The sequence below is a fragment of the Muntiacus reevesi genome, chromosome X (genome assembly GCF_963930625.1).
Source record: "Muntiacus reevesi chromosome X, mMunRee1.1, whole genome shotgun sequence".
In the NCBI taxonomy this organism is placed as follows: domain Eukaryota; kingdom Metazoa; phylum Chordata; class Mammalia; order Artiodactyla; family Cervidae; genus Muntiacus; species Muntiacus reevesi.
In genome coordinates this window covers 145,678,343-145,750,431 of record NC_089271.1, presented here as the reverse complement: position 1 = coordinate 145,750,431, position 72,089 = coordinate 145,678,343, and the positions used below count along the sequence as shown (strand labels likewise).

General features: G+C 41.7%; 1 protein-coding gene, 1 non-coding gene and 1 pseudogene across 2 annotated transcripts; 2 read left to right on the top strand and 1 right to left on the bottom strand.

Moving 5' to 3' along the window:
* Nucleotides 1-2,300: 2,300 nt before the first annotated feature.
* Nucleotides 2,301-4,144, top strand: LOC136153268 (mRNA decay activator protein ZFP36L2 pseudogene; annotated as a pseudogene).
* A 28,595-nt stretch (nt 4,145-32,739) lies between these two features.
* Nucleotides 32,740-60,294, bottom strand: LOC136153885 (synaptonemal complex protein 3-like). The gene is made up of 9 exons (XM_065916017.1): nt 59,975-60,294; nt 59,325-59,494; nt 58,731-58,800; nt 57,102-57,136; nt 51,944-52,061; nt 50,966-51,065; nt 49,394-49,492; nt 46,063-46,167; nt 32,740-32,745 (listed from the first exon to the last, which is right to left on the bottom strand). The coding sequence occupies exons 1-9, from the start codon at nt 60,292-60,294 to the stop codon at nt 32,740-32,742; spliced, it is 1,023 nt and encodes a 340-aa protein (XP_065772089.1).
* LOC136154839 (U6 spliceosomal RNA) lies at nt 57,299-57,405 on the top strand. Its single transcript, XR_010660548.1, has one exon. It is a non-coding gene; the product is annotated as a U6 spliceosomal RNA (small nuclear RNA).
* Nucleotides 60,295-72,089: the final 11,795 nt, after the last annotated feature.

Here is a 72,089-nt window from a genome sequence, read left to right as displayed (position 1 = left end):
ACACAGCAAGGCCAAACAATACTCAAAACATTGGAGTTTGGAACAGAGAAAGGTTTATTACAAGGCCATGCACGGAGATGGGTGGCTCATGCCCTATAAACCCCAATGTTACTGAAAGCTTTCATCAAAGCCCTTTTAAAAGCACTAGTTGAGGGAGGGACATGGTTAGTTGTTATGAACTTCTTGTTGTCAGAGCCTCTGTTCTTGAGGTCAGGTCATGGTCAGATGAGGTATTCCTATAAATCTCTACCAAATAAATGTTATTCTCTGTCCTGATAAGAAAAGGCAATGTCCCAAGGAGCAACGTTCACCCTTCAAGGTCCCGGGCCTGGCTAAGAGGAGGCAGCGCTCAGCTGGTAGCTCCCTCAGGGCCAATTCCCCAGACCCTCCTCACCTGTCGTCACTGAAGGAGCCAGGTGCCCAGCCCAAGTGGCCCCTCAGGCTCCTCAGGATTCCCCAAGGGGGAGAGAGCAGGCCCCACAGACAGCAACCCAGGCTGACTGCCACTGCTATAGGGTCAAAGAGATAGGGACAGGGGAGAGGTTCACTGCTTGCCTCAAAGACTAGTGGGGGGCCTTGGTGAGGGCTCTGGAGCTGTACAGGACACAGCCCCCAGCCTGTTCTCTGGGGTGCCAGCTAAAGCCAGGTGAGCTGGAGGGCCTCAGGGAGAAGGCCCAGATCTGCCTCTTACCTCACTCTCCACTTCACCGACCACCACTCCCCTGTTGTCTGACCCGTCGCTAAGCGTCCTTTCTTAACAGTTGGTAGCTTGTGGGCGGTGCCCACTGCTGCATTGTCCAATGGCTGAGCAGGACCACTAACTGTCGTTCATTGATAATTGGTTGCCAGTGGGCTCCACCCACGATGACCCTGACCAATGGCTGAGCAGGAACACTAACTGTCCTTCATTGACAGTTGGTTGCCAGTGGGCAGGGCCCACTGTGAACCAACCAATGGCTCAGCAGGACCCATTGCCTGGTAACAGGGTGTGGAGTAATAATGCAGAGCAACGGCTGCTGTGCTAGGGGCTGAGCTCAATGTGTTCTGTTACAATTCTCCCCTTTTCTTTGATTCTCCTCAGTCTTGAGGATAACACACGAGTATGTTTAGACTTGGCAGAGGAACTTGTGTTTATGGTGTCTGGGTTTCAACCTCCAATTCTAGTTCATCCTTCCCCAAGTCTTTCAGCGAATGTGGCAACAACCTGTCTAGCTGTTTCCTGTTGAAGTGGGGCATAGTCATACCTTGACTGGGGACTTGATACCAAGTTATAAATACTCCCAAGTTCCAAGTCCTCAATTCGAGTTTTATATAAGAAAGATTTTGTATAAAGAATTCAGGACAATGAGCCTGAAAACCAGCCTGGATCTGAATGCAGGAGAATAAGCCTGAAAACCAGTCTGGGGAGGCGTGTTGTCTGGTAGCCAGACTTGCAGAAGTATAATATACCAAATTATTTTAGGTCATGAGTAACTTGAGGGGCATGGCTTCTGAATATCTGCAGAACATAGATCAAAATCAGTAATATTCCAGACAGAGACCCTAACCATTATAATCATATACACCAGTTGACTCAGGAACCAATCCTTCCGTTATTCTCATCAAAGTGATAAGGTGCCAGAACTGGGGTAAGAACAACACATGTCTCAAAGACCCTGGTAAAATGGTATTTGGTAATGGAGGGCCGTCCTCTTTTTGCTCTAAAGGCGTCACCGTTTGCCCTGAGTTGCTTACTTTTTCTTATTTGACCTTCATGCCCCCAAGGGATTGTTCTCAACGGAACTGTGTTATTTCAAGGGGCAACGTAAGCAACCCTTGGCTTTAGGCTTTCATTGTATTTTATGAAAACCAGGTTTTTCCAAAGCCAGTACTTCATAACTCACTTAATTAAGCAGCTAACAGTTCCTCTTTCACTGTTCATTCCTAAATACCAGCATATAGCACAGTCAAAATCCCCTCTCCCTTCAAGGGTGAGTATCACTGTAAGACTGTCTTGTCACTCTGCTGATTCTGCTGCAGACAGCCTTAGGATCCATTGTGGCTGCCAGCAAGAGGGAAGATTTGCTTCTCCTACCAGTTTGATGAAAATTTCTTAACCTAATTCAGTGATATATCTGACCTATGCTTGTTTAAAAGGCCTGCCTACGAATTTGCTTGAAGAATAAGCAGTTTTGCAAAGCACAGATTAACTGTCTATTAAAGACTTAAAAGGAGAAGTTGGAGTTCCACCAGTCCAGGAGCTTCTGTCGGCTCCGCGGGGCGGGGGCGGGGGGCGGGCATCCCGGGGCGCGGAGGAGCTCTCTAGCTTCACTCTTCTTTCCCCCCAACTTCGCACTCCCGGGCACCCTCAAACCAGTTCACGCTGCTGCCCACGCTCCCTCTTTTCTCGCCCCCCAGCAAACTTTCGGTCCCTCCCTCGCCCCTCGCCCCTTACTCGTCGTGGCTCGGCCGGCCGCGCCGCCCCGAGGGCTCCTCCAGATCTGCCAGTCTGCAGCTCGGACCATTAGAGGATCCAGAAACATGTCGACCACACTTCTGTCCGCCTTCTACGATATCGACTTCTTGTGCAAGACGGAGAAATCCCTGGCCAACCTCAGTCTGAACAACATGCTGGACAAGAAGGCAGTGTGGACACCCGTGGCCACCACCCCCAGCTCAGGCTTCACGCCGGGCTTCCTCCGACGGCACTCGGCCAGCAACTGCAGGCTGTCACCCACCCCGCGCCTAGCCCCGGCAGTTGCTCGCCCAAGTTCCCGGGCGCGGCTAACGGTAGCGCGACGCCCGGCGGCTCGGCCTCCTACGGCACCCTCAAGGAGCCGTCGGGGGGCGGCGGCACCGCCCTGCTGAACAAGGAGAACAAATTCCGGGACCGCTCGTTCAGCGAGAATGGGGAGCGCAGCCAGCACCTCCTGCACCTGCAGCAACAGCAGAAGGGGGGCGGCGGCTCCCAGATCAATTCGACGCGCTACAAAACTGAGCTGTGCCGACCCTTCGAGGAGAGTGGCAACTGCAAGTACGCGAGAAGTGCCAGTTCGCGCAAGGCTTCCACGAGCTGCGCAGCCTGACGCGACACCCCAAGTACAAGACCGAGCTGTGCCGCACCTTCCACACCGTCGGCTTCTGCCCCTATGGGCCGCGCTGCCACTTCATCCACAACGCTGATGAGCGGCGACCCGCGCGTCCGGGGGCGCCTCCGGGGACTTGCGCGCCTTCGGCGCCCGCGACACGCTGCACCTAGGCTTCCCACGGGAACCGCGGCCCAAGCTGCACCATAGCCTCAGCTTCTCGGGCTTCCCGTCGGGCCACCACCAGCCTCCTGGGGGCCTAGAGTCGCCCCTGCTCCTAGACAGCCCCACGTCGCGCACGCCGCCGCCGCCCTCCTGCTCCTCAGCCTCGTCTTGCTCGTCGTCCGCTTAGTCCTGCTCCTCGGCCTCGGCAGCCTCCACGCCCTCCGGCGCCCCGACGTGCTGCGCCTGCGCTGCTGTTCGGCACCGGGGGCGCCGAGGACCTGCTCGCCCCCGGCGCTCCCTGCGCAACCTGCTCGTCGGCCTCGTGCGCCAACAACGCCTTCGCCTTCGGCCCGGAGCTCAGCAGCCTCATCACACCGCTCGCCATCCAGACCCACAACTTCGCCGCCGTGGCTGCCGCCGCCTCCTATCGCAGCCAGCAGCGTCAGCAGCAGGGCCTGGTGCCCCCCGCGCAGCCCCCGGCGCCGCCCAGGGCGCCCCTCCCTGCCAGCGCCGCCGCGCCGCCCTCGCCGCCCTTCAGCTTCCAGCTGCTACGCCGCCTGTCGAGTCGCTGGTGTTCGACGCGCCCCCCAGCCCCCCAGACTCGCTGTCGGACCGCGACAGCTACTTGAGCGGCTCCCTGAGCTCGGGCAACCTCAACGGCTCTGAGTCCCCCGTCCTTGACCCGGGTCGCCGCCTGCCCATCTTCAGCCGCCTCTCCATCTCTGACGACTGAGGCAAGAGGGCGCCAGTGAGGAGGAGGAAGGGAAGGCCGTTCTGGGGGTGTTGGAGGGCGCCCCTGCTTAGGGGCAGGGGGGCACAGGAGTGTGGGGGGTAACATCGGCCACAAGCAGACTGCAGGCTGTGTCGAGCACTTGGACTCGAACTTGAGTGCCGGGAGGGGCCCCCACCCCTCCCCTTTCGGTTCTCTCTTCGTTTTTTGTTTTATTATTATTATTATTATTATTACGAAGTTTCATTCTTGTTGAGCAGGAAAAAAGCCAAGGAACTTTTTTTATTGATGAACAAGACTCACAACAGAGCAGCTGTGATGCAAACAGAACAAAAAACCAAACAACAAACTTTTTTTAGGTCTCCGATGAGTTTGGGATTTTAGGAAAAATCAACCCAGCACCAGCAGCTATCAACCACCATTCCATATCTTCACTTGAAAAGCGTTAGTTACAGGGCAGTGCACGACGCCCGCCGCCGGGAGTCCGGACCCGGCTGCCCGCGGCTCCTTCCCTCCGCGCCCTCAGACCGGGAACAAAGTTGCCGAGAGTCAGGCGACCGAGGGCGCAGCCGGGGCCGCTCTGGCCGCTCCGCGCGCGCCGATGGGGGGAGGCGGCGGCGGCGGAGCGCACGGTGGCGGCCGGGGCGGCGGCGGGGCGGCCCGAGGGGATGCAGCAGCAGGCGGGGGGCTCGGTGGAGCGCAGTAGACTGAGCTCCGGCGCGGCGGAGACGGAGACCGAGGCGATTCAGCTCCGGAGCGCCCAGACCTGAGCCAGTCCTCAGACGGCGGCCGCGGTGCCGGAGTGCTTTCCGGAGACCCCGAGAGGAGGGGGCGGCCCTGCGCCCGGAGGAGCAGGAGGCCCGCGCGCCCCAGCCTCCCCCCTCACCGCGGCTCGAACTCCCTAAAAATAACTCAGGCCCAAGAGGGCCGGGAGGAGCCGCCGCCGTCCCCGAGAGGAGTCGGGGAGGCGTGTCGAACCAGGGCCCGGAGGGAGCCTTCCCGACCGCGCGGCGCGGAGGAAGCGAGAGCTCCCGGCTGCCGGGCGCCTCGGGGACCCTCGGGCCTCACGCCCCCCGCCCCGCCGCGCGCCCCGGGCCCCGCCGCCCGGCCGCCGTCGCGGTTTGGCTGGTTGGCCCGAGGCGGAGCGCTCAGGGCGGAGGCGGCGGCGGCGGCGGCGCTGGGCCGGGAGGAGGCGGCCGAGGGCGCGGAGCGGCCCCGCCCGGGCCGCGGGGGGAGATGGCGTCCTACGTGGATAACAGCTTCCGCCAGGCGGTGATGAAGAACCCCGCCGAAAGGACCCCCCAGAATCTGGAAATAGTGTATTCCTACTTACACGGGATGGAAGCCTTGTCCAACCTGAGAGAGCATCAGCTTAGGTTGATGTGTGAAACTCTGAGATACGAAAGACATGAAGCCAATGAAGTTTTGTACTATCCTGATGATATTGGGACCTGCTGGTACATCCTTCTCTCTGGTTCCGTGTTCATCAAGGAATCCATGTTTCTTCCATGAAGCAGTGTGATACCCAATGCACAGAGCAGTGTGGTTCTCTAGAGAGGGAGCTCGTGGCTGGGTCAAGTTGGGAATTCGGTTGCTATAACAGGTGAGCTGTGCATAAAATTCAGGCTTCTGTGGTCCTTGGAATACCAGCGATGGTGGTGTCCTAACAGAGTAAGTAGTCTTCAAGGGAAGCGTTCTGACGTATATGTATGTAGAGTTGATGTTCTGTCGCCTCTGATGTGTAAAGTCTTCAGTCAGGGGGCTTGTCAGCTAGGACCTTTGCATAAATAAGTATATGATGTCACCCTGAAAGTCTGTGTTGGCAGTGATGTTTGGATTTCTCTTTCAAAAGTAGATACTATACTTCATAAAAGTTTCAGAGTCTGATATGTGTCAATGAAATACAACAATGAAATGCAACATTGTTTTCTCCCTAAAATGTTGGAATTGTTTACTGCTATAAGGACCCCTTGTGTGTGCACAGTTGTTGGGGAAGGGTTGATTTGGAGGGGTGTGTGAATTACTGCTCCATCTGTATGAATTCATGGTGTCTTAAAACACAGAGCAACTCAATTTGGTTTTGTGTAAAGAAATACAGTTTCAGTGTTGGGAACTCTGAGAGAAAATGGTAAGAGCAAGGCTATTGCTAAGAGAGAAGTTGATAGATAAGCAAATTATACTTCATAAAACAGGAATGTCGTTATTAAAATTCAATTTCTAATTAATCACAGTCCAGGGACCCTCTGTTTTATTTTACTATGACTATAAAATTACTATGACTGTAAACTTGCATGTATGAAATATAGGTATCTATTATATTTATATATAATAGACAGCAAAGCTGTATATTTCAGTGTTAAAGAAAATGACTTTATGCTATACTATGGACCACATTTTATTTTTCAGATGTGCTAAAAATTGTTTAAAAGTACTTCAAGAATTAAGAAATAGTTAAAATAAATTTAAATATAACTTAGACATGTATATCACTGCCTTTTTATGTTAAAATTTAATTAAGTATAATGTGGGTTTAAAAACTATATGCTTAATATTTATTACTGATTAGAATATTGAAATGTAAGTTTAAAATAAAAAAGATTTGTTTTCTTAAAAAAAAAAAAGAAAGAAAGAAAAGCATTAGTTACAGTCCAGATGTCGGGACTCTTATCTTGAGAGAAGTTCCTAATTGTTTGTCCCAGACCAGTGTAAACAAACCAGCCAACCACCACCTTGCTAAATATATAAGCTTTTAGAATCCAATATGCTGCCAAGAATATGCCTTGATAGTAGACCTCAACTCCATAGGTGTTTTGTTTTTTAACAAAGTTATATATGTCTGGGAAAAAAAAAACCTTGCATTCCAAAGTTTCATACTGGTTACTGGTTTCATTGCTACCACTTAGGGGATGTTTGATTTAGAACCATTTTGTCTGCTCTTTCTGGAAGCCTTGGGCAGAGCTTAGTTCATAATTGTTGGGGAATAACTGCTGAATTTTTAGCTGTTTTGAGTTGATTCGCACCACTGCACCACAACTCAATATGAAAAAAACTATTTAACTTATTTATTATCTTGTGAAAAGTATACATTGAAAATTTTGTTCATACTGTATTTATCAAGTATGATGAAAAGCAATAGATATATATTCTTTTATTATGTTAAGTTATGATTGCCATTATTAATTGGGAAAATGTGGAGTGTATGTTCTTTTCACAGTGATATATGCCTTTTGTAACTTCACATGGTTATTTTATTGTAAATGAGTAAAAAAATCTTAATTTAAGAGATTGTATGCACTATTTATTTCATTAATTTCTTTCCTTGTTTATGTAAATTTTGAAAGATTGCATGATTTCTTTACAGAAATCTATCTTGATGCTGTGGAAGTAGTTTGAGAAATATCTTATGAGTTTTTCTTAGAATGTATAATGGTTGTAGCCCATCCAACTTTAAAAGGAAAAAATGACCACATTGCAATCAGGCTTACATGTGGCATGCTTTTCTCATTCCAACTTTATATATTAGCAAAAGATGTTTTTTCTTTGCTTATTCCACCAGTTCTACTGTGACATACTCTGCATATAAAGACATGTAGCAATAATGAGGGCGAGAGGGTAATCTCACAGTGCCTTTGGAAGGGCCGGAATTTGCCTTAAATTTTCCTCAACCAAATAAGTATTTTGTCTATTAGTGCTTGAGATAATCTGAATGTAGGATGGGTTCAACTGCACAAAAGGAGAAGATTTTTACCACTTTTTTAATATAGATATAAAGTGAAGAGGCCACCTCTTAGTGCTAAAATGGTATGTAGTACATGAATATGCCTTGTTTAGTTACAGAAAATTCCAAAACTTGTACTATTTTTCCCCCGTGTGGAAAGGCAGGAATGCTTTTCTGGACAGCAGCTGAATGAGCAGTAGCTTTAGTTTGTACGTAGGTACAGTTGGAGCACTATGTATGTATGTATTGTGGACTACTTTGACAGAAGTAGGTATTTTGAATGTAACAAGGTTAAGTCAACTTGAGTTGTAATACATTTCGGGAATCAGTTCACTACAAATTGTGACTGTAAACATTGTACTGTAAATGTTTTGTAGTTTTCCCCCAATAAAACTTCTGAGAAAAAAAAAAAAAAAGGCGAGGTTGAAGATCTGGTCACAATGTGTTGACAAAGAAGCTGAATCAAGTTGCTGTGGTAGAACCAGAATTATGACTGATAGATTGTACCAGGACATATAGTAAACTTTACCTATACAGTATAATCTTGGAAGGCTTATCACCCTTTGAAAATACTTCCCATGTAATTCAACATATCAAATGAAACTAATTCAATATTCTTCCTTCAGATGCCTTAAGGGCTCCCTAAAGAACCTTAAAGTCAGCTGGAAGTCAAAAGGAATTTAATTAAATTGGGATTTGGGAAGTTAGTCAGAAAGTCTCAAAATACTTGGGCAAATAGGATCATTGGTCACTGTAAGACAATACAAATATAATCTAAAGGTTACATGAAATTATGGCACAAGATCTGGCACTCAATAAATACTTAATAAATGGATGACTGAAGGATAAATGCAGTGAGATTAGTTAATACTGCCATCACGTACATCTTCACTAGCAATCTTGTAAACTAACTGAGCCCAGATTCCTCCAAATTGCTCCTCTTGATGTGGATCTTTGCTCAGTGGTTGAAAGTTTTCGAGGAAACCTGAAATGCTCATGACTATAGGTTCAAAGGAATCTCCTCTGAAAGTCCATATTGGTATTACCTCATCTTGGGAAATAAAATCTCCTTTAAGCAACAGCAATTTTCTCTAGTGCTGGCTGCATGGAAGCTGTCCAGCAGTGTAAGTGTCTGAAGCAGTGCTTATTCTGGCAACAAAGGTGAAATCCTTAATGGGCAGATCATAGGCAACTGTTTTCTTACAAGGAAGCACATGTCAAAACTGTATGTCAGGAGGATACTACTGAGCTATAATGCTGAAGTTGATCTCTTTGGGAAATTTGTTTAAGCCATAGCAATGACTGCCCTTTTAAAACAAAACAAAAACAGAAACAAAAACAAAAAACAGCATCTGGCATCAAGTCTGCAATTCCAAACATCTCATGCACTGCAAGATTTATTCCTCGCCCAATGCTTGCTTTTTTCTATTATAAATTTTTTATGTTCATGAGTTCTTTTTATTTCATTTATTTTTGTTAGTTGGAGGCTAATTACTTTACAGTATTGTAGTGGTTTTTGCCATACATTGACATGAATCAGCCATGGATTTACATGTATTCCCCATCCCGATCCCCCCTCCCACTTCCCTCTCTACCCGATCCCTCTGGGTCTTCCCAGTGCACCAGGCCCGAGCACTTGTCTCATGCATCCAACCTAGGCTCTTTTACACATGCAGAAAATTTGAAAGAAGAAAGCAAAATCATCCACTATTGAAAGAGAGTCAGCATTAAAATCTAGAGAATTTCCCTCGTCATTTTTCTATGAATATTTTACCATAATTATGTTTGTGTATTACATGTAAAGAGTTTACACTCTGAGTTTTTCAAATTTAATGTGATAACATAGCAGTTCTCCATGGTTTTTTGCAAATTATCCAGATATTAGTGAGATCCATTTACCAAAGTTTAATCTATTCTCAGCCTGACCATTCATAAAACTCCTTGTTTTTTAACTCAAAACATACGTCCTACTTTCCTACTATATACTGATAATTTTTTTCTTTATTCTTAGTAGCTTTAATTACATATTTAGATTCAAATCCTCAACTCTTAAACACCTTAATTTTTAGTGAAAATTAAGACACAAGTAATTGTGAACTGTTTGTCATACCAGTATTTTCTGATTGGAAACTTATGCTTTAGTTTTCCTCTCCTAAGAAGGCAGAGGTTGATAAACTTAGAGTGTCCAGCAACCAATGTTCCAATATTTTATCCTATTTGAAATGTGACTCAGATAGTTAATGGATTCTTGCCATTTAACTTGGATCAATTTCAAGTTACCAAAATCTGGAGAAAGCTATTTTAGGTAGACTTAATATTTCATCATATCACGTTATTGATATTTTCTTGCTGACACATTTGCAACAGATATAAGGTCTTATTTGATCTCTAACAAACCTAGGTACAACAGTTGTGTTACATTTAGAAAACCAACAAACTTAAGCTAGCTTCAATACCTGATATCAATTCAGTACTGAATATTTCCCACATCAAGAAGTTTGACATTCATTTTGGTCAATTTTCTAAATATTAGGAAGTATTTAATTTGTAAGTGCTGTTAGTTTTGAGTCAGTTAAGTGGTGCTCATTTTCGTGTTAACTCAGAAGGATTATTACCCAAAATGGTCCCATTCTGGAGAATGCACCTCAAGGGACTGCATTCAGGAAACAAATTTGAGTTTCCCATAGCCAGCACACTTACACACAAGACAAATACAAACACACAAAAACCTAATTACTAATTAGGTTTAATTACTAATTACTGCAGGGCAAAAACCTAATTACTGCAGGGCAAAAACAAAAGGGTGAAGTTCAACAATTTCCTCTACTTTTTCAAACAAAGATTCCTCTTATTAAAAACAAATAATGTGAAAATGGAAAGGCAGAGAATCATAACCACACGTGTCATGGCAATTTACCCAGCAAACACAAAGCCAAAAAGAACAGTGGGGGAAAGATAAATGTACTTAGTTAACTTCATGCTTTCTCCTGGAAATATGTTTATTTTCTCAGTGCCAGAATTCTGAAAAAAATATTTTCATCAAGCCAACTTTTTCCCAACTGCATATGCAGGAAGAGCCAGTTTTGGAATTTCAAACGTTTCATCTTAACCAATTTTTCCCCTCACTATAGTCTAAAGAAGATAGTGGTCATGCAGTGTTAAAAGAAAAATCATCTTTCTGATACCCTAGGGTGACTATAGGATGGAACAGAGCTCTGATTATCACAGCAGGTATTATCAAATACAGAACAAACAAATGTAATGCAAAACAAGCTTGAGTGACTTACCGTAGGTGACACCAAATCTGGACCATAGTTCTGGACATCTCTATGCTCCAAACAGCCTCTTGTGTTGGGGGGTGGGGAGCAGCTGGGGCCTGTCAGGGAGAGTCCCTCCTAGTTACACAGAGCAAAATAAACTTAGGCAGGTCTGCTAGAAACTTGGGAAGCAGCTGCCTCTGGTCAAAGTCAGTTTGCCATGGGCACAGATTTACTGCTGAGCTTGCCATAAATGGAGAAAGAAGGGGAGAGTTTCAGGAATCAGGCTCCATGATTTCAGATGACACTACAAAGTGTGTCATCAAACAGGTATCGTATTGGCATGAAAACAGACACAGACCAGTGGAACAGAAGAGGGAGCCTAGAAACAGAGCCCGGTACATATGGTCAATTCATCTACGTCATAGGAGGCAAGGGCACATGACAGGGAAAAGATGGCCTGTTCAACAGGTGCTGTTGGAGAAACTGGACAGCTACATGCAAAAGGATCAAACTGGACCATTTTCTTAACCAAAAATACATTAATTGTATGGCCTGAAACGATAAAACTCCTAGAAGGAAACACAAGCCATAAGCTCTTTGACATTGGGAATGACAGTGATGTTTCTGGATAGAGGCCAAAAGCAAAAGCAATGAATCAAAAGTCCCAAGGATGTAATGTACAGGATGGGAGATACAGTCAACCACATTGTAATAACTCTGTATGGAGGCAGGAGGTAGCTAGATTTGTCATGGGGATCGTGGAGTAATGTATAAAACACAGAATTACTAAGTCCAGCACCTGAAATGAATATAATACTGTGTGTCACATATAATTCAATAAAGGATATTTAATAGCAGCAGTGTGCATGTGCTTATGGGTGTGTGTGCGTGTGTGTGTGTGTGTGTACCAAACATGGGAACCATAGCGTTTGCTTGTGTGTCTTCTTGGGCTTCTAAACTAATACTGAGTGGACTTTCACAGACTCTGAAACATGCAGAGACCAGACACTCTATGCGGGGTACATCTGGCGAAATACTGGGCTGGATGAAGCACAAGCTAGAATCAAAATTGCTGGGAGAAATATCAATCACCTCAGATATGCAGATGACACCTCCCTTATGGCAGAAAACGAAGAGGAACTGAGGAGCCTCTTTGTGAAAGTGAAAGAGGATAGTGAAAAAGCCAGCTTAAAACTCAACATTCAAAAAACAAAGATCATGGCATCTGGTCCCATCACATCATGGCAAATAGATGGGGAAACAATGGAAATAGTGACAGACTTTATTTTCCTGGGCACCAAAGTCACTGCAGATGGTGACTGTAGCCATAATATTAAAGACACTTTCTCCTTGGAAGAAAAGCTATGACCAACCTAGACACCATATTATAAAGCAGAGGCATTACTTTGTCAACAACGGTCCGTCTAGTCAAAGATATGGTTTTTCCTGTAGTCATATATGGATGTGAGAGTTGGACCGCAGAGAAGGCTGAGTGCTAAGGAACTGATGTATTTGAACTATGCCAATGGATGCCAAAGAACTATGATGTTGGAGAAGACTCCTGAGAGTCCCTTGGACCGCAAGGAGACCAAACTAGTCAATCCTAAAGGAAATCCTTTATTGGAAGAACTGGTGCTGAAGCTGAGGCTGCAATAGTTTGGCCACCTGATGCGAAGAGCCAATTCTTTAGAGAAGACCCTGATGCTGGGAAAGATTGAAGGCAGGAGGAGAAGGGGAAAACAGAGGACAAGATGGTTGGATGGCATCACCGACTCAAGGGATATGAGTTTGAGCAAACTCCAGGAGATGGTGAAGGACAGGGAAACCTGGCATGCTGCAGTCCATGGGATGGCAAAGAGTCCGACACAACTGAGTGATTGAACAACAACAACGACAACAAGACAGTGTAGATACTCATTCTCAGAAGGGTGGTGTATGGGATTCCCACAGAGTTCCCTTGCATCCATATACACACACCTGCTCATGTTGGCTGGGGCCACCTTTCTTCCCTCAAGAGCACACTTGATCACCGTTTCCTGTGAATGCCTACATTTCATGCCATTTTCCCAACTCTCTTAAAGCATGGATGCCCTGATGTTCAAAATATTTGCTTACATAGATTTCAACTATTTAGATGCATGCAATGCAGAACGACACAGTTGTTGTCTCAGTCTCTCTCTTCACACGCAGAAATACACTGTTAATAGGTCTTCCTTTTCTGTGCACATTGTACAAACATTGATTAATGTTCATCTACAGATTTTAGCTCATCCATTATCAGTAGCTAGTGCTGTGTTCATGACAGGAGCTCTCATTTCCCTAATAGAGCCATGTGTGTATGACTTTGTTCACACATACCACTCATAGATCTAATATGAAGTAGATCACACAGACATACTTTGGGCATCATCAGCACAAACTTATTCCTGGTCGAGGTTTCGAGTCTTGTGTTCCAGGGAACTCTGTGTTCTGGTTCTCAGAGCACAGGTGTCATGTGGCGACACAGAGGAAAAGGGAGAAATAGAAACAGGAGACTGAGCCACTGCAGTCTCCCTGCATTGGGACCTCCCAGCCCATCACACAAACTCAGGGATGGCTGAGTCACCTCAGCCCCAACCAGTGAGCTCCCCATACCACAAGACACGCATACATGCACTTACACACACTTTCTCTCTCTCAGCATGACATTAGAGATCTAAGATACCCGATATGGTTGCATATCATCCATGCTCTCTGCTTTGATACATGCATGCACATGATTCTGCTTCCAGGATAGATGTTATCCTCAGCTCCTTCCAGTTTGTGACTTTAAAAGGACACTTGGGAAAATCTAAAGTGATGCTCACAGTCCTAAAATAGCAAAACTATTCAGCACCATTAAACCAATCACCTAAGAATACTTATTGTAGGCATATCAGTCCAAGGACTCTAGAATTTTTATTCTAGCTATACCTGTGCTGTATACTAAAAAGTTTCTAAAAATTGTACTACTTACTTCAGTAATTCTCTCGTATTTACTTTTGTGCACATTCTTTCAAGAATGAAACACTTTCTTTGAGTGCTTTCAGTGGACAACCAGGATGCCAAGTGTAGTTGTTTTTTTCTGATTACTACAGCAACGTTCCTTAAGAGGGGCCATCTGAAGGGAAGGGTGTTAGGTGAAAATATTGCACATTAAATGTCCCTCCCACCATACGCTTTGTCACATTGCCCAAACACCTTCCATTCAAGTTTGGTTTACAGACATGCAGAAAATTTTCCCTTCATATTTTGCACTAACTGGAGTGCAAGACTCTTACAGGTAAGATGGATGATAAATGACAACTAGATAGATAGATAATGACTTGTCAATATGGATCACCTTATGAACAGGAGGAACTATGTGTTAACAATAGAAATTTGAACTAACCTTTAAAGTAGCCTGAATTTTCAGAGGGCTTGGGAAAATGAAAATGCATCCAATGTTTCAGTTCACAGTCAAATCAAACGTGCCTGCAGACACAGAATGCACAGAGGACAACAGACCAGAAGCTGTATTAACAGCCACCCTGCTGCCAGAACTTCATTGTCAATTTTAGACCATGGAGAAGTAAAGCCCTCAAATGCACAAGCTTCAAGTTCCCAGGTCCCGGTACTCCTTATGTTCTATTCCAGTTGTGCCTTAGGCGAGGGACCCAAGAATATGATGGCACAGGGCTTTTATTTCTCCAGTCAACAAGCCTGATGCTATACAACTTACCAGAGGACATGAAAGACGCGTAAATGCAGTGAAAAAGTCTAGAAAGGCAAACAGATGTGTCAGGACATAGTTCCATCAGAAAGAGAAGAGGAGCAAGGACGGAAGTGTGTGGTGAGGGAAGACGTTATTTTTCAAATCACTTTGTAAGTCAGAATGGGGATCACACATTTAAATGTCCATAGGCACCAAAATCTTAATTTTATAAAGATGCTGAGGAGATAGGAAAGGAATAGGAAACATTAGACAATGTGAACAAACAGAAAGCAAGTGTAGAAAAAGATTCCATACCATTGCATAGAATGCAACGAGGATACATTTGAAATGTTTGGCAGGTCTTCTGAGGTACATTTTTATTCAGAAAAGGAAATATTCACTTTTAAAATATGTGTACACCTAGCCACACGAGAGATGTTCAATTGAAGAGAGAGAGGGGGTACAGAACATGCATACAGAAGGGGCAAAGAGCCGACAATTTCACAAATAGAAAATTTCCAACGTGGAGGAAAATGTCACCTCAATGTGCCAAACTCCAAGCATAATACGTTCAAACACACACACACACACTCACACACACACACACACTCATACACACATGCATGTGCACACACACATGAGACATGCAAATACACACACAAGCACTGACAGTAAAGCTTTACAAAACCAAAGCAAAAGGAAAGACCTTAAAAAACAAAGACAGCACAACTCATCTGATTATTAGGCAGGGTCCACTTATTATTTTCATTAGAGAGAACTTGATAGAATTATCTGGAGCCCCCACCCCCAGAAAAAGGAAGCAACAGGACCAGAAGGAGGGCACCCTGGTAGGAAGATTGGAGCACTGGTCTTTCTGGAAAAAACTCTGGAAGATACGTCAGCTCCTAGAACCCATGACCTTAGAAGAGGAGGCCTCAGAGCTTGGGCTCAGACTTCTGAGGAAAGGGGCTGTTCAGCTCTGTGATGTTCTTAAGGAGGTCAGGGGAAGGGTGCATGAAACTAAGACCCCTCCCAGTGACGATGGGAAAAACCAATAAGCCTGCACCACAGGGTCAGGTTCTGAGGGGGTCCCTTCTACCCTGTCCTCCCCATCAACCCCCCCTGGGGCCCATACCCCTTAGGAGAGAGTTCCCAAGTTTGCTCATGTTGGTCTTTCTGTGGGCAGCCATGGAGACAGCCCTTGGAGTTTGGAGGTGAGCCACATTATGGACCAGTTGCTCCTACTGAAGTCACACATCCCTGTCTCTGTTGTGCAAAAGGGCAGTCATGGGGGTGACCCTGAGAGGAGCAGGAACAGACAGGAAGGTAGAGCCAGTTGTCTTGCTTCCAGACCACCTGTCACCCTCCACCAACCCTGCTGGCCAACCCTCCCGGGAAGCCAGATGGCAGAGTGAAAATGGGGTTGGCAGAACCCCATGTCAGCACCACTCAGCAGCACACAGGGCTGAAGCTGAGAAGCATGGACATCCTTTACCTGGAGCCTGCTTCTCCTGAAAGCACTTCCCTACCTTGATGAAAACGGCAACAGTATATCCTGTAAATGCTGCTGCAAAGACCTGACTCATTGGAAAAGACCATGATGCTGGCAAAGATTGAAGGCAGGAGAAGGGAACGACAGAGGACGAGATGATTGGATGGCATCACCGACTCAATGGACATGAGTTTGAGCAAGCTCCGGGAGTTGGTGATGGACAGGGAAGCCTGACGTGCTGCAGTCCATTGGGTCGCAAAGAGTCGGATGTGACTGAGCGACTGAACTGAACTGATATCCTATAAATGCTCTGTTTTCTCTAGGAACAAAGAAGACACCCCCAAAACGTAACATCAGCAGCATCCATTTCCAAACATACCACGACCAAAAGCAAACAAAAAAAGCCTACCCCAGTCTTTTAAGAAGGAGCTTGTGTTCATGCTTCCATAATAAAGAAGGAGCCACTTCACTGCTTTTAATCCAATTTACCTAACCATAATTAGTGGTGTGCTACAACTAAATTTGCCTTTTAGAGAACATGTTTCTTGTTTTGCCTGTGTCAGCTACTCAGGGTATGGAGCTGATGATGTCCTCCCCTGGGCTCTGCAAAGTTACCTTAGATCTTTCCATCCTGCTCATCTGTTCCGTTTGCTGACTTCAAATTTTCTCCTGCATATCATACACATCAAAACACTTCACTCTCAGTAGGTGTAAATGATGAGCAAACTGAAGATCTTTAAGAGCTCAGGCAACAGACACCCACTGTGAAGCAAAGGTGTAGGATGAGAAGTGTTTGGGGATGCCTGCTTTCAGGGACTCGGGTGACAATGTCCTCACACAATGGGTGTGACATGACATGGGGTGGGGTATGACAGGTTACTTGGGCATCTTAGCCCCCCACAAAAGGAGGAGCTGCCATGCTCTCTTATAAATCAGGAGGGATCAGAGCTCTTAATATCCAAGTAAAGATCTCACCACCGGCACCACGCACCACACACCACACACACACACACAACTCACATTGAGAGCAGACACTGACTACTGTCCATGTCTCTACGCTTCCTCCAACTCTCTAGTCAGTTTTCTTGTGAAATGCTTCTGCCTCCAGGAGAGTGGCCTACCCTGGTTGTCATGGAAACAAGAATGCCATCATAATGTTCTCTGTGCTGTTAGCTTTCTGTGGAAACCAGGAAGGATCAATACATCAGATGCAGAGTATTGGTCTCCTTTTTAGACAGTGACCCCGCAGATAATCCAATGAATGAATGAATGAATGAACGAATGAACTACCAGACTATTGGACTATTAGAGACAGCATCTTCATGGAATAGGCAGTGGGGGACAGGAATTGTCACCAAATGGGTTGTGGGTGGAGTAAAGTGAAAGCACAAGAGATTCTGTTTCCCTTGAGACACATACTCTTAGGATGCAGGTCCCATTAAGGACCACCTTTCAACTTGCCATGACACACGAGGCCAGGGATGTTTGTGCAGATGGGATCCAAGGACTCAGGGTCAACTAGAAAAGAACTACAGAGGGGAAAATGTGTGAGGATGACACGCCTGGATGTCAGGGGGAGGTGAGTGAGAAACAGGGATGCCCCAAGTCAGCTCTTCTGAGGTGACCCCTAGATAGAGACAGCCCCAGGACCACCCTGGATCCAGGACTCCAGAGTAAGACAAAACCATGCTGCTCTGCATGCAACTGACAGGAGGAGGGCCAGTCGGACTTTCATATCACTGTGCGCCAACCAGATGAGGGCTTTCAACAGCTTCTTAGCATTGAGGAAAGGGAGGGACCTACCAGGAACTGCCATCTAGCCTGTCTATTTTTGTTGCTGTTCTTCAGTTGCTAAGTCGTGTTTGGCTTTTTCTGACCCCATGGACTGCAGCCTGAAAGGCCTCTCTGTCGTTTGCAATGTCCTGGAGGCTGCTCAAATTCATGCCCCTTGAGTCAGTGGTGCTGTCTAACCATCTCATCCTCTTCTGCCCTCTTCTCCTTTTGTCTTCAATCTTTGCCAGCATTAGGTGCATGTATGTGTGCCTTGTGGTATGGGGAGCTCACTGGCTGGGGCTGAGGTGACTCAGCCATCCCCAAGTTTGTGCGATGAGCCGGGAGGTCCCGATGCAGGGAGACTGCAGCGGCTCAATCACCTGTTTCTTCTTCTCCCTTTTCCTCTGTGTCGTCACATGACACCTGTGCTCTGAGAACCAGAACACAGAGTTCCCTGGAGCACAAGACTCGAAACCTCGACCAGGAATAAGTTTGTGCTGGTGATGCCCATAGTATGTCTGTGTGGCCATCATCTACTTCATATTAGATCTATGAGTAGTATGTGTGAACAAAGTCGTAAACATGTGGCTCTATTAGGGAAATGATAGCTCCTGTCATGAACACAACATTTGCTACTGATGAACACTAATACATGTTTGTACAATGTGCGCAGAGAAGGAGGACCTACTAACAGTGTATTTCTGCGTGTGAAGAGTGGGACTGAGACAACAACTGCATCTTCTGCATTGCATGCAGCTAAATGGTTGAAATTTATGTAAGCAAAAATTTTGAACATCAGAGCATTTATGCTGCAAAGAGAGTTGGCAAAATGGCATGAAAAGTAGGCATTCACAGGAAACGGTGATCAAGTGTGCTCTTGAGGGAAGAAAGGAAGCCCCAGCTAACACGTGCAGGTGTGTGTACATGGATGCATGGGAACTGTATGGGAATCCCATACACCACCATATTGAGAGTGAGCATCTACAGTGTCTGGTCTCCTGTATATATCTCTCTGCACGTTTCAGACTCTCTGAAATCCCACTTGGTTAGCTCAGAAGCACAAGAAAACATATAAACACTATGGGTCCTGTGTTTCGTACACACACACACACACACACACACACACACACACTGCTGCTGCTATTAAGTCTCTTTTATTGAATTATAACTGATGCACAGTATTATATTTTTTGCAGGTACACTACTTAGTGATTCTGTGTTTTTATACATTACTCCACGATCCCCATGACAAGTCTAGTTTCCTCCTGCTACCATACAGATTTAGTTATTATAATATGATTGAGTGTATTCCCTATCCTAACATTACATCCTTGGGACTTTTGATTCATTGCTTATTCTTTGGGCCTCAATCCAGAAACACCACTTCCAATCCCAATGTCAACGAGCTTATGGCCTATGTTTCATTCTAGGAGTTTAATGGCTTCAGGCCTTACATTTAATCCATTTTGGTGTGATAAAGGGGTCGAGTTTGATCCCTTTGTATGTAGCTCTCCAGTTTCTCCAACAGCACCTGTTGAACAGGCTGTCTTTTCCCTGTCATATACCCTTGCCACCTATGGCAATGATGAATTCACCGTGTGCCCCAGGCTGTATTTTGGGCTCCCTCTTCTTTTCTACTAGTGTGTGGTTCTGTTTTCACGCCAGTACCAAACCTGTTTGATGACCATAGCTTTCTAGTGTCATCTGAAATCAGGGAGCCTGATTTCTGAGGCTATACCCTTCTTTCTCAAGGTTGCTTTGCCAATTCATGGTCTTTTGTGGCTGCTCTTACTAAACATGTGTGTGTGGGGCAGATGAAGGTTCTCATGGAGCTGGTCATCCCCATTCCTCTGAGACAAGAGGGAGTAGCAGAAAGTCAGTAGTGTACCGTGGAAGTATTTCAAAATGCAACAGAAGGGAGAAATAAACGTGACTCCCACACTATAAGTGAGATTTAACTAACATTTCTGTTTTAGAGTGGCATGCATTCCAGACTTGGGGAAGGGAGTGTGACAAACTAATCCCTGGTTCAGTGGCTTAATTTCCTATCTGCTTTTGCATTTTCTAGATCCACTTTGGAGGTGCTCATGTCCTGGGTCTGTACAGTTGATGCTGTTTGACCCCTGAGAGAACTCTGTGCACTTCAGAAACACCGAGCAGGGTGAAGGGTCTGCCAGACGTGCAGTTCGAGTCTGGGAATCAACAGACCCAGCTCCAGAATCACACCTGCCACTATCCACACTCCCAGGGTAAGCCTTTTCCTTTCTCCTGAACATTTCATCTGGAATCAGTTCTCTATGCACCTCTGGATTCCAAGTTCATGCTCTTCAACATAGCAATGCGCTGACACCCAGTATATCTGTATGCTGGTGATCACCTCTGGCTCCCCTGGGTGCACGGGCAGTGGGGGCACTGGCTCCTTCGCAAAGAATAAGTGAAGTGTTGCCCTGGGATCAGTCACAAGGAGTACAGAAGGCACAGGACATCCAGTGACACAAATGAGATCCTGGTCATGTGACTCCCTCCCCATATGGTTGCCATTTCATGCACAGTAGTAACAAATAAGGCGAGGCGTTGGGTTTGGAGGGCTTATAAAATGCCTCCGGAATCTTTGGTAATTTCCCCCCATGTATCTGCCATGCACCTACCCCATAGGTACGTGGATACATGGCCTTTATACTTCTTTGCTTTATTGCTCATCAATTCCCTTTGGCCAAGCCTTCTGCTTTCACATCCCTTGTGGCTCAGCTGGTAAGGAATCTGCTTGCAATCTGGGAGCCCTGGGTTCAATCCTTGGGTTGGGAAGATCCCCTCGACAAGGGAAAGGCTACCCACTCCAGTATTCTGGTGTGGAGAATTCCATGGACTGTATGGTCAATGGGGTCACAAAGAGTCAGACACGCCTGAGTGACTTTCACTTTCTGCTTTCACAAAAGGCATATCTACTGCCAACCCCATTTCCCATCCTTAGACATTTTTTCTTTTTGACTTAAACATTCGGTGTGTAGAACTGGATTTTTAGCTGATTGGGTATACTCAACCTTTCCAACCTAAACCTTTGCTAAGGCAGCTCTAAGTCTGCCCTAAGCTGGTTCTCCATCAGGGGTGTGTGTACCTGGTGGGAAAGCCCAACCTGCCACTCACCTTAACCTAGTGGATTAAGAAGGCCTCCTCTCCTCTGGTCTCAAGTCAGATGACTGAACATTAGGCTCTGTCCGTAATATTTGGTTGGCAAAGGTGCATGGAGAAGGCATGGACAGCATTTCAGGTCTCTATATCCATGTTCGAATATGACACAGACTGGAACCTTCGAGGCCAGTTCATCACATCCCATCCTTAGGGAAGCCAGGGCGCATGTGCTCCAAATAGGAAGTTACTATCTGGGGCCCCAAGATTGACCTGAGATTCTGTGCAATCCAGTCAAACACCTCCTGCCAGTCAAACCCTTGCCTGCCTTCAATCTACATCCCACTCCCCTGCCCCTCTGCCCCACTTTGGGAGCATGGGTCTAGTAGAGTGGGACCCAGTCTGACCTGGAGTTAAGCCCCTCCCTGCAACTCTTCATGACCTTCCACACCCTCACCAATTCCATGTCCACCCTCAGATTCTTGCAGGTCATGGAGGGCTCTCGGTGCCTCAGGCACACTGAGGCATCATGCCTCAGTCCCATGCCCACTCAGAGCCTCTCACCATGCCCTTGATGATCTGCCAAGTTCACTGACCCAGGACTGTAACTGTCCTGAGCCTCCCCTTTTCCTGGAAGGGCTTTCAAGGTCACTGCCCAAATCTTATATCCACCCCTATCAGTGTGGAGGGGTTTTCTCTGCCTCTGCAACACAAGCAGCCTGCAGGCTGTCACCCCAGGCCAGAAGCCATGGCTGTGAGATGTACCAACACTCAGGTGCTTTGCACTCTGGGGATGGAACACAGCCATCCTGCTGCTGCTTGGCACAAGGACTTCTGACCTCATTAACCAAGGCTGAGATGACCTCTGGGCAGTTATATACTCACTTGTTTCCCAGTGAATGTACTAGTAAGCCTCAAAGCTTGGTGTACCCCTTAGAGGTGCTAACAAAATGTCAGTGTTCTGGAACCACAGCATTGTGGCAAACCCAGCACTGCCCCCCACCTCAGACTGTAAATAATATTGCTTGGTGATGTATGGGCTTCTCTGGTGACTCAGACAGTAAAGAATCTTGCTACAATGTAGGAGATGAGGGTTCGATTCCTGGGTTGGGAAGATCCCTTGGAGAAGGGAATGGCTACCCACTCCAGTATTCTTGCCTGGAGAATCCCATGGACAGAGAAGCCTGGTAGACTAGAGTCCATGGGGTCGCAAAGAGTTGGACACAACTGAGCAACTAACACTTGGTGACATTTAAGCACCTACGCAGGGCTACTATTGGCTGGAAGGGTGCCTTGATGACGAATCAATGCCTAAAGGTGTGGATGTTCATTGCTCCAGGGAGAGTTTAAGTGAAGGAGGCCATGAGCCTGAGATAGGCCACTAAGAGACTATGGCCATGGTGACCCAGAAACCACAGTGACTGAAAAACTGACCCCAAGCAATAAAGGGAGGAAGAAAAGAAAGCCCTCCCCACTCCCCCACTCCACCCTCCCCCCATAAACCCAGGTCCACAAGCACTTTCATAGTGAGATGACCCCATCCAAGCTCTTCATCCTCTTTCCCACTGAATCCCCAAGACTCCTTCCTTGTCCTTACCTGACACACACCCACTCCTCAGCCCCCATCCTTTCACTTGGAGTCTTTGTTCCTCCACACCAATGCCCTTCTATGCTCACCTTGTTGTCCTTCCAGAGGCCCCAGACAGCCATTTGAATCTTAAAAACTATACCATCAAAATAGAGCATTGTTACAAATTCATGAACACCATCCTTGTGTATTTTTTTCTATTTGCATGCTTGAGAGGCCAGTGATCTAATGAGCATGTGTGGTACAAAACAAAGCTTCTATATTTGCACAGACTGAATTAACCATGAAAAACAAACATTTCAAGAAAGCATATTCTCAGTATAAACAGTTGGAGAATGGAAAATCATGACTGGAGACAGATCGTCATTTGGTGTTCTTCCATTTCTCCCTAAGGAAATCTCGGGTGAAGGAAGAAGCGTATCAGCCAGTCCTTGAGGAAGGGATGTATTTGTTTTCTAATGGTCTCTTCTGTTCCCTGTTCTTCCCTCCTCTTTCCTACCCTCTTTTTGACTGGGTTCTTTGGCAGCTCAGATGTTAAGAATCAGCCTGCAATGCAGGAGACCCAGGTTCAATCCCTGGGTCAGGAAGATCCCTTGGAGAAGGGAAGGGCAATACACTCTGGTATTCTTGCCTGGAGAATTCCATGGACAGAGAAGCCCGGGGGGGCTACAATCCATGGGGTTGTGATGAGTCGGACACGATTGAGAAACTTTTATTTCACTTTCAACTGGGCACTCTTTATGACAACTTTCTTCTCCACTCTGTTCTGTATGGGGATCAACAGGTTATAAGGGCCTTTGGGAAGGTAGGCAAACAGGGAAGTGAGGATGAGGATGAGTTTAGACAGTAAGAGGGGGAATAGGCTTGAAGATTCTTTTTGGAGAGTAGTAAGAGAAGGTGCTGGATTCATAAACTGATGGATATTTTTTAATCTCATCTAGACTGAGAAGTTTGGCCATAATCCATAGCAGATAAAACTAAAGGTACTAAAGGGGAAGTCAATGTAAAATATGCTAACAGTTCATTCATACTAAACTCATTTAACCCCTAAACGAAGATTTATTCAGCATGTACCATGATCCAGACACTAGGTTGGGAGCCAAACAAAGGATAATAATGACTGTCATGAACAAGTGGTTTGTATATCTGATCTTTACACCAATTCTGCAAGGTCAACGGGGGTTATCTCATTTTACAGAATGGGACACTGGGGACAGGCAAAGTTGAGTCGTGTGTTCCACATCACCTAGTGTTGAGTCTATGTCTATCTGAGTACAAAGCCCACACATTCCCCACTCACATACACCACATGGCTGAAAAGAGCCAAGAAGCACTGAGAGGTTTTCTGAGGTTTTGATAAGAGGGAAGAAGGAAATCGGCCGTGCTTTTTGAAAGCAAGCTGTCAAATGTGCACAAAGGTAGAAAGAACACTAAAGATCTCCACCTATACACCACTCAGCTTCATCCATTAAGTTACACCTCATTCTGTTTCACATATATCCTGTTCGAGCTCTGTTACTACCCCACCCCCATTCAGCCATTTTAAAGCAAATCCTAGACACCCTTTTACTCATAGCCCTTGCATACATACATCCATTTCTTAAAACAACAGACTTTATGAACTGTCAATAATTCCTAGTATTATCTAATATCCGGTCAGTGCTTAAATTTCCCAGATTATTCCATAAATGTCTTTAAATTATTCTCAGCTTGTCCAAGTCAGGATTCAACCAATGCCTGCACCCTGCCTCTCTCTGTCATGTTTGTTAGTCTCTTAAATCTATTATCAGTCTCTCTCCTCTTGCTTTTCCTTGCCTTTTATTTGCTGAAGAAATGAGGTCCTTGTGTCCTAAAGTTTCAGAAACCCTGGGTTTGGCTGGTTGCATCCCTCTTGTGTTTCTTCACCTGTTCTTCTAGCCAGTTATTTACTGTAAACTGATGAGATTCAACAGACTCAGATTTGACTTTTCAGTGAGAATACATCATAGATGTTACTTTGTACTTCCCTTCGTGTCCATGTCCCATCAGGAGATATAGCTAAAGACTGAGACACGACTTAGCTACTAAGCAACAACAAGAACAAAGGTAAAAAAAATAAGCCAAGTCTGCTGATATTTCTACAATTTTGGTGCTTAACACCAGATCAACTGTCCTCCATGTTTAGAAATTTTATGTGCAAACCTCACTTCTATTACTTTGTTCACTCTTCCATCTTAGAATTGTTGTAACTGAAATTCAGGTGGCTTCAGTGACCATCTTTGTGATATCTGCCTTTTGAGGGGCAACAATGAAGGCCTAAATGGTAAACCTGAGTATTTATATTTATTATGGGCACTTGAAAAATATTCAGCAGAACAATAGTGTACTGCTTATCTTCTTTAAAAATCCTTGCACTGTATTTAATGTCAGTTCCAACTCTTGGCCATTTTTCTTTGTTTTATACTGTTGTTATCCTCTATACTGCATTATGGCACTTTCCCCTATGCCTGAACATATTACTGTATAGAAGAGGATAACCCAGTTTCCCTAATACAAAGTTCAGTACACTAGTTCAACTTCTACAGGCCAAAATGTATCTCATAGAGTAAATTTTAAAACAAATATGTCCATTATAATAGTTTATATTTGAAACATGTTTCTCAACATTGGGAAAGAAAACTTGCTACTTTGCATTTCTATAAATTTTTATACGGTTAAAATCCCCACAATGAGAAGTATTTTTGTCTTCTGCTTGGTTGGTTGGTTGGTTGGTGAACTCAGTATGTTGATAAAACTGAGTTCATGGGGACAAGATGGCAGAGGAGTAGGTGGATGTGGAGCACATCTCTCTCCATGGATACATCAAGAATAAACCTTCAGACACAGAAGTGCATGCAGAACATCAGCTGAGAGTAGACAGGAGTACCAGACCAGTTGAAAAGAATATATAGAGTCATGCAGAATTCTGTAGGACAAAGGAACTAGGGGGAAAACAGGAGTGTCAGTAGGACTGGACCTGCCCTCGGCGGGTGGGGGAACTGAAGCTGCAGTCCGATCCCCACATTGGGACAACTGTCTGAGTCAAAGGAGAAACATTTAAGTCTGAGACTGAAACAGCTGATCTGTGGCAGCCTAAATGGAATGAGAATCACACAGTCCTTGCTGTAGCCATACATACTCCAGACAGGGACACTGGTCCCCTGGAAGGTGCAACAGCTGGGAACTGGAGTTTAGGGATTGTGGAGCAATCCCAGGGCGAGGTCTGCTGTTTACTGCAGAGAGACGGACTGAGGGGATGTGAGGGAGGAGATGGTGTTGGGGTATGCTGGTGGAGGAAAGCCAAGCAGACATGGAAAGAAGGTGATACTGCTGAGTCATGGGTAGGGAGGGGGGCCATCACAACAGCCACTCTCTCTCCACACACCAGCATCAGCAGCCTTACAGAAGAGAGGCTGGCCCGTCAAACGCCTAACGCACTGAACTGCAGTGTAGGACCACACCCAGGGCACTCCTTTAAGTGACTGACACACCAATCTACAGAGTAGGACCCCACCCAGTGTGCCCCTTTAAGTGCCTGATGTACTGATCCACAGAGTAGGACCCCAGCCAGGGGAGCCCATCCCCCTCCATGTGCCTGACGCACCAAACAACAGAGAAGGACCCCAGGCAAGGGAGCCCTCTAAGTGCCTGAACGGGTGGAGCTTTGGAGAAAGACTGGCTAGAGAGTCCTTCTGATCGCCAGCTACAAGAGGCTTGAAAAAACAGTCTGGTTAGGGCCATAACTTCTGCACTGGAGGCAGTCCGTGTCTCTGCACACTTGGTGTTGACAGGGTCCCCTCAAGCCAGACAGCTGTGTTACTGTCACGCTCAGCTCTCACTGGGCCAGAGCTGCCATAGGCAAAAAAAAAAATCTAGCATCTATGCGAGCAGGGTCATTTTGGTCATGTCTGATTCTTTGCAACCCTGTACACTGTGTCCTGCCAGGCTTCTCTGTCAGGGAGGGAGGTTCACCAGGCAAGAATACTAGAGGGTATTGGACAATACTGGTTGTTATACCCTTCTAGAGCACTATATTTCCTGCTGCCCTAGCCACCAACTCCTCTGAGTACCTGGTGCTATCAGAACTGCTGCGACCCAAGCAGCTGTACCACCTCCACACCTGGCCCTCACAGAGGCAAACACAAGTCCTCCAGGGCAGCCTCAGGAGCAAACCCAGTGGATAATCCACATGTAGAGGTGGAAATAAAACCACAATTGAAAACCAGGGGCAGTGTGGCTAAGGAAGAATACCGTAAACCTTGCCACCAGCTGTACAAGTTGCAGATTAAATCTGCATGATCAACTAGGCAGACTCTACGCAGAGTTCCAAAGAACAGCAAGAAGAGATAAGAAAGCTGTCCTCAGCAATCAATGCAAAAAAATAGAGGAAAACAATAGAATGGGAAAGACTAGAGATCTCTTCAAGAAAATTAGAGATACCAAGGGAACATTTCATGCAAAGATGGGCACAATAAAGGACAGAAATAGTAGGGACCTAACAGAAGCAGAAGATATTAAGAAGAGGTGGCAAGAATACACAGAAGAACTGTACAAAAAAGATCTTCATGACCCAGATAATCATGAAGGTGTGATCACTCACCTAGAGTCAGACATCCTGGGATGTGAAGTCAGGTGGGCCTTTGGAAGCATCACTACAAATAAAGCTAGTGGAGGTGATGGAATACCAGTTGAGCTATTTCAAATCCTAAAAGATGACGCTGTGAAAGTGCTGCACTCAATATGCCAGCAAATTTGGAAATCTCAGCAGTGGCCACAGGACTGGAAAAGTTCAGTTTTCATTTCAATCCCAAAGAAAGGCAATCCCAAAGAATGCTCAAACTACCACACAATTGCACTCATCTCACACACTAGTAAAGTAATGCTCAAAATTCTTCAAGTCAGGCTTCAGCAATACGTGAACCATGAACTTCCAGATGTTCAAGCTGATTTTAGAAAAGGCAGAGGAACAAGAGATCAAATTGCCAACATCCTCTAGATCATTGAAAAAGCAAGAGAGTTCCAGAAAAACATCTATTTCTGCTTTACTGACTATGCCAAAGCCTTTGGCTGTGTGGATCACAGTAAACTGTGGAAAATTCTGTAAGAGATGGGAATACCAGACCACCTGACCTGCCTTTTGAGAAACCTGTACGCAGGTCAGGAAACAATAGTTAGAACTGGACATGCAACAACAGACTGGTTCCAAATAGGAAAAGGAGTACGTCAAGGCTGTATATTGTCACCCTGCTTATTTAACTTCTATGCAGAGTACATCATGAGAAATGCTGGGCTGGAAGAAGCACAAGCTGGAATCAAGATTGCCGGGAGAAATATCAATAACCTCAGATACACAGATGACACCACCCTCATGGGAGACAGTGAAGAAGAACTAAAGATCCTCTTGATGAACGTGAAAGAGGAGAGTGAAAAAGTTGGCTTAAAGCTCAACATTCGGAAAACTAAGATCATGGCATTTGGTCCCATCACTTCATGGCAAATGGATGGGGAAACAGAGGCTGACTTTATTTTTCTGGGCTCCAAAATCACTGCAGATGGTGACTGCAGCCATAAAATTAAAAGATGCTTACTAAACAAATGGGACCTAATGAAACTTAAAAGCTTCTGCACTACAAAGGAAACTATAAGTAAGGTGAAAAGACAGCCCTCAGATTGGGAGAAAATAATAGCAAATGAAGAAACAGACAAAGGATTAATCACAAAAATATCCAAGCAACTCCTGAAGCTCAATTCCAGAAAAATAAATGACCCAATCAAAAAATGGGCCAAAGAACTAAACAGACATTTCTCCAAAGACATACAGATGGCTAACAGACACATGAAAAGATGCTCAAAGTCACTCATTATTAGAGAAATGCAAATCAAAACCACAATGAGGTACCATTACACGCCAGTCAGGATGACTGCTATCAAAAAGTCTACAAGCAATAAATGCTGGAGAGGGTGTGGAGAAAAGGGAACCCTCTTACACTGTTGGTGGGAATGCAAACTAGTACAGCCACTATGGAAAACAGTGTGGAGATTTCTTAAAAACCTGGAAATAGAACTGCCATATGACCCAGCAATCCCACTTCTGGGCATACACTCTGAGGAAACCAGATCTGAAAGAGACACGTGCACCCCAATGTTCATCGCAGCACTGTTTATAATAGCCAGGACATGGAAGCAACCTAGATGCCCATCAGCAGATGAATGGATAAGGAAGCTGTGGTACTTATACACAATGGAATATTACCCAACTGTTAAAAAGAATTCATTTGAATCAGTTCTAACGAGATGGATGAAACTGGAGCCCATTATACAGAGTGAAGTAAGCCAGAAAGATAAAGAACATTACAGCATACTAACACATATATATGGAATTTAGAAAGATGGTAATGATAACCCTATATGCCAAAAAGAAAAACAAACACAGAAGTACAGAACAGACTATTGGACTCTGTGGGAGAAGGTGAGGGTGGGATGTTTCAAAAGAACAGCATGTATATTATCTATGGTGAAACAGATCACCAGCCCAGGTGGGATGCATGAGACAAGTGCTCGGGCCTGGTGCACTGGGAGGACCCAGAGGAGTCGGGGGGAGAGGGAGGTGGGAGGGGGGATCGGGATGGGGAATACGTGTAACTCTATGGTTGATTCATGTCATGTATGACAAAACCCACTGAAATGTTGTGAAGTAATTAGCCTCCAACTAATAAAAAAAAATTAAAAAAAAAAAAAGATGCTTACTCCTTGGAAGGAAAGTTATGACCAACCTAGACAGCATGTTAAAAAGCAGAGACATTACTTTGCCAACAGAGGTCCATCTAGTCAAGGCTTTGGTTTTTCCAGTGGTCATGCATGGATGTGAGAGTTGAACTATAAAGAAAGCTGAGTGCAAAAGAACTGATGCTTTTGAGCTGTGGTGTTGGAGAAGACTCTTGAGAGTCCCTTGGACTGCAAGGAGAAGCAACCAGTCCATCCTAAAGGAGATCAGTCCTTGGTGTTCATTGGAAGGAATGATGCTGAAGCTGAAACTCCAATACTCTGGCCACATGATGCGAAGAGCTGACTCATTTGAAAAGACCCCGATTCTGGGAAAGATTGAGGGCAGGTGGAGAAGGGGACGACAGAGGATGAGATGGTTGGATGGCATCACTGGCTCAATGGACATGGGTTTGGGTGAACTCTGGGAGCTGGTGATGGACAGGGAGGACTGGCATGCTGCAATTCATGGGGTTGCAAAGAGTCAGACATGACTGAGCGACTGAAATGAACTGAACTCTTGTCTATGGAATATGTAAAAGGCCATTGAGAACTCCCACAAAAGAAAACGCACTAGTTCTGATAGCTGTGGACACTGGAGGCAAGAACACACACGGGGAGGACCAGATTAGAATATGATCTGCCCCTACAGCAGGTCCAGAGGTCAGCAGAGTGTTGGAGGGTATCCTAGGTAGGTAAGGTGGACTGTGACTCCCAGTGAGGGAAAGGATTCTGACAGTAGTGACTCAAGAAAAACATCTATTAATCTTAATTTTTGACTTGTTCTGTAGATTCTTTTTTTTTTCCTCTTTGATCTCCCTCTGTTGAAGTTGTCAATTTTATTGGCACTATGAAATCCAATGAAGCTTTTGAGCTTTTTTTCCCTCAGTCACATTTTTTATTGTTGTTATAAATCTCTGCCTCTACGTTGGGCTTTTGCAGTTCTGTGGGGTTTTCCTTTTTTTAAATTTTATTTTAAAACCTATTATTATTTTTCTACATTTATTCCTTTGCTTTCTTTCCCTAAAGTTCTTTTCCCTTGCAGTTAATCTTTAATGTATATAAATATTCTTTATTTACCTCTATCTAACTAATTTTGCATATTTATTCTTTCTTTCCTTTCTCTCCTCTTCTCTCATCATATTTGTTTATTTTCATTGCTTAATTCCAAAATTGACACCTTGCTTTAGCTTTGTTTTCCAGTTTGTGCTTTAGTTAGTTTTGTTCTGGAAGATATACTTCTTGAATTCCTTTGTTTAATGGGTCAGTATATTAAATAAAGTACTGGGTCAGTACTTTATTTTTGTTGGACTGTTTTGATTCTGCTTATGGGTGTATATGTATATGTGTATATTCAGTCATACATTTTATTGTTGTTATAAACCTCTGCATCTACATTTGGCTTTTGAAGTTATGTAGAGCTTTCCTTTTTTCCCCTTTTTTCTTTCTTCCATTCTTTTTTTTTCTCTTTTTTATAATTTTAATTTTTAATTTTTAGATCTATTTTATTTTTTCTACATTTATTCCTTTGTTTGCCTTTCCTGCTGTTCTTTTCTCCTTGCAGTTAAAATGTCCCCAACATGGAAAAGGAAATAGTCAATCAAGTCCTAGATGCACAAACAGTCCCATACAGGATAAACCCAAAGAGAGACACACCAAGACACATACTAATCAAACTAAAAAACACTAAACACAAAGAAAGAATATTAAAAGCAGCAAGGGAGAAGCAACAAGTAACATACAAGGGAAACCCCATATGCTTAACAACTGATCTTTCAGCAGAAACTGTGCAGGCCAGAAGGGAATGGCAGGATATATTTAAAGTACTGAAAAGGAAAAATCTACAACCAAGACTACTGTACACAGCAAGGATCTCATTCAAAATTGATGGGGAAATAGAAAGGTTTCCAGACAAGCAAAATTTAAGATAATTTGTAATGTATGATGAAACCCACTGAAATGTTGTGAAGTAATTAGCCTCCAACTAATAAAAAAAATTTTTAAAAAAAGATAATTTGTACCACCAAACCAGCTTGACAACAAATGTTAAAGGGACTTATATAGCCAAGAAATACAAGAGAAGAAAAAAGATCTACAAAATCAACCCCAAACAATTAAGAAAATGGCAATAGAAACATATATATCAATAATTACTTTAAATGTGAATGGATTAAATGCTCCAACCAAAAGACACAGACTGGCTGAAGGGATACAAACACAAGACCCATATATATGCTGTCTATAAGAAACACACTTCAGACCTAAACACACATATAGACTGAAAGTGAGAGGATGGAAAAATATATTCTATGCAATTGGGAAGCAAAAGAAAGCTGGAGTAGCAATCCTCATTTCAGACAAAACAGACCTTAAAGTAAAGAAGATGACAAGAGATAAGGAAGGAAACTACATAATGATCAAGGGATCAACCCAAGAGGAAGACATAACAATTGTAAACATCTATGCACCAACATAGGAGCACCTCAATACATAAGACAAACACTAACAGGCATAAAAGGAGAAATTGACAGTAACTCAATAATAGTAGGAGACTTTAACACCCCACTCACACCAATGGGCAGATCATCAAAATACAAAATTAATAAGGGAACACAAGTCTTAAATGATACTTTAGATGAGATGGATCCAATTGATATCTTCAGGACATTCCATCCAAATGCGAAAGAATACAGCCTCTTCTCAAGTGCCCATGGAACATTCTCCAGGGACAGACCACATCTTGGGTCACAAATCAAACCTCAGTAAGTTGAAGAAAATTGAAATCGTATCAAGCATCTTCTCTGACTACAACACTATGAGATGAGATATCAATTACAAGAAAAAAACTGTAAGCAATACAAACACATGAAGATTATACAACACGTTTCTAAATAACCAACAGATTACTGAAGAAATCAAAAGGGAAATCAGTATATTATCTATGGTGAAACAGACCACCAGCCCAGGTGGGATGCATGAGTCAAGTGCTCGGGCCTGGTGCACTGGGAAGACCCAGAGGAATCAGGTGGAGAGGGAGGTGGGTTGGGGGACTGGGATGGGGAATACGTGTAACTCTATGGCTGATTCATATCAATGTATGAAAAAACCCACTGAAAAATAAAAAAAAATTAAAAAATTAAAAAATAAAAATAAATAAATAAATATATAAAAAATAAATTAATTAAAAAAAATTTTTTCAGAAACAAATGACAAAGAAAACACGACAACTCAAAACCTATGGGATGTAAGGAAAGCAGTTCTAAGAGGGAGTTTATAGCAATACAATCCTACCTCAAGAAACAAGAAAAACATTGAACAGACAACCTTACTTTACACCTAAAACAATTGGAAAAAGAAGAACAAAACCCCCCAAAATTAGTAGAAGCAAAGAAATCATAAAGATCTGAGCAGAAATAAATTAAAATTAAATGAAAGTAACAACAGTAAAGATTAATAAAACTGAAAGCTTCCTTTTTGAGAAGATAAACAAAATTGAAAAACCTTTAGCCAGACTCATCAAGAAAAAAAGAGAGAAGAATCAAATCAACAAAATTAGAAATGAAAAACGAGAGGTTACAACAAACAATGCAGAAATACAAAAGATTAGAAAAGACTATTATGAGCAACTATATGGCAATAAAATAGATAGCCTGGAATAAATGGACAGATTCTTAGAAAAGTCCAATCTTCCAAGACTGAACCAGGAAGAAATAGAAATTATGAACAAACCAATTGCATGCACTGAAATTGAAGCGGTGATCAAAAATCTCCCCAAAAACAAAAGCCCAGGGTCAGATGGCTTCACAGGAGCATTCTATCAAACATTTAGAGAAGAGCTAATGCCTATCCTTCTAAAACTCTTTTAAAAAATTGCAGAGGAAAGAACACTTCCAAACTCATTCTACAAGGCCACCATCACCCTGATTTACCAATACCAAGCAAACACAACACAGAAAAAGAATACAACAGGTCAATATCACTGATGAACATAAATGCAAAAATCCTCAACAAATTTTAGCAAACAGAATTCAGAAACACGTCAAAAAGCTCACACACCATGATCAAATTGGGCTTATTCCAGGGATGCAAGGATTCTTCAATATATGCAAATCAACCAATGTGATACACCAAAGGAACAAATTGAAGGATATAACCATATCATGATCTCAATAGATGCAGAAAAAGCCTTTGACAAAATTCAGCACTCATTTACGATTAAAACTCTTCAAAAAATGGGCACAGAAGGAACCTACCTCAAAATAATAATAAGGGCCATATAAGATAAGCCTACAGCAAACATCATTCTCAATGGTGAAAAAACGAAAGCATAGCCCCTAAGATCAGGAACAAGACAAGGGTGTCCACTTACACCACTATTAATCAACATAGTCCTGGAAGTCCTAGTTACAGCAATCAGATAAGAAAAAGAAACAAAAGGAATCCAGATCAGAAAAGAAGTAAAGCTCTCACTGTTTGCAGATGGCATGATACTCTACATAGAAAACCCTAAAGATAGAATCATAAAATTACTAGAGCTAACCAGTACATTTACCAAAGTTTCAGGATACAAAATCAATATGAGAAATCACTTGCATTTCTTTTTTTTTTTCTTTTTTTTTTTTTTTAAATATTATTTTATTAGTTGGAGGAGCCCAGAGATAAATCCACGAACCTATGGACACCTCATCTTTGACAAAGGAGGCAAGGATATACAATGGAAAAAAGACAATCTCTTTAACAAGTGGTGCTGGGAAAACTGGTCAACCACTTGTAAAAGAATGAAACTAGAACACTTTCTAACACCATACACAAAAATAAACTCAAAATGGATTAAAGATCTAAATGTAAGACCAGAAACTATAAAACTCCTAGAGGAGAACATAGGCAAAACACTCTCCGACATAAATCACAGCAAGATCTTCTATGACCCACCTCCCAGAATATTGGAAATAAAAGCAAAAATAAACAAATGGGACCTAATGAAAATTAAAAGCTTTTGCACAACAAAGGAAACTATAAGTAAGGTGAAAAGACAGCCCTCAGATTGGGAGAAAATAATAACAAATGAGGAAACAGACAAAGGACTAATCTCAAAAATATACAAGCAACTCCTGAAGCTCAATTCCAGAAAAATAAACGACCCAATCAAAAAATGGGCCAAAGAACTAAACAGACATTTCTCCAAAGAAGACATACAGATGGCTAACAGACACATGAAAAGATGCTCAACATCACTCATTGTTAGAGAAATGCAAATCAAAACCACAATGAGGTACCATTACACGCCAGTCAGGATGGCTGCTATCCAAAAGTCTACAAGCAATAAATGCTGGAGAGGGTGTGGAGAAAAGGGAACCCTCTTACACTGTTGGTGGGAATCACTTGCATTTCTATATACGAACAATGAAAAATCAGAAAGAGCAATTAAGTAATCAATCCCATTCACCACTGCAACAAAAAGAATTAAATATCTAAGAATAAACTTACTTAAGGAGACAAAAGAACTGCACACAGGAAATTATAAGATACTAATGAAAAAATCACAGATTATATAAACAAGTGGAGAGATATTCCATGTTCCTGGGTAGGAAGAATCAATGTTGTGGAAATGAGTATACTACCAAATGCAATCTACAGATTCAATGCAATCCCTAGCAAATTACCCATGGCATTTTTCATAGAACTAGAACAAAAAATTTCACAGCTCAAATGGAAACATAAAAGATCCCAAATAGCCAAAGCAGTCTTTAGAAAGAAGATTGGAGCTGAAAGAATCAACCTTCCTGACTTCAGATTATACTACAAAGCTACAGTCATCAAGACAGTATGGCACTGGCACAAAAACAGAAATATACACCAATGGAACAAGATAGGAAGCCCAGAAATAAGCCCATTCACCTGTGGGTACCTTATTTTTTGGAAAGGAGACAAGACTATACAATGGGGCAAAGACAGCCTCTTCAATAAATGGTGCTGGGAAAACTGGACAGCTACATGTAAAATAATGAAATTAGAACACTTCCTACCACCATACACAAAGATAAACTCAAAATGGATTAAAGACCTAAATGGAAGATCAGAAACTATAAAACTCTTAGAAGAAAACATAGGCAGAATACTTGATGACATAAATCAAAGCAAAATCCTCTATGACCAACCTCTTAGAGTAATGGAAATAAAAACAAAAGTAAACAAGTGGGGCCTGATTAAACTTAAAAGTTTTTTCACAGCAAGGGAAACACTAAACAAGATGAAATGACAACCCTCAAAGTGGGAGAAAATACTAGCAAATGAGACAACTGCCAAAGGATTAATTTCCAAAATATATAAGCAGCTCATACAACTCAATATCAGAAAAACAAACAACCCAACCAAAAAGTGGGACAAGACCTAAACAAACATTTCTCCAAAGAAGACATGCAGATCGCTAACAAACACATGAAAAGCTGCACAACATCATTCATTATTACAGAAATGCAAATCAAAACTACAATGAGATGTCACTTCACACTGGTCAGAATGGCCATCATCAAAACGTCTACAAAGAATAAATGCTGGAGAGGGTGTGGAGAAAAGGGAATGTTCTTGCACTGTTCGTGGGAATGTAAGTTGATATAGCCACTATGGAAGACGGTATGGAGATTCCTTTAAAAACTAGGAATAAAACCACTATATGATCCAGCAATCCCAATCCTAGGCATATACCCCGAGGAAACCAAAATTGAAAAAGACACTTGTATCCCATTGTTCATTGCAGCACTTTTTACAGTAGTTAAACATGGAAGCAACCTAGATGTCCATCAACAGATGAATGGATAAAGAAGTCGTGGTACATATACACAATGGAATATTACTCCACCATAAAAAGGAACACATATGAGTCAGTTCTAATGAGGTGGATGAACCTAGAATCTATTATACAGAGTGAAGTAAGTCAGAAAGAGAAAGATAAATATCATATTCTAATGCATATATACATAATCTAGAAAAATGGTACTGAAGAATTTATTTACATGGAAACAATGGAGAAACAGGCATAGAGAATAGACTTATGGACATGGGGAGGGTGGAGGAGAGGGTGAGATGTATAGAAAGAGCAACATGGAAACTTACATTCCAATATGTAAAATAGCCAATGGGAATTTGCTGTATGGCTCAGGAAACTCAAACAGGGGCTCTGTATCAACCTAGACAGGTGGGATGGGGAGAAAGATGGGAGGGAGGTTCAAAAGGGAGGGGAAATATGTATACCTATGAATGATTCATGTTGAGGTTTGACAGAAAACAAAAAATCTGTAAAGCAATTATCCTTCAATAAAAAATTAATTTTTAAAAAAGAAAAAAAAGTGGGTTCATAGGAGGCCAAGGTCATGAACTCAACATTTACATAACAAGAAAAGTGGTGGGAAAATTAACCCAAATTGTTTGGGTACCACATATTATATCCACATAGCTGGATGCTGGTCTCATCGTTAGGTGTCCATGGTGTTCAGAAGATTAATGAAGCAATGGGTCACTAACAACTAATGTTTATTCCACATGTAATTTGTGCCTACACATTTCACCCTCACTGTTTCATCTGACACTCCCAGTAATCATATGGCATAGAAAATACCATCAGTTTCTGCTCTACAAATAAGCAAGAATAAAGCTGTTTTAGTGCACACAGATGATTCTGGATTTAGTGAGCCTCAACACTTAATTTGTCCCTTTATATGTTTTGGAGGAGCAGTGCTAAGAGAATCCTGACTCACATGGATAAAAGTGTAATGGGTTGCCTTGTAGAATTTTACATTTCAGATCCTTGAAGTCAGAATGCAAAAAACAGAGAGACAGAGACAGAGAGGGGAGGAGTGATGTGTGGGCAACACTCCAGGGCAGAGCTAAACTCCTGCTAATCACTGATTTTGACATTTGTATAGAACCAGAGATCAAATTGCCAACACCCGTTGGATCACAGCAAAAGGAAGAAAGTTCCAGCAAAACGTCTACTTCTGCTTTATTGACTATGCCAAAGCCTTTGACTGTGTGGATCACAATAAACTGTGGAAAATTCTTCAAGAGATGGGAATACCTGACCACCTTACCTGCCTCCTGAGAAATCTGTATGCAGGTCAAGAAGCAACAGTTAGAACCGAACATGGAACAATGGATTGGTTTCAAACTGGGAAAGGAGTATGTCAAGGCTGTATACTGCCACCCTGTTTATTTAACTTAGATGCAAAGTACATCATATGAAATGCCAGGCTGGATGAAGCAAAAGCTGGAATCAAGATTGCCAGGAGAAATATCAATCACCTCAGATACGCAGATGACACCACCCTTATGGCAGGAAACGAAGAGGGACTGAAGAGCCTCTTGATCAAAGTGAAAGGGGACAGTGAAAATGCTGGCTTAAAACTCAACATTCAAAAAATGAAGATCACGGCATATGGTCCCATCACTTCATGGCAAATAGATGGGGAAACAATGGAAGCAGTGACAGACTTTATTTTCTTGGGCTCCATAATCACTGCAGATGGTGACTGCAGCCATGAAAGTAAAAGACACTTGCTCCTTGGAAGAAAAGTTATGACCAACCTAGACAGCATATTAAAAAGCAGAGACATTACTTTGCTGACAAAGGTCCATCTAGTCAAAACTTTGGTTCTTCCACTAGTCATGTATGGATGTGAGAGTTGGACCATAAAGAAAACTGAGTGTCAGAGAATGGATGCTTTTGAACTGTGGTGTTGGAGAAGACCCTTGAGAGTCCCTTGGACTGCAAGGAGATCCAACCAGTCATCCTAAAGGAAGTCAGTCCTGAATATTCATTGTAAGGACTGATTTTGAAGCTGAAACTCCAATACTTGGGCCACCTGATGCAAAGAACTGACTCATTGGAAAAGACTCTGAATCTGTGAAAGACTGAAGGCAGGAAAAGAAGGGAGGACAGAGGATGAGATGGTTGGATGGCATCACCGACTTGATGGACAAGGATTTGAGCAAGGAACGGGAGTTGGTGATGGACAGGGAGGCTTGGCATGCTGCAGTCCATAGGGTCCAAAAAGTCGGACACAACTGAGTGACTGAACTAACCTGAAGCACACTTTAGAGATCTGGGCAACAATGTATTAACTAGCAACCACTGGGCTGATGGCCTTCACCATAGTAAAATATGTATAGAGTAAATCCCTTTCATTTCTGCTAGTCCTTCACTGACATAAAACACTGTGTATATAAGATTGACCCAAACCTACATGACCTCTGAGTAACACCATGAGGCTCTGTGGAAATCTAGAAGGTATAGATCTGGTCTGGTTACTCCTTTAGGCTATGTGATTCACCTTACTGCATGCACTACTGCATACCGCCTGCAGTTGGGAAGATCCCCTGGAGAAGGAAATGGCAACCCACTCCGGTATTCTTGCCTGGGAAATCCCACGGGAAGAGGAGCCTGGTGAGCTACAGTCCATGGGGTTGCAAGGGTCGGACACTGTGAGACTGTGCTATGTATTAATGTTGTATTCAGGGAGCCAGACTTCCCCCTTAGAGTAAGTTCTTTACTTATTGCTGTAACTGTTATTATCCATTACAATTTTCTGGTATCAAGGAATCCGGTATAAGAAAACTTATTAGGTTACTCAGTCATGAATTTAAGTGGTTTAGGTATCAGTATTCCAGTATATATCCATGAAATTCTCCAGGCAAGAATACTGGAGTAGGTGACCATGCCCTTCTCCAGGGGATCTTCCAGACCCAGGGATCAAACCCAAGTCTCCTGCATTGCAGGCAGATTCTTTACCATCCGAGCCAACAGGGGCTTCCCAGGTAGTGTTAATGGTAAAAGAATCCACCTGCCAATGCAGGAGAGGTAAGAGACGTGGGTTTGATCCTTGGGTCAGGAGGATCCCCTGGAGGATGAAATGACTACCCACTCCAGTATTCTTGCTTGGTAAATCCCATGGACAGAGGAGCCTGGTTGGCTACAGTCCATGGGGTCACAAACAGTCGGACACAAACGAGAGACTGAGCACGCACTCATGCATCCCCATATCAGGTGTCAGATTAAATGGTCTCCTTATACTTTACCTGTCTGAATTTGAATCAGTTAGTGGGAAGTAATACTCAGCCCTAAAAATAAAAGCTAAAACAGTCAAAATTTGTTACTGAAATAAACACACAGTGATTTTCATCAAATTATATGAATGTGAACTCACAGATGTATAATATGCTTACTTCCTTATATGTACCTCACACCATCAAAAGTGCACTGTGTCTTTAAGTCACTGCGTTTACTGGACAGGTCTTTTATTTTTAGACTGATGTCTCTAGAATCTATACAGCAAATGTTTCTGAACTGTAGTTAGAATTGCTTCTTATAATCTGTACATCATTTTATTGTGTATTACACACAGTAGAAGATGTTGGAAGCTGGAGGTCAAGCTTCCAACAACCTATTCCCTTGAATGCACAACTGGGTACCTCAAAAGAAACTGCAGTTTTATCCCACCCGACAACTCCCCCCCAAACAAAATGGCGAAAGATGTCTAAATAATTTTACTTTCCCACAGGAATACAGACAAGCTTGTTACCATTGTAGAATGATCGCCGGCTTGCAGCAGATAACATCAAGTTATATGGCGGCAGTGCTAGCAGAGGTGGGGACTTGATGCATCAAGAACTGTCTGCCACAATGAACACTGGGGTATGTGTGTCTTTTTCAACTCTGGTTTCACTGCAGCACTATTTACAATAGCTAGGACATGGAAGCAACCTAGATGTCTATCAACACATGAATGGATAAGGAAGTTGTGGTACATATTCACAATGGAATATTGCTCAGCTATAGAAAGGAATGCATTTTAGTCAGTTCTAATGAGGCAAATGAACCTAGACCCTATTATACAGAGTGAAGTAAGTCAGAAAGAGAAAGACACATACCGTATATTAACACATATATATGGAATTTAGAAAGATGGTACTGACGATCCTAAATGCAGGGCAGCAAAGGAAACACAGACGTAAGGGACAGACTTTTGGGCTCAGTGGGACAAGGAGAGGATGGGTTGATTTGAGAGAATAGCACTGAAACATATACGTTACCACATGCAAAATAAATAAGCACTGTGAGTTTGATATACAACTCAGGGCACCCAAAGCTGGTGCTCTGTGACAACATGGAGGGATAGGGTGGGGAGGGAGATGGGAGGGGGGTTTCAGGATGAAGGGGACACATGGATACCTAGGGCCAATGCATATTGATGTATGGCAAAAAGCATCACAATATTGTAAATAATATCTTCCAATTAAAATAAATAAATGATTTTTTAAAAATACAACTGTATACCACTATTGAAGAAACAAACAAAAACAGACAGAACTGCCAAGTGCAGGGTTCTGAGACCACTTTGTGCAAGAAGCAAGCAGCCCTATAGATCTGTAGGTCCCTGAGAAGAAAACATAATTTGTATTCATGATGATGACTCTGGGTCACCAAGAAAAGGTTAAATTTGTTTTAATTACACTGTGCTTAACAAAGGGATGTGAGTTACACATACATTTTCCAAAATGACTATAAAATATAGAATTTTAGAGTTTAAAAGTGTAACCTGGCCACTGATTGAGGAAAAACAATCAGTGTTGGTAACAAACACCTCCATATAGGAAAATGCAGCGTTATCAAACTTCACATTTTGCTGGGATATGTTACGCTTATGTTTGCTCTTCAATTCACAGTGTTTCTGAACAACTGTCTTGCATTTTTCTCTGTCTCGCTGACCTTTCTCAAGCTGCTACTGTTGCACTAACACATAAGAAAGTGTGGGAAAAGAAGCCCTGCAGTGAATCTTTGGATAATTTGAAAAACCTCACCCTGTCTGTCAAATTAACTTTTAAAAAAAATCTCTATCTGTATTGTGCCAAGTTCACAGACCACTGGAAGACACGTGATTATCCTTCACTTTAGCATGAATGCACTATTCTTGAAATAAATCAACAAATTAATGTCCATTCTTAATCTCCCCAAAGGTCTTCCATTCTTCCTGTAGTGGTGAGATGTAACTATTTAATCCTCTGACACATAAAAGAGCTGTTCAGCCATATAAGTACCGCGCGCTAACCAATTGCTCCACTGGAGCTTCAAAGAACAGCATGTATATTATCTATGGTGAAACAGATCACCAGCCCAGGTGGGATGCATGAGACAAGTCCTCGGGCCTGGTGCACTAGGAAGATCCAAAGAAATCGGGTGGAGAGGGAGGTGGGAGGGGGAATCGGGATGGGGAATACGTGTAACTCTATGGCTGATTCATATCAGTGTATGACAAAACCCACTGAAAAAAAAATTTTAAAAATTTTTTAAAAAAAGAGCTGTTCAGGCAGTATTCTTAAAAGTGTCTGGAAACCAGAATATTTGATTTGCTAACCCCCCAAACATACTTTTAAGGCTAAAAGTAATCCAAATTTAATACATAGAGGTGATTATTCAAAATATCTGTTAGATAGTCACCTTAGAATTTCCTTTATGTACTTAGATGTGGACTGCCATATGGAATTGGTAATACACAGCTTAAATATCAGGTGGGAAAAAAATTCCAAAGCCAATTTTGTAAAGGAGTGAATTGGCCTAGTGTACCCTAGTGGCAGGTGCTACGGTGAGCTGAGGATGCAAACCCTGTCTGTGTAAGTCAGACTTGCTTCTACTGTAAAATGATGTGTGAGTCGAACAAAGGGGGCATCCCCTAGTCACCCCTAGTACCTCTGCAGGGGACCAAGTTCCACCCTCAGAGAAAAGAAAGGTAAAGGATGCCAATTAGACACAATATGGTGATCATTTTGCAACACATAAAAATATGAAATCATTACACTGCACACTTGAAATGAACATTGTGTGATACGTGAATTATACCTCAGTCTAAAAGGGGGAAGGGTGGTGGGAAGCAAGATGGAGTTACTCAAGTAAAGCCAAGGAGGTGATATGAATGTTTCTCCCTACTGGGTCAGGAGAAACCCCTCTCTGAAAGATGGAGAGAGGAGGCTCCTTTTTCTCCTGAAATTCAGTTGCTGAAGGAAACCACTTGACCTTGGTTTGTGGGTAAATTTCCTCAAGAGCTAGCCTTGAGCCTTCCTCTAAATTTTGTATGCATCGCAGCTTTGTATCTGCCTCCCCTCAACTATGGTGTTTATTTCAAGACTTTGGCCTTCTTAGAAATAACCTCAAAAGAAGATAATTATCTGACCGAATGAGATGATTACATATTAATGACTGATGGACCTTTCAGGTTAAAGATCTGTGGTCTCCTTGTGCAGCATACAGTTGACAGAATCTGGAGTCAGAAGTACTGGGTCTCATGTCTTTCAAGCCTTAGCATTTCAGCCTAGTCCTTTTCCCTCTGTGACTCAGTCTTTGTAACCGTGTGTTCCTTTAACTCCTATGTGTTCCCGCAACTCCTGTGTATTCCATGCAACTCCAGTGAGGTTCATATATTTTGAAATACAGAACACTGTTCTAAAATGTTCTATTTTCAGTGAAAAAAATTTAGGCTACAGTTTGAGATTTAAGGGATAGCAGGAAAATAGCCACTGCTTCAGGAAACACAGACCATGAAACCTTTTATATTTTGTTTTTGTTTGCAAAGGTCATTGCATCATCTGTATGATGCCACATTTAGTGTTTTGTGTCTGTAAATTTCAAGACACCTTCATTGTAATGTTTTCTAGACACCATATCATCAAGCACCTGATCAGGTTCACAAGCTTAGTGACTGAGTAGTTGCTGAAGGAGACGACAAGAAGCCTCCATTGTAATCATCAACATTTGGGCTCAGACATATGATCAGAATGAGAGTGCAGCAGTCTGGACATGTAATCAGAAATACAACTCCAAAACTCAATGTCAATCCTGAGGATAAGAAGGGAACCTCTGTGTTCAAAATTTTAGCAATCTCTGTGTCAGAAGAGAAATCCTTATTAGACATTTGGGGTTTTGTTGCTGCAGGGTTAGATAAAAATCCAGGACATGAAGGACAGCTGCCTTGTTTACTTTGATTGCAACAAAAGGTGACACTTACTTTAAACGCTATAAATCGAAACATTAAGTCGTGATACTACCTAAGCGCATGCCTTAGAGCACTGCAATTGTCCAGTCAAAGGATATGAGAAGAAAGGATTTCCTTGATGTTTGCAAAGCAAGTGTTTAGTTACTATGAAACAGAAGAAAATATGTACATTAGTCTACCAACTAGGATTTAGAAACTCAAACTGCGGTTTCTCTGAAATTTGTATTTAGTAAAAGAAATTGGTCTTGCCAGTTCAGAGGGGGAAAAAATGAGTCTTTACATTTGCTTTAGGGCCACTTGTCCTGATATTCTGAGTTAAAATCTCATTGTCACAGAACAGTGGACACGAAACTTTCTCTCTTGTGAAAAATAATATACCAGCTAAGGCACAAGTGACATGAAAGAAAAGTGCTGACAGGAAAAGAAAAATGGTCACCAAAGGTGGCTTCCCAGGTAGCTCAGTGGTAAAGAAGCCACCTGCTAATGCAGGAGACCTGGGTTCAATCCCTGGGTTGGGAAGATATCTTGGAGAAGGAAATGGTAACCCACTCCAATATTCTTGCCTGGGAAATCCCATGGACAGAAGGAGACTGGCAGGCTACAGTCCATGGGACATATGTCATTCAAGTCAGAAAAGGAGACTCTATAAGGGCTTGTTTTTAAAAATCTTGGAAAATCTTAAAGAGGAAGCTGGTATATAGGGCCAGAATTAAAGGGAAAAACACACAGAAAAACAGGAGAGAGTCACTCCTCCCCTCCAAATGGGAATATATTGTTTTGAATGGGTCAAGAAAGCAATTTGAGTAACTTGGAAAAAGATGTTTAACTGACTTCTTTCAATATATTCTGAAACAATGCCATGTTTATTAAAAATCATGTGTCCAAATGAAGAGAGTGTTGTGCTATTATGTGTAAAAAAATGCCCAAAAACAAAAGGAAAGGCACAGGAGTTAATTATCCAAGTTTTTAGCTGAATAAAAATCAACGTTCCACATAGTCAATGAATGTGAAACTTGAAAACAAAGCACTGTAGGCAATTTATATTTAAAGACAGACATGAAAAGTTTTAACTGTAAGTAATTAAGTGTATGTATATATTGATGAGGGCTTCCCAGGTGGCACTAGTGGTAAAGAAACTGCCTGCCAATGCAGGACACACAAGAGACACAGGTTCGATCCCTGAGTTGGGAAGATCCGCTGGAGGAGGGAATGGCAACCCACTCCAGTATTCTTGCTTGGAGAAACCCATGGACTGAGGAGCCTGGTGGGCTACAGTCCATAGGGTCACAAAGAGTCAAATGAGACTGAAGCAAATTGGCATACATGCATATATTAATGGAACACTTTTGATCAATGCTAAGGCCACATGTCATTTAATAATGAACCAGCTCAAATGGTAAAAATCTGCCTGCAATGCTGGAGACCTGGGTTCGATCCCTGGGTCGGGAAGATACCCTGGAGAAGGGCATGGCAACCCATGCCAGTATTCTTGCCTGGAGAATTTCATGGACAAGGGAGCCTGGGGGGCTACCATCCATGGGGTTGCAGAGTCGGACATGACTGAGTGACTGACACTCTCACACCAATTAAAGTAACATTTTGATGTCTCTGTGGAAATGATGTAGTCACAAGCCATGTCTCAGCACTGATATTTATGTGTTTCAATAGCTAGGTCTGTTCTCTGATATTTTAGCAGTTCAGTTAATTAAAAAAAGAAATGTAAGTTGCTCTTAGTAATTTTTATAAAGCAATGGGGTAGATTTTTCCTTTGAAATCATTTTTTTTTCCTTTGGAATTGGATCTGTAAACTAATGAGTAAATACAAAGGGGCGCACAGATAGAATGGATCTTATACTCTTTAATTTTTTTCCTTAAGGGAGAACAATGTGCTGAGACATGGGTTTGTAAATATGTTATTTCCACAGAGACCTCAAAATGTTACTTAATTGGTGTGGATGTGTTAGTCACTCAGTCTTGTCTGACTCTTTGCAACCCCATGAACGGTAGCCCACCAGGCTCCTTTTCTTTCTATACTCCTTGGACTGATATAGAACACACTGATGACAAACCTAGAATTAAATCACCTTTATTGCTAAAAGTTTATTTGACACTGTTAGGTACAAAACATTAATGTTACTAACAAGAAGAGCTGAAAGCTTAACGATTATAATTTGAGAATTACTGATTATAGTCACAAACTGTTTAGGTTTTATATAGGCTTTAACACATAGGGGACTCTTGCACTGAAAAACTGTGCTAAGATAAACAAGATGTACCCCCTTCAACTACAATTTTTAAAATAATGTGGTTCATAAAAAATGAACAAATAGAATAAAAAATAAAAATAAAATAAAATAATGTGGTTCAGTGTGGCTGATGTTGCATTTGTATCATACAACTTGAGTTCAAGCTCTTTCTCCAAAGCCCTCAGAATAACAGGGACAGGAGAAACTTTTGAAGCATTTGCAGTTCATTCTGCAGCTGTTTCAGGAAAGGAAAGAAATATTAAACATCTGCATATTATTTAGGTAATGTTATATGCACTTCATTAAAAAAAAATACCCCAATGCTCACATCCCTTCATAGTACTTGGTATTAAATACACACTACTTACAGCTTCAACGATAATTTTGTCTTGCAGCATGGCCATTCCTTGTCGAATTTCACTTTGCTCATCATTCAGAAAATGTTCGTGATCCTTCTCTAACTCCTCCATATGCTAAAAAAGAAAGTCTAGTTCAGTGAGAAAGCACCACTTTTTTCTCACATTCTAAATGGATATGATTAAAGTTCAAAAGTAATAACACTTAATATTCAAAGGATGCTCATTATTTATTCCAAATAAAAATACTGTAACAAATACATGGATATTGAAATACTCACTTAATAGATCTTCTAAATGCTGACTTGAGTCAAATTGTATTATTACAGTGGTACAATCACCTTACCCTTTGCTCAAAACAATAACTTAAGGAAGAGCAAAGGTCAAGGGGGAGTAAAAACAAAAAGATCCATGGTCCCACGGAATGAAATACCAGAATTTAAAAACCCTCTAATGAGCATTCTAAACAATAAGTAACAATGCATGTATAGTGACTAATAATGAGTGCAACATAGCTCCATTGGAGGGAATAGAATGAGCTCTACTATGACCTCACTACATGATGAAAAACAAATTTATTTCTAAATCTTTACCATTCATTCAGCAAATATTGACCAAGTGCATCCTATCTAAAAATAAGAGTAATCCTCCTTCCATCCTATCTAAAAAAAAAAAAGAAGATAAAAAACTAAGGAGAGGTTTCCGGCTCAGCTGTGTTTTTCTTTACATATTTTTAAAAATAAAAAATAAAAGACAAAAACATTATAACAATTCAGGAAGCATATTCAGCCATGGTTATGTAGTTTGAATCAATCAAACAGGATTGATTCTGACTTTGTTGTCAGAATAAGATGTCAATTAGTAAAAGAAGGAGGGAATCAAACCTATTGTAGGCGAGGAGCATACACAAAGCAAGGAGATAATGGTGACTTAGTGCAGAGAAAGCAACCGATCTGGACAGGTGGGAGGAGACAAAGAATGTATGTGGGAAATCACAAAGAGAAGGGGGTGGGTCTTGTTATGGGGGACACGCTGAACATGTGAAACTACAAACTCGGAAGCTATTATGACAGGTTTGCAGGAGGGAAGGGATATTTTTTGGAGGATCATATTACAGAAGTGTGAAGGATGGATTGGAGAAGAGAGAAGTCAGGCAAGAGTTTAATAGAACAAGCAAGGGATGATGAGCCCCTGAATCAGGTAGGGCAGCAGCAGTGGAATTCAAAGGAAGAAATGAAATAGGTGCAAACTACTGTACTATACATAAAAGAGACAAACAACACAAGATTTACTGTGTAGCACAGGGAACCATATTCACTACCTTATAATAAGCTACAATGGAAAATTATACATATATATATGTATATATTTAGATACATAAATCTATATATATGATCTCTCTCTATATATATGTATATGTATCTAAATATATATGTATGTACATGATGTACATATATACTCAAGCCAGTCTTCAACAGTATGTGAAACGTGAAATTCCAGATGTTCAAGCTGGATTTAGAAAAGGCAGTGGAACCAGAGATCAAATTGCCAATATCTGCTGGATCATTGAAAAAGCGAGAGAGTTCCAAAAAAAACCATCTATTTCTGCTCTATTGACTATGCCAAAGGCTTTGATTATGTGGATCACAACAAACTGTAGAAAATACACATGTATGTATATATATGCATAACGAATCAAATTGCTGTATACCAAAAACTAAACACAACATTGTAAATCAATCAGACTTCAATTTTTTAAAAGAAAGAAATTGCAGTTGCAGAGCTAAAAATTGCAGAGTCCAGTAATTGCTGGGTGGGAAGGACAAGGGACGTGGAGTCATCATAGATAACACTAAAGTTAATACCATAAATGCTGACATTTAGCAATAACCTTTAGAAGCATCTTTTTTGGTACTTTATCAAATCTTCATACCAATTAGTAGTAAATGGTTCTCAGGGAACATTAGAGCTACACTTTGTCTACTTAGAAACATGTTTAAGATAACTTTTGCACATATATGATTCTAAAGCTCTTTAAAGATTATCTATTTATGTACTGGGAAGACCCAGAGGGATGGGATGGGGAGGGAGGTGGGAGGGGGTTTCAGGATGGGGAACACATGTAAATCCATGGCTGACTCATGTCAATGTACGGCAAAACCACTACAATATTGTAAAGTAATTAGCATCCAACTAATAAACTAATTGGGAAAAATAAATTTAAAAAGAAAAAAAATAAAGATTATCTATTTAAAAGCCTTTAACTGTTTTACTTAAGCCATCTCAATTAGTTTTAAAAGAGTGATACATTAATATCTTGTATTTGGACAAGATGATCATTCAAAAGAACACTTCTGCTTCCCCTGTCACTGAAAAAGAAGGGGAATGTGCAGGGTCCCGTCACCTCCTGAATAAGTATGTACATATATATATGAAGAAGGGGACAACAGGCACTGAGGACAATTTGCTAATGTGCAAATATCACAGCAAATCACTCTCAATCCACAAACATGTAGTCCTCTTCTGGGTTTTTCATTCAGTTATACACTTTGACTTTCTCATGTGATTATAAATTTGCATATAAAGTCACTATTAGTTACTCATATTCTAAAAGCAAATATGCCATAAATGTTCATACAATGCATTTGAAAACAAAAAAAGTCTTCACTAATTACAACTGCCTGACTTTATATGCAGCAGCAAGAGTTAATAGGAGAAAGGTAAAAGACACCTAGAGATGATTTATTAAATTCCTAAATTTCCAGTATATATTTGTCCTTGGCTGATTGCCTAAATATTCATTGCTGAACAAAATAGTTATGATAAAAAGGTTAATCAAGTATCAGTTTTCTTCACCATGTATATACATCTAGATTAAATTCCCAGTTTGCAGTTCCCCATTTTAAATGATTCCCACAAAACTACAGGCTTCCCTGATGGCTCAGATGGTAAAGAATCTGCCTGCAATGTGGGAGACCTGGGCTCCATCCCTGGGTCAGGAAGATCCCCTAGAGAAAGGAACGGCAACCAACTCCAGTATTCTTGCCTGGAGAATTCCATGGACAGAGGCTACAGTCCACAGGATTGCAAAGAGTCAGACATGACTGAGTCACTAACACTTTCACTTTCACAAAAGTATAAAGGAATCCTAAAACTAAAAACACATTTACCAATTAGGCTGTATTCAGACCAATGAATTCAAAATGGAGAATGTTTAACAAGTTAAAGGCAGGCACAACCTAAATGTTTTTTCCCCCATAAGTCTGGATAGACACAGACTATCTTCTACTTTTATATACTTATTGTTTTTATGAGATGTACTGTGTTACCAAATACAATAGACCTTCAGGAATTGCTCATACGAGTTTTTAATTTTTTTCAGCCTCTGGCTCTGAAGAAGTCTAGCTTGTTGAAGAACATTTCGTTGCTCTCGAAACATACGCTACAAATATAAAAGAAAAAGAGGTAAAATGTGGGCAACGTTAAATATTTGGAAAGCATGTTTATACATTAAGCTTTAAAGGAACTCTAACTCAATGCTTGTTAACATTTCCTGTTTTGACAACTTTGATGACCAAGTTGAAGTAACTGTGTTCACCACTACAAGACAGAAACCATATAATAACCCTACCCTATCAGTCACTGAGTAGGAGATATTCTTTCTTAACAATCTTCAAAACATGTCATTCTTGATGTCAAAATCCACAAATGACCCTTCCAATAATGTGTTTACCACAGGTAGGCAAAATCGACAAAGTAATCCTTCCTAACAGTAATTGCTGAGAAACTATTCTTTCTTAACAATACTCAAAATATATATTAATTCTTGGCCCCTTCAATATGCACATAGATGATCCTTCCAATAGCTGGCCTTTCTGTTCTTTGACCTAAGCTTCAACAATAACCTTACCCCCTTCTTCACATTAGCCACTCACTTATATAGTCATACCCCATAGTCATGGGATTCGGTCATTCCCAAGAACTGCCCCGGCTACATGATATTAATTAGAGCAAAGACTTATACAGGAACTACGGGTCAGGTATGGTTCCAATGACTTTAACAGACTTCTTCTATATGATCTCACATTTTTATTCCTCGAAAAGTCTCTATGAGGTACGTACTCTCACTGTGTTCCCTTTCATAGATGAGGAAACTGAGACACACAGATAAATAATCTGTCCTTGGTTTCACAGCTAGCACTGGTCAACCAAGATTGGATCCCAAACATTTACCGTTCCAGGGTCCAGGCCCTTGATCACTGTACTATATATACTCTTTTTCCATTTCCCCCAGCATCCAACCACTACCCCCCTGTTTTGCACTTCATTCCCTCAACACTACATCAGGAATAGCATCCGCTGATGCTAGGACTGTTCACTGTCCCCAACCCCCACTCTCTTGACTTCCTTTCTCCTCCTTCTCAGCTTAAATCCCTCCATCGATCATTACACCTATGCCACAGCACATGTACCTTGGCCCCTTCTCTGCCAGTCTTCATGACTAAACCCCAATCCTGGGAAATCCGCCTCTCCAGCTGCTCTGCATCAGCCATGTGGAGTGGCCTCACTTTAAATTCATGATCACTAGGACAGCAACTTAAGTTGCCCCCATAACTGCTGCTTGGCAATGGTATCTCCCTGGTCTTCTCAGGAAACAATTCCAGGGCTTCTCCTCTGCCCCCCAAAGGCAACAACTTATCCACCATCCTTACTCCTAAACGGTGACCTTACTACTTCACTAAATAAACAGAGCCACTCCCAAGAGAACACTCATTCTCCCTTCACTACATCTCCCACCCACCTTCACCCATCTGAGTTCAGGGGCTCTACCTTCTCTCCTGTATCATTGCCTGAGCGATTGCTAATTGAGACTTTGATACAATAAGCTCATTTTAAAGCTAAGGCTGATACTAACAGCTAGTTTTTCTTCTTGTTCCTGGGCTTTCTTCATGTCTATATCCCACTCTCGAAACAAAGTCTGAAACTGCTGAGCATATTTGAGATAAAGATTCTGCCTGCAAAACATAAGAAAGAGCAATGTCAAACTCCACAAATATCAACTGTATTTAAAACAAAATTGATTTGACACAATTTATACTATAAAAGAAGAAAGCAGTAATAGCACAAGAGCAGCTGAAATATTCTCACGGGAAACAGAGACGTTAAGTGAATAACTTACTCCTCAGTTCCAAAAGTACTGCTCCTGACTGAATAAATACAAACACTATTGCACATGCTCTCTACTTCTTGAAATCTAGTGACAATTTATTGTACTCTGAATTTCCCAGAAACACCATTTTATCTATTAATAAAAGCAGTTTACTTTTCATTTCTTCTTACTGAATATCCTGTATGTCTTAATATGATAAGTAGATTCAGTCAGCTTATACTATCTATTTATCAGAGAAGATTACCAAACACGAATATTTCACTTAACTATTTCCCCTCTTTGGCACAACAATGAATTTTGAAAAAAGAACAGTAAACACAACTCAGTTAAATGGTACAAATTTTTCACAATATAAGATTAACTTTTTCTGCATAACTGAATACAGTTAACTGTCACAAGAATAATGGTTTAAGACATCAGCCTTACTGTTGAGCTAGGATAGGTCTAGAATGAATATAATTTAATTACATAGAATGAAATCTCAATTGTTCTTTGAAAGGGGAAGGAAAAGGTCATCTTTATTGTCTTCTAGGAAATATATCTCAATTCTCTTGAGGAGTAGGATTATAAATTTAAAGACTTTACTTGCTTAGGAAAAAAAAACAAGCAAAACATGTTTTGCACTGGAAAATGTAACACTGTTTGCCTTAGGTTATATTCACCATGAGACACTAAGAAATTATACAAAATGCCATTGTGGCACAAAAACTTAAACCACTTTACCTTTGTTCTTGGTGTGTTTTCCAAACACTATCAAGTTTTTCATTAGTGATTTTGATAGTAGCTCTTGTGTTCATCTCAAACTTTTTTCTCTTTGCAAGAAGAGCCTGTTTCATGTCAACTATATAAAAAATATTTACTCATTAAAGTCAAATGTGGAAAATTATTTTGTTCTGATACATTCAAATCAATATGAGCAAATGCTGCCTCAGCAATATGCAAAGACACGCAAAATTTGTAATACAGACACCATTTCAAACAGCAAGATTTGCTCACTTTTCTCTGGAAAACCTTTCCAGTAATAGTATCACAATTCTAATTTTTCTAACCACAGACCACCTTTAGATTTAGAGATACTGGAAAAGTGATAACAATCAAAGCAATTTCCAAGTTTTAAAACGTGTATAAAGAATCTCAAGAGAAAACTTTCCATTCATTCCTCATCAGAAAACAGTGAAAAGTCAAGTCTGTGTAAATTTGTAAAGTCTCCTGTAGTTCAAGGGACACGTTTAGATGGATTACCATTAGGATGTGTTGCAAAAAAATGCAGAAAAGAACCCTTCGTGAAAATAACCTTCAAAAGAATAATCATTATATTGCAAGTTAAGAAACTGATTTTTCAAGCAATCTAGTGAGTGATGCTTTTAACTGTATTTCACTAAAGGAGACAAAGACCATGGGTATAAAAATCCAGTTTTCGAGTAAGCAGTTGAGGAACACTTAAGAAATATTTTTACCATAGCTTTGCACATAATGCTTTTATTCATAAGTGCTGCATTTCACAAAGTTTTAATACTTCAAGATAAGCTTTGAAATCACATGGTTTGATTTTATGGGTCTACAATCAATAGTTATCATTAGATAATCATGAAGGGTCTTCAATATAATAAATATAATTTATACATCCAGAATCTATACACAATAAACAGATCACCAGGCAGTTCACAAAATAAGCACCTCCTCCCATTGAAACAGAGCAAAGTATTCACAGCATACTTGCCTGTGATGGTGATCTCTATCAAATGGTCCCAAATGCTTTCCTAAATGTGCTGCCCTCTAACACAGATAGGGTAACTAGTATCTGACAGAACAGTATAAAACTTCCAAGTTTGGGGACCTGATTATACATCTCTCACTAGCTAGGAGAGTTGTCTTTAGTTTTCTCCAACACAGGTTATAAATGGTTAAATAATGAAAACAGATTTCATTTCTGCTACTACACCAAAGAAAACAACATCAGAAGGTCATGACAAGTAACTAAATAAAGACCATTTAAAATTGACCTGAAATTCAAAAAAAAAAAAAAAAATGAAACTATACCAAGCTTCTTTTCTGATCATGATGCAGTAAGATTAGATGTCAACTACAGGAAAAACACTATTAAAAATTCTAACATATGGAGTAAAACAACACACTTCTGAATAATGAACAAATCACAGAAGAAATCAAAAAAGAAATCAAAATATGCATAGGAACAAATGAAAATGAAAACACAACAACCCAAAACCTATGGGACTCAGTAAAAGCACTGAAAACGGCAAGATTCATAGAAGTATAAGGTTACCTCCAGAAACAAGGAAAAAGTCAAATAAATAACCTAACTCTACACCTAAAGCAACTAGAAAAGGAAGAAATGAAGAACTCCAGGGTTACTAGATGGAAATAAATCATAAAAATTAGGGCAAAAAAAAAATGCAAAAGAAACAAAAGAGACCATAGCAGAAATCAACAAAGCCAAAAGCTGGTTCTTTGAGAAGATAAATAAAATTGACAAACCATTAGCCAGACTCAACAAGAAACAAAGGGAGAGGAATTAAATCAACAAAATTAGAAATGAAAATGGAGAAATCACAGCAGACAGCACAGAAATACAAAGGATCATAAAAGACACTATCAGCAACTTGTATGCCAATAAAATGGACAACTTGGAAGAAATGAAGAAATTCTTAGAAAAGTATAACTTTCCAAAACTAAATCAGGAAGAAATAGAAACTCTTAACAGACCCATCACAAGCACTGAAATTGAAACCGTAATCAGAAATCTTCCAGCAAACAAAAACCCAGGACCAGACAGCTTCACAGCTGAATTCTACAAAAAATTGACAGAAGAGCTAACACCGATCCTACTCAAACTCTTGCAGAAAATTGCAGAGGATGGTAAACTGCCAAACTCGGGCCCTATAGGGGCCCCCATCTATAGGCCCCCATCACCCTAATACCAAAACCAAACGAAGATGACAGAAAACAAAAGAAAACTACAGGCCAATATCACTGATGAACATAGATTCAAAAATCCTTAACAAAATCCTAGCAAGAAGAATCCAACAATATATTAAAAACATCACATATAATGACCAAGTGGGCTTTATTCCACGGATGCAAGAATTCTTCAATATCTGCAAATGAATCAAGGTAATACACCACATCAACAAATTGAAAGGTAAAAACCATATGATTATCTCAATAGATGTAGAGAAAGCCTTTGACAAAAGTCAACATCCATTTATGACAAAATCCCTCCAGAAAGCAGGAATAGAAAGAATATACTTCAACATAATAAAAGCTATATATGACAAATACACAGCAAACATTATCCTCAATGGTGAAAAATTGAAAGTATTTCCCCTAAAGTCAGGAACAAGACAAGGGTTCCCACTCTCACCACTACTATTCAGCATAGTTTTGGAAGTTTTAGCCACTTCAATCAGAGAAGAAAAAGAAAGAAAAAGAATCCACACTGGAAAAGAAGAAAATTCTCACTTTTTGCAGATGACATGATCCTCTACATAGAAAATCCTGAAGACTCCACCAGAAAATTACTAGAACTAATCAATGAATATAGTAAAGCTGCAGGATATAAAATTAACACACAGAAATCCCTTCCATTCCTATACATTAACAATGAGAAAACAGAAGGAGAAACTAAGGAAACAATTCCATTTACCATTGCAATAAAAAGAATAAAATATTTAGGAATAATTCTACCTAAAGAAACAAAAGACCTATATATAGAAAACTATAAAACACTAAGGAAAGAAATCAAAGATGACAGAAAAAGATGGAGAAATAGAACATGTTCATGGATCAGAAGAATCAATATAGTGAAAATGAGTATACTACCCAAAGCAAACTATAGATTCAATGCAATCCCTATCAAGCTACCAATGGTATTTTTCAGAGAACTAGAACAAATAATTTCACAATTTGTATGGAAATCCAAAAAACCTCAAATAACAAAAGCAATCTTGAGAAAGAAGAATGGAACTGGAACAATCAACCTGCCTGACTTCAGACTATACTACAAAGCTCCAGCCATTAAGACAGTATGGTAGTGGCACAAAGACAGAAATATAGATCAATGGAACAAAATAGAAAGCCCAGAGATAATCCACACACCCATGGACACCTTATCTTTGACAAAGGAGACAAGAATATACAATAGAGAAAAGACAATCTCTTTAACAAGTGGTGCTGGAAAAACTTGTCAACCACTTGTAAAAGAATGAAACTAGAATACATTCTAACACCATACACAAAAATAAACTCAAAGTGGATTAAAGATCTAAATATAAGACCAGAAACTATAAAACTCCTAGAGGAGAACATAGGCAAAACACCTTATGACATAAATCAGAGCAGGATCCTCTATGACCCACCTCCCAGAATATTGGAAATAAAAGCAAATATAAACAAATGGTACCTAATTAAACTTAATACCTTTTCCACAACGAAAAAGACTATAAGCAAGGTGAAAAGACAGCCTTCAAAATGGGAGAAAATAATAAAAAACGAAGCAAATTACAAAGAATTAATCTCAAAAAAATACAAGCAACTCCTGAAGCTCAATTCCAGAAAAATAAATGACCCAATCAAAAAATGGGCCAAAGAACTAAACAGACATTTCTCCAAAGAAGACATACAGATGGCTAACAAACATATGAAAAGATGCTCAACATCACTCATTAGCAGAGAAATGCAAATCAAAACCACAATGAGGTACCATCACACGCCAGTCAGGATGGCTGCTATCCAAAAGTCTACAAGCAATAAATGCTGGAGAGGGTGTGGAGAAAAAGGAACCCTCTAACACTGTTGGTGGGAATGCAAAGTAGTACAGCCGCTATGGAGAACAGTGTTCAGATTCCTTAAAAAACTGGAAATAGAACTGCCATATGACCCAGCAATCCCACTTCTGGGCATACACACTGAGGAAACCAGATCTGAAAGAGACACGTGCACCCCAATGTTCATCACAGCACTGTTTATAATTGCCAGGACATGGAAGCAACCTAGATGCCCATCAGCAGATGAATGGATAAGGAAGCTGTGGTACATATACACAATGGAATATTACTCAGCCATTAAAAAGAATTCATTTGAATCAGTTCTAATGAGATGGACGAAACTGGAGCCCATTATACAGAGTGAAGTAAGCCAAAAAGATAAAGACTAATATAGTATAATAACACATATTTATGAAATTTTAAAAGATGGTAATGATGATCCTATATTCAAGACAGCAAAAGAGGCACAGATGTATAGAACAGACTTTTGGACTCTGTGGGAGAAGGCGAGGGTGGGATGATCAGAGAGAATAACATTGAAACATGTATATTATCAAGTGTGGAACAGATCACCAGCCCACGTTGGATGCATGAGACAGGGTGCTCAGGGCTGGTGCACTGAGATGACCCTGAGGGATGGGATGTGGAGGGAGGTGGAGGGGATTCAGGATGGGTAACAGATGTACACCCATGGTTGATACCTGTCAAATGTATTGCAAAATCCTCTACAATACTGTAAAGTAATTAGCCTCCAATTAAAATATATAAATTTTTTAAAAAATAATAAAATTGACCTGAAAAACTGAAATGTCCCTTTAGGTGTGCACACCAAAGGAGGTACAAACTATCTCATCCATTTCCTTACATGTTCCATTCAGGGTACACATGCACAAAATAAAAGCATCATTCTTGGTTCATCAATGATGTTAGTACCATTTTCACTTTTCACAAAATGTACAAAACCTATAAAACAAATCACACTGAATACTTGCATAAAATCCTGTATCTAAGAAGTCTTATAATCCACCAATTTAACATCTAAATTTATAAAAGGTTTAAAACAATTTTCATTAATTATAAATATCACTCAAACATACCTCTAAATTCTTCCAGCATCTTCTGTATTTCATTCCTGTGAAGAAGTTACATCAAAATTTATTCAGTAAAGATAACCTAAAAGACCATACTTGTTATGAAAGAAATCTCCCACTCAAGGATTTCACAGACAATACTTGTTACATGAGCTAAGCTGACTTTACCTAGCAGGTAAAAATTGCTATAAAACGTTACCGCAGTGCTCACTTCAGCAGCACATATACTAAAATTGGAACGATACAGAGAAGATTAGCATGGTCCCTGCGCAAGGATGACATGCAAATTCATGAAGCGTTCCATATTTTTAGAAACTATAAAACTCCTAGAGGAGAACATAGGCAAAACACTCTCTGACATAAATCACAGCAGGATCCTCTATGACCCATCTCCCAGAATATTGGAAATAAAAGCAAAAATACACAAATGGGACCTAATGAAACTTAAAAGCTTTTGCACAACAAAGGAAACTATAAGCAAGGTGAAAAGACAGCCCTCTGAATGGGAGAAAGTAATAGCAAATGAAACAACAGACAAAGGATTAATCTCAAAAATATACAAGCAACTCCTGAAGCTCAATTCCAGAAAAATAAATGACCCAATCAAAAAATGGGCCAAAGAACTAAACAGACATTTCTCCAAAGAAGACATACAGATGGCTAACAAACACATGAAAAGATGCTCAACATCACTCATTAGCAGAGAAATGCAAATCAAAACCACAATGAGGTACCATTACACGCCAGTCAGGATGGCTGCTATCCAAAAGTCTACAAGCAATAAATGCTGGAGAGGGTGTGGAGAAAAGGGAACCCTCTTACACTGTTGGTGGGAATGCAAAGTAGTACAGCCGCTATGGAGAACAGTGTTCAGCTTCCTTAAAAAGCTGGAAATAGATCTGCCATATGACCCAGCAATCCCACTTCTGGGCATACACTCTGAGGAAACCAGATCTGAAAGAGACACGTGCACCCCAATGTTCATCACAGCACTGTTTATAATTGCCAGGACATGGAAGCAACCTAGATGCCCATCAGCAGATGAATGGATAAGGAAGCTGTGGTACATATACACAATGGAATATTACTCAGCCATTAAAAAGAATTCATTTGAATCAGTTCTAATGAGATGGATGAAACTGGAGCCCATTATACAGAGTGAAGTAAGCCAGAAAGATAAAGAACATTACAGCATACTAACACATATATAAGGAATTTAGAAAGATAGTAATGTTAACCCTATAGGCAAAACAGAAAAAGAGACACAGATGTACCAAACAGACTTTTGGACTCTGTGGGAGAAGGCGAGGGTGGGATGTTTCGAGAGAACAGCATGTATATTATCTATGGTGAAACAGACCACCAGCCCAGGTGGGATGCATAAGACAAGTGCTCGGGCCTGGTGCACTAGGAAGACCCAGAGGAATCAGGTGGAGAGGGAGGTGGGAGGGGTGATCGGGATGGGGAATACATGTAACTCCATGGCTGATTCATGTCAATGTATGACAAAACCCACTACAATATTGTAAAGTAATTACCCTCCAACTAATAAAAATAAAAGAAAAAAAAGTTTACCTATCCTGCTGCAAATAAAATAAATAAAATGCATCAAGTTAAAAAAAAAAAAAACATTACCGCAAATCTTCCTGAAATGTTTCTGCAGAAGGCTGTTTCCCTCCCAGGGTTTCAATCACCGAGCTGTTTTCTGCACAGAAATAAAAATGGAAAACATTTATAACTGATGTATGGCATTTTGGTCAAGTTTCCCGAAGAAACAGCCTCACTGTGTAAGGTTCCAGGATTTGAACCACCAAAAGCTTCTTATAGCAGACATCTCGAGGAATCATGTATGCGCAGGTCAGATGAAGTTAGGTCAGGGACCAGGACCACTTTTTAGAGACAGAATTACAAGCCTTTCAGGGTTTACCATTAGGGAAAAAATAAAGAAAAAAAAAACATGTAGCACCCCAGGAAATGATTTGGAAAGAAGAGCGTGCAAGCTGTTATGAAGGAGAGCTGCTAGGAAGCTTACAGGGCAGTCCATTTGGGATATGAGGCTGAACTGGGTAGCCTTCAGTACATGACACAGCTTGGCACACACATGGCTTTCCCTGCTTACTATGTGGAGGACTGGGAAGCAGTGACCCAAGGGACAAGGTTACTGCCCGACCCCATACCCCCGCCCTCGCCCATGCGCTGTGATCTACAAAGATTTTGGACAGACCATACCTTGGCAAAAACTCTCTGGCTCACTCAACTCCCTTCTCTCCTGACTCCCAGAGTCACAGGCTGCCATAGCCTGAGCCTCCATCAGGGCATCCTCAGCCCTCCTGAGACGCTTCCTCCCACGCGTCTCCATCCACTCGTGTCTTCCAAGGTACAGACAATACACCTGCACCCTGCAAGCACAAACGTAAAGACACAGATGGCCCCAGGATCAGCGAGCGATGCCAGAACAGGGTGTATACATTCTCCTGTCTCCTGTTGGACCAGGAGCTGTTGAACCACGTAGTGATCGTGACCCCTTCCCCCCAGCGATGCAATGGAGGACAGGCCGCTGCACTGCCCCTCCCAGCCCCATGCTGCCCACGGACATCTCAGTGTCACAACCCTCTGGGGACAGAGTGTCAGTACCCCACGTGGGGACAGAGGCTGCCCCCTGTGCCTCGTGTCCCCAGGGATCCTGTGCCCGGAGGGGAGGCCCAACAACATGTAGGACGAAGCTGAGTATACCTCCATAGGGGTGGGGAATAAACCGTTCAGCACCTGTCCAGGCACAGTCGGGTTGGGGGCCTTCCCGACACGCCATCTGGACCCCATGATGACCTCAGGGCACTGGCCCATCCTTCCTGCCCAGTGACCGGGCAGGAAGCACAGACCTGGGTGGATGATGCCTGCCCACCCTCTGAGACTCTCCTGGGTTGTGGACCGACAGCTCTCCCCAAACCCCGCCTGCTGGCCCAGCCCTCGGGGTCCTCCTTCTGCCCGGCTGGAGGCCGAGGGGAAGCCTTGGGGACATCGCTTCAGAGGCCAGCCTGGCTGCCACAGCCCCACACTCTGGTTCCTTCAAGTCTGAGAAGATGGCGCCGCCCCTCCCCCAGCCCTGCTCACGGTCACGTGGTGCCGCCAGCCTCCCTGAGGGTCCCTCTGTCCCCCTCTTGGATCCCTCTGGCTGTCCCTTCCTCCCTCCATCCTTCATCCACACAGGGCGAGCTCCTCACCACAATCTCCCAACTGCGAACCTCACACCGCACACACGACGCTCCTCTCACGACCTCGGGACAACCCGGAAGCAACCAGCCTCTCCTGAGAGGGAGCAGCGCCGATTGACTGGCACAGTGCGCATGCGAGAGGCGGGGCCTGGGCCTCACCCCGCCCCTTACAGAACAGCCCTCCGGGGGGGAGGGGGTGCTCAGGCTGGGGACCCACGCTGCGGCTCTCCATGTTCTGTCTGCAGACGACACTGCCCTTGCGGGCCGTTTTCCTGGGAAATCACAGAAGGCCAGGGGAGTGAGGAACAGGTGCTCCAGCCTCTGTCCGCCTGATGAAGGAGCATTTACCAACTCCTAGTCACTCTCCTCCTGGTTTCCGTTCCACTCACTCCCTTCCGCTTGCAGACCAAGAGCCATCCTCCAGGGTGTCTTATACAAACCACACCCCCCTATTTTCAGATTTGGATTTTCCTTTTTTTTTTTTAAGTCAGTGTTACCTAATCCTTAAATAGCCTTGCTTACACTTGTCTGCAAATCACCATCAATTGTATCAGGTTCTCTGTGGTCTTCCGCCACTTCCTCTTTGCATCACTCGACATTGTGGCAGTATCGACCAGTATCTACAGTGTGACCTGTCTCCACCGGGCTTTCTCTTTCCCTGCCCTGTCATGTACCCTTGTGGAGCCACGCCTCCCTTTGTCCCTCCATTTTTCTTCTTGTCCCTGGACATCTGCATGCTTTCCACTTGAGAGCCCTTCAGAGCACCGATGCAAGCAGTGTTCTGGTGTCTAGCCCATGTGCAATACGCATTTCAGTGTTTAAGGGAGGGGGATGGCTAGGTCATAGGCTCACTGAGTGCAGGGAAACTGTCTCCATCTTTTGCCTCCACCAGTGGGTTGAGTACCATTGTTTAGTATCCTCACCAAATACTTGCTGGAATCGGGTTTCTTGCCTGTTGCCACTCTGCTGCTGCTGCTGCTGCTAAGTCACTTCAGTCTTGTCCGACCTAGTGGGTATAAAATTACATCGGGGAGAATTACTCTTTTGCGTATCTCCAGTCACTCATAAGGTTGAGCTCCATTTTATGCTGATTGGTCATTTCAAATTATTCTCCATGAAAAGTATCACTGGGGGAGTTGTTTCAAGTTTTCCCTTTGGTAGAAGGTTTAGTTATAAATTCATAGAAGTTGCTGGTATGTTGGGATATTAGTCTTTATATGTGTGTTTTCCTGTGCCTATTAAAAGAACTTTATCTTTACTCTGGAGTCATAAAATCTTTCTCCTTTATTTTTTCATGTTTTTAAGGTTTATTTTTCATTAATGAACCAGTGTTCCTGGGGAAACTGGTGTTTTCTGCTGACATTATGTAGAGATACAACTGCTTTATTTCCCTTTATGTAGACATTCAAATTTGACATATTCATTATTCAAATAGTATATAATTTCCTCAAAATCATATCATTAAGAAAAATATTCATCTTTGCCCACACTGATTGAAATACCACCTTATTCATACCATAAATTTCTGCATGTTATTTGGTCTAGTCTGTACTTTCTATTATGTTCCATTCGACAGTCTGTCTACTTGTGGTCCAAGACCACACTGTTTTAATTATAGAGCCTTTCGACTATCCTGTAATATCTAGTTGGCCAGTTCTCATGTAAAGCTATTCCCTTTGGTTGTTTTTGAATTTTTCTTGCTTTTTTTTCTATTCTATCATCTTGATATCTCTGGGAGGAGAGGGAAGAACTTGTTGGCATTTGTATGGGATTGCATTAAATCTGTAAGTTATCTCAGGGACAAGTAACATCTGGATGATGCTGAAAGGTCCTAACAAGTGACAAGAGATACACAGCTAACCAATACTTTAACAAGTGTTCAATATAACAATCAAACTCATAATTTGCAAAGTTAATCTTCAAAGAAGACCTCTGAAGCAGCCTTCCCATCTGTCTGTCCGTCAGTCACCTGTGTTCACTCATTCAGCACTTTGGAACTTGTTCTCACCCCAATTTCAGTGCATATTCTCTGGTGTCTTGGTTCCTTAAATGTCCTCATCTAAAATGACCTGCTCCTGCACTCTGTTTAAACTACATCAACTTTGAGGGCCTCACCCGAAGTTGCTCTGTCTTAAAAATCTGCCCTTCATATATCATGTACTTGAACCACTGCCTCCTATCCTTCGAGTTCCCCCACCGCATCCATTTACCAGCCTCATCAGAACACCCACTCCACTGGCCCTTTTTCTTTCCTATGTCCACGAATCCTCCTAACTTCTCATGAGTGAAGGTCCAGCATCTCAGTCAATTCCTTCCCTGTAACCTCCTGGGATGCCACTGTCTTTGTCAGGTGAAGTCCTATTTTTCTGAAAACCCAGCTCTCTTTCCTTTTGCTGGCCCCTGCCACGGTGGAGAAAATTACCTAAGATGGCCAAGAATTAGCACCTTGGATTGATGACTGACAGCCTCAACCAGGCCCACAAATTCCTCCCCACTTGTCCCATTTGCATCTGGTCAACCCACTTTCTCCACTTGCCATTTTCGACGTTTTCCACCCTGCTGCACCTTTAATCCTGCTCCTTCCCCTCACAATTCCCCTGTCATGCTCAGCAACTCACTCTCCCCCTATTTTTCTGAGAAAAAATGGTTCAGATGGAAACCCCAGCACCTATTGCTCTCAAACCTACAGGCCACCTGCACCTGTCCCAAACTGTCCCCCTGTCTGAGGAGAGAGGGCCTCACCCCTCTGTTCTAGGGCACATGGCCTCCTGTCTTCCAGGAACCTTGCAGTATCCACTCTTTTATCCACAGTGTCTCTCCATCCTCTATCTCGAGTCTCTCTTTCTCTTTCCCACCACTCTCACTAACCTTTGCACGTATTCAAATCTCCTTCAACTCAAAGGAGAATCTCTTGGCTCTATTTTCAATCAACCCACCCCACCCCCACTCTCCTCTTAGCAGTCAAAGGTCTATCAAGATTTGTGTATGCTTGTTGCCTCAATTTCCTCCCCTCCCATGTGCTCTGTGACCCACTGTAAGCCAGCACAACGTGAACTCCCACAACTCTTCAAATGGCACTCACCTGAAAGCTGCCAGTGACCTCTGTGTGGCTAAATGGAGTGGATTTGGTCCTCATCTCTTCTGATTTGCAGCAGCATTCATCACCACGAACTGCCTCTTGCTTTTCTTTGCCCTCTTCCTGTGTTCCTTTGGCTTCCATAAGTACATATTCTCTGGTTATCCTGTTGTCCATCTGGCCACTTCTCAGTAACTTTGCTACCTCTGCCTCCCCTGACACTAGTGGGAAGTTACATGGTGGGCCTCTCCAGAACTCGCTTTCACTCTGCTCCCTTCTCGACTTATACCATTTCTCTTAACATTTCCATATATTCCTGCCAGGGTACATCATTTACATCAGAGTCTCTCAAGGCACCAGCCTGTCTCAGGATCACACGGTAGTGGGTGTGATAAAATCCAAACTCCCAGGGACTTCCCTGGTGGTCTGGTGACTAAGACTATGTGCTCCTAATGCAGTAGGCCCAGGTTCAATCCCTAATCAGGGAACAAACTCTCATATGTCACAACTGAGGGCTCACATGCCCCTGTTAAGGATCTCACATGCCTCAAGGAATATTGCTGTAACAGAGGTCTGGCACAGTCAAATAAATAAATAATCCAGTCTCCTTGGCCTTATGCAAGGCCCACAGAAACAATTCCATGGGTGGGCACTGGGAAGCTACATTTTTTTTTTCATTTATTTTTATTAGTTGGAGGCTAATTACTTTACAATATTGTAGTGGGTTTTGCCATACATTGACATCAGTCAGCCATGGATTTACATGTGTTCCAAATCCCAATACCCCCTCCCGCCTCCCTCCCCATCCCATCCCTCTGGGTCTTCCCAGTGCACCAGCCCTGAGCACTTGTCTCATGCATCCCACCTGGGCTGGTGGTCTGTTTCACCCTTGATAGTATATTTGTTTCAATGCTATTCTCTCAGAACATCCCTCCCTCGCCTTCTCCCACAGAGTTCAAAAGTCTGTTCTATACATCTGTGTCTCTTTTTCTGTTTTGCATATTTGGTTATCGTTACCATCTTTTTAAATTCCATATATATAAGTTAGTATACTGTATTGGTCTTTATTTTTCTGGCTTACTTCACTCTGTATAATGGGCTCCAGTTTCATCCATCTCATTAGAACTGATTCAAATGAATTCTTTTTAATGGCTGAGTAATATTCCATGGTGTATATGTACCACAGCTTCCTTATTCATTCATCTGCTGATGGGCATCTAGGTTGCTTCCATGTCCTGGCAATTATAAACAGTGCTGTGATGAACATTGGGGTGCACGTGTCTCTTTCAGATCTGGTTTCCTCAGTGTGTATGCCCAGAAGTGGGATTGCTGGGTCATATGGCAGATCTATTTCCAGCTTTTTAAGGAAGCTGAACACTGTTCTCCATAGCGGCTGTACTACTTTGCATTCCCACCAACAGTGTAAGAGGGTTCCCTTTTCTCCACACCCTCTCCAGCATTTATTGCTTGTAGACTTTTGGATAGCAGCCATCCTGACTGGCGTGTAATGGTACCTCATTTTGATTTGCATTACTCTGCTAATGAGTGACTTTGAGCATCTTTTCATGTGTTTGTTAGCCATCTGTATGTCTTCTTTGGAGAAATGTCTGTTTAGTTCTTTGGCCCATTTTTTGATTGGGTCATTTATTTTTCTGGAATTGAGCTTCAGGAGTTGCTTGTATATTTTTGAGATTAATCCTTTGTCTGTTGCTTCATTTGCTATTATTTTCTCCCAATCAGAGGGCTGTCTTTTCACCTTGCTTATAGTTTCCTTTGTTGTGCAAAAGCTTTTAAGTTTCATTAGGTCCCATTTGTGTATTTTTGCTTTTATTTCCAATATTCTGGGAGGTGGGTCACAGAGGATCCTGCTGTGATTTATGTCAGAGAGTGTTTTGCCTATGTTCTCCTCTAGGAGTTTTATAGTTTCTGGTCTTATATTTAGCTCTTTAATCCATTTTGTGTTTATTTTTTGTGTATGGTGTTAGAAGGTGCTCTAGTTTCATTCTTTTACAAGTGGTTGACCAGTTTTCCCAGCACCACTTGTTAAAGAGGTTGTCTTTTTTCTATTGTATATCCTTGCCTCCTTTGTCGAAGATAAGGTGTCCATAGGTACATGGATTTATCTCTGGGCTTTCAATTCTGTTCCATTGATCTATATTTCTGTCTTTGTGCCAGTACCATACTGTCTTGATGACTGTGGCTTTGTAATAGAGCCTGAAGTCAGGCAGGTTGATTCCTCCAGTTCCATTCTTCATTCTCAAGATTGCTTTGGCTATTCGAGGTTTTTGTATTTCCATACAAATTGTGAAATTATTTGTTCTCGTTCTGTTAAGAATATCACTGGTAGCTTGATAGGGATGCATTGAATCTGTAGTTTGCTTTGGGTAGTATAGCCATTTTCACAATATTGAGTCTTCCAATCCATGAACACAGTATATTTCTCCATCTATTTGTGTCCTCTTTGATTTCTTTCACCAGTGTTTTATAGTTTTCTATATATAAGTCTTTCGTTTCTTTAGGTAGATATGTTCCTAAGCATTTTATTCTTTTTGTTGCAATGGTGAATCGTATTGTTTCCTTAATTTCTCTTTCTGTTTTCTCATTGTTAGCGTATAGGAATGCAAGAGATTTCTGTGTGTTAATTTTATATCCTGCAACATTACTGTATTCATTGATTAGCTCTAGTAATTTTCTGGTAGAGTCTTTAGGGTTTTCTATGTAGAGGATCATGTCATCTGAAAACAGTGAGAGTTTTACTTCTTCTTTTCCTATCTGGATTCCTTTTATTTCTTTTTCTGCTCTGATTCCTGTGGCCAACACTTCCAAAACTATGTTGAATAGTAGTGGTGAGAGTGCGCATCCTTGTCTTGTCCCTGACTTTAAGGGAAATGCTTTCAATTTTTCACCTTTGAGGATAATGTTTGCTGTGAGTTTGTCATATATAACTTTTATTATGTTGAAGTATATTCCTTCTATGCCTGCTTTCTGGAGAGTTTTTATCATAAATGGATGTTGAATTTTGTCAAAGGCTTTTTCTGCATCTACTGAGATAATCATATGGTTTTTATATTTCAAATTGTTAGTGTGGTGTATTACATTGATTGATTTGCGTATATTAAAGAATCCTTGCATTCCTGGGATAAAGCCCACTTGGTCATGATGTATGATCTTTTTAATATGTTGTTGGATTCTGCTTGCTAGCATTTTGTTAAGGATTTTTGCATCTATGTTTATCAGTGATATTGGCCTGTAGTTTTCTTTTTTTCTGGCATCCTTGTCTGGTTTTGGTATTAGGGTGATGGTGGCCTCATAGAATGAGTTTGGAAGTTTGCCTTCTTCTGCAATTTTCTGGAAGAGTTTGAGTAAGATAGGTGTTAGCTCTTCTCTCAATTTTTGGTAGAATTCAGCTGTGAAGCCATCTGGTCCTGGGTTTTTGTTTGCTGGAAGATTTCTGATTACAGTTTCTATTTCCATGCTTGTGATGTGTCTGTTAAGATCTTCTATTTCTTCCTGGTTCAGTTTTGGAAAGTTATACTTTTCTAAGAATTTGTCCATTTCTTCCAAGTTGTCCATTTTATTGGCATATAGCTGCTGGTAGTAGTCTCTTATGATCCTTTGTATATCAGTGTTGTCTGTTGTGATCTCTCCATTCATTTCTAATTTTGTTGATTTGATTCTTCTCCCTTTGTTTCTTGATGAGTCTGGCTAACAGCTTGTCAATTTTATTTATCTTTTCAAAAAACCAACTTTTAGCTTTGTTGATTTTTGCTATGGTCTCTTTTGTTTCTTTTGCATTTATTTCTGCCCTAATTTTTAAGATTTCTTTCCTTCTACTAACCCTGGGGTTCTTCATTTCTTCCTTCTCTAGTTGCTTTAGGTGTAGAGTTAGGTTATTTATTTGACTTTTCTCTTGTTTCTTGAAGTAAGCCTGTATTGCTATGAACCTTCCCCTTAGCACTGCTTTTACAGTGTCCCATAGGATTTGGGTTGTTGTGTTTTCATTTTCATTCATTTCTATGCATATTTTGATTTCTTTTTTGATTTCTTCTATGATTTGTTCGTTATTCGGAAGTGTGGAAGTGTGTTATTTAGCCTCCATATGTTGAAATTCTTAATAGTTTTTTATTTGCTGTAATTGAGATCTAATCTTACTTCATTGTGGTCAGAAAAGATGACTGGAATGATTTCAATTTTTTTTGAATTTACCAAGGCTAGATTTATGGCCCAGGATGTGATCTATTCTGGAGAAGTTTCCATGTGCACTTGAGAAAAAGGTGAAATTGATTGTTTTGTGGTGAAATGTCCTATAGATATCAATTAGGTCTAGCTGGTCCATTGTGTCATTTAAAGTTTATGTTTCCTTGTTAATTTTCTGTTTAGTTGATCTATCCATAGGTGTGAGTGGGGTATTAAAGTCTCCCACTATTATTGTGTTATTGTTAATTTCCCCTTCATTCTTCAACAAATGCTAAAGGATTTTCTCTAGACAGGAAACACAGAAAGAGTGTATGAACATGAACCCAAAACAACAAAGCAAATGGCAATGGGACCATTCTTATCAATAATTACCTTAAATGTAAATGGGTTGAATGCCCCAACCAAAAGACAAAGACTAGCTGAATGGATACAAAAACAAGACCCCTATATATGCTGTCTACAAGAGACCCACCTCAAAGCAAGGGACACATACAGACTGAAAGTGAAGGGTTGGAAAAAAATATTTCACGCAAACGGAGACCAAAAGAAAGCAGAAGTCGCAATGCTTATATCAGATAAAATAGACTTCAAAATAAAGGCTATGAAAAGAGACAAAGAAGGCGCTACATAATGGTCACAGGATCAATCCAAGAAGAAGATATAGCAATTATAAATATATATGCACCCAACATAGGAGCACCACAATATGTAAGGAAGCTACATTTTAAATGCATTCTCCAGGTTGCTCTCAACCCCACTAAAGTTGGAACCACTGTATTTGTGAAGGAAGGCCTGGCTGACATTCACAAAGGCAGCTCAACATCTCCACCTGCTGGCTTCCTGACACTAGTGTCTTAGTTTCCCAATTAGAGTTCACGGATGCTAAGAAAGGATCAAACAATGAGGGAAAAAGAAAAACACACACACACACACACAAAGGAAACAAAGAACAACGGATAAGAATGGAGTATCTGCCCGATCAATAACCAAGATTGAGTTATATCCTCTTCTGACTTTCCTAGCTCCAAATTAGAGCCTTCTGTGACAAAGGTTTAGGGGTGAATTTCATTGATGCCTTTCAATTCTCATCCAACAACATGAGAATTCAGGCGTTGGGTGAATCTTTTTATCTATAGACCATCACACCAACTTTCTTACTTCTTACAATGTACCGACAACACTTAACGAATGTTCAAAGGTAGCCTTCCAGAAGTTAGCTAAGGAGAAGCATTCTACTTCCCCCTGATAATCTATGATGGGGTACTGCAATTTAACCTAACTTCTAATGTGAAGTCTTTGGTCCAACTGTAGAAATAATAAATCTTGAGTGTAATAAAATTGATAACAAATATTATTTATGAAGTAAATGGAATTCACCCCTAAGTCCACTACTCAGGCATAATATGCCATTTCAGATTGGTGGCATTATTTGCTTTCATCCTTCTCTCTGTGTATGGAGACAGATAGACAGGTGTCTACACAGAGGTACAGATGTAAATAGAAAGACAGCTATATGGATACTGTTACAGATGGAGATACAGAGTCTCCCTACATCAATTTAACTTTTCTACCTCCCTCAGTTATCTGCTTGCTCATTCATTTTCCTTTTTTCATCAAAGATGAAAATCTATAGGGTTGTGGAACAGATGCACCACCATTTCACAATTTGTTGCAGGGTTAGTCCTTAGGAGGGCATATTGTTGATACTTGTCCTTAGAGAGTCTTGACCATTTTCTCCAATTCCCTGTGTCCATGACAAAACACTTGCTTTCTTTTTTGGCAGTCTGGGATGCAGAATCTTATCGAGGCCGTTGGACAGCCTAAATATTACATGCTTTGTTTCCTCACCACAGCCTCAAAGAACTCAAGACCAGAGGCCAACTCTTAGAGAATTTCTCAGTGCGTGAAATGTTGGTGATGGATCCTGACATATCAGTAGAAGTTTCACAGGTGAATGAGGAGAGGGAAAGATGATCCAAGCAATAAGAGGGGCATCTGCAAGAGTATCGAGGCAGAGAAGTGCATGGCACTTGTGGGAAATGTGATGTGGCTGACAAAGGGTGTGGCTAGAGCTGGGGCTTGCAGTGGAGGATGAGCAGCTATAAGACCACGAATATAACCTGAGGGCCACTGGTGAACCATGAATACTGCCAGTGTTGGAGAACTTTACTATAGAGTTGCCACCAGACTAAGTGCTTGGCAGACCTTTCTTTGGAGCCTCTGAATAATGAAATCTGTACAATTACAAAAGTTTCATGTAAAAACAGCCACAGATTCATCATATTCATGTCAAATACATTCATTCTGATAACGTTCTGCAGTTGCTTTCAAGTGTGGCAGCATGCCAACTTCAGTAATTAATTACTTCAGAGCTTTGGTTTCCCATGGGCACTTAATGGGTTTTCTGTAAATCTAGAGTGGAGTGTCTTGTCAACCCAGCACCCCTACCCACTTCTGCTGAAAAATCTCCTTCTCTGGCCCCCTGCCAGAGGCAGAGTTGGGCATATTCCCAGGCTGAGCCTGTCGCGGTACCTCACCCCACTGGAATGTTCTAGGTTGGAGCCAGAGGGGAAGATTCTTCCTCTCTGGGGGATGTGAGCCAGGACCCATCCCCATCCCCAGCATGGAGACAACACTGACAAATGGAGAGGGGAAAGTGGGTGGGGGGCCTTGTTTAGCGAAAGACCTGGTTAGGGTATCTGTCTCCTGTGCCTCATCTTTACATCTATTTTTTTTTCCTGTCTTTAAGAGATTGTGTTCGGCTTCTCCCAAGTGTGTCTTAGTGGCTGAGACTGAATTTTGGAGAGAGCTGCGTGAACATTCTGACCCTGCCACTTGAGAATTGTGAGTTTCGGCACATGTCTTAGACATGTTTAGACTTAGTTGCTTAGATGCTATGACCCTCAGTGCTTCAACGAGCAACGGTGAGGAAGAAATGAGCCTTTGGACAAAGGGGGCTTATTGGATGGAATGCACTCGACAGCATGTAACTGCTGTAAGGGCAGTTGGGAGCAAGGGTAGATTGGACTGACAACTCCTTCTGTCCCCTTAACTTTCAGAGGCCCTGACCCTCCTTCTCTTAACAGATTATATTTCTGTGTATAATGTCACTGATGCTACTGGCGTTATCTTTCTACCAGCCTGACTCTCCCACCTTCACTAATCTCTCTCCTTTGCCCTACAATCTTGCTCAGAGATTGTTCACTTTGAATAACTCTAAACTCTAACATTCCCACAAACCTCCACTAAAAACCAAACTGAAGAGAAACGAGCAGCTTCCGTCAGCCTTTGTGTCCCCTCAAGTAAATACTGGTATCGTCCTAAAGGCATTTACGAAAACTCATGTGCCAACTGTGTACTAGGGCCAGGATATGCAAAAGCAAAAGTTGTAGGAGCCCCTGCCTTCATGGAGCTCACAGTCCCAGGACACGCATAAAGGAAATGTTGTGCAAACCATCTTATTACAGCTAGAAGCACAGGGACTTATGGGAGAATAGAGCAGCGGCTCCTAACCCAATGTGGAATGACAGCCTCTGAGTCATACAAACTACTGTGTCCCAGCCTAGCTTAGGCGCCAGCACACAGTAAGTACATGAGCAACAACTCTTGAATAAATAACAAATGGAGAGCAAAGTTTTAACTGATTTGTACCAGATGTTTGGCAACTTGGGGTGGGGGTGTGTGTGAAGAAAGAGAAGAAACAGAAATGAGAAGGGAAGAGAATTTAAGAGTCTTGGATTTATTCTAAAATATATCAACAAAGGAAAATGGAAAGAAACAACAGTACCTTAACCATTGTTCAGTGGGAATTCACTGTGCTATTCTCCCGGATTTTTTGTATGTTTGAAAAATGTCATTAAAATCTTTGCTGAAGAACCAGAGATCTATTGGGATGATCATGCTGTTTCTATTTCTGGTCCTGCTGAAATGGTGAAGAGCACTGATTTCCCACTGTTGGGCCAACCTTACCTTTCTGGAGAGGGTCCAGCTTCATTGTCAAGGGTTCGGTTTTTCAGGAAATCCCTTGACTCGGGGTGCTAGTGCTGTGTTTGGGATTTTCATGGAGGAGATTGACCTGTGGTTTTCTTTCTTGTGATAACTGAGCCAAGCTTCAGTGGTGTCACTGTCTTGATCACCTGGGATGAGTTAGACCCTGTTCCTCTGCTTTCTCTGCTCTCTGAGGAGGTGTGTGGTATTGGTGCTATTTCTTTCTTAAATGCTTTTGGCTGAGTACTGTTTAAACATGACTTTCGAATTTTTGACCTGATAGTCATGATTTGTATACTTTATGGCATGTTTTAGATTAATTTTAAAGTACACACTTTCAAAGAAAATGAGTAAGCAAAGATCAATGTTAACTTAGAAACTGTGTCCCTTGTCAGCTAAGGGCAATGCATTCATCTGACCCTAATGACTGGGCCAGAAATCCCACCCTGGCCTGGATAAAAATCCCTCACACAAACTTGCATTGACACTGTCATGATCACTGACACTTACTGAGTGGGACTA

Excerpts from the sequence above, each read along its gene's own strand:
- LOC136153885 (XM_065916017.1), bottom strand. The coding sequence starts at position 60,294 with ATGAAGGATGGAGGGAGGAAGGGACAGCCAGAGGGATCCAAGAGGGGG. Across the intron at positions 59,495-59,974 it reads GGCAGGCATCATCCACCCAG|GGTGCAGGTGTATTGTCTGT; the intron begins GTCTGTGCTTCC and ends TTGTGCTTGCAG. Across the intron at positions 58,801-59,324 it reads GCCAGAGAGTTTTTGCCAAG|AAAACAGCTCGGTGATTGAA; the intron begins GTATGGTCTGTC and ends ATTTCTGTGCAG.